Genomic DNA, 71,126 nt, shown 5'->3' on the forward strand with positions numbered 1-71,126 from the left:
AAGCTAGTATATTAGTACTGGGAAATTCTAGCTACACTTTACTGCCATTATTGTGCCAATAGCTTCCTAATAGCTTTAGCAAGACATCTGCTTATCCCAGTGGAAGACTCCCCTCATGTGCAGTGAGTGCAGAGTGTGTGCAGGCAAACACGTAGATACGTAGATAGACACAGGTAACCTGACAGTCTTTTTATATTGGCCGAGACATTGGATGGTCTCATTAGAGGCCTGCAACAACCAAAGATACTGGAATTGTTTTCTTTTTTTAATTGATATAACAAAAAATGCTTCTAGCATGAATTACCAACCCTAGCTTTAATGCAAAACTTTGCAGCTCTATTCTTAGTCATGCTAAAGATGCTGAATGCAACATCTTACATACGTAACTTAACACCATTGAATTGTGGTTTCACACTGGACATGAACAGCGGTCTCCTGGATGAAGGTCCTGGGCTTGTCTACCTGAACTGTCCACCCCAACCTTCTCCTTATACACACTTTTTCACACTTGATACTGCTTCACCACACGTCGTCCTTTGCTGCTGTAATATTTTATATTATACTGACATCATTATTATAATTACTACAGCTACTACAGGGTGGTGCCTTACAACAAATGTCAATATGGGTTATAATAAGCTGATTTCACAGTCCATCCTAACGAGGACGGGCTGTATAGAATGCTGAGGAACCACAGTTAAACTCACGACATTCCTATCATATTCAGCTGTACTCTGTATGGGTGTTATTAAGCCTGTTAACACACTAAACTAAGATGGTGAATATAGTATTTATAACAGCTAAACATCAGAATGTTAGCATTGGTATTGAGAGCATTTTAGCATTTAGCTTAAAGCACTCATGTCGAAGTACGACCACACAGAGCAGCTAGCGTTGCCTTTGACTTTTACCCCCAGATTCCACCAGGACCGTCTCGGCCGTGTTATGGTCACTGGAGCTGTTCGTGGCCGTTCTAGACAAGGCTCGTGTTTCCACCAGCTTTGCCACGGCACGTGTCAGCTGCATCCCGGAAGCGGCTCTCTGCTCTGCTTCGTGGATAATACGCGCCAAGTCTACTTTTGGTGGACACAGACCGCAGCAATCTGCACAGCGCAGATAGAGTCAGACAGGAAATCAGGCAGCGAGTGCATCCAATCAATTTTCAAAATAATACACAGTGTGCTGACTCAGGATGTACAGCACTAAAAGCTGGAAATATTAACAATAAACACAATTAAACCTGACAAATAACAAAAAAATTTAACTACGTAGCCTACTAAACCACAGTAGAACCGCAAAAATCAAGGAGAAATGATGAACAATGACAAATGACAATCTGCACCACCTGAGTCAACAACACCAGACAGGCATGATGCTCCGCTTCTGAAACACTCCCAGTGGCGGCACACAACCCAGGTAACAGAGACGTGCCCAGTGCAATCGAGGGGTAAGTGTTAGTTAGCCTAAGTTAGGTAACAGTTAGCTTTTGATATTCCTGTTTGTAACCTAATCTAAATTTTAGGATTGAGCATTGTTTATGCAATAGTATGATTTTCACTCTTGTTCTTCCATCACTGTCTATATGCAGCATTCCATTTCAAGCTTTGCAGGTCTGACGAATCTTTTGTGTATAACGTTGAGTCTATAAGTTCTGACAATATGCAGAAATCCACTTTTACATCTATGGCTTCATCTTATCTGAAAATGGCCCATTCAGAGAAGCTACAATGTGCCTCCCAGAGGCTGCACTGTGTACATTTTTCAGTGTAAGACCTTCAGTGAATTTCCTTCCAGTTGATCTGAAAAGTTTATAGCAAACTCCTTAAACAGCACTCATCCCTGAGGCTTTGTGCTGCTCCGCTCGGTGCATAGCAAGTAGCTCATTGCTTGTCAAGTCTTATACTTCTGCACAAGAATTGCACTGTTTAAATATAAATGTGTTTGTTCTTTTTGGAAATAAGATGTTAGTTTGAACAGTCTCTGGAGTCAGCAGATTAAAACACATCCACAAGCAGGGCCAAATGACAACTCTCCACTCCCTCCTTGGCAACCAAGAGGCTTCTTAATGAAAACTTGCTAGTGACAGCCAAGCTTGGTGAGATTCATAACATGCTCTGGGGAAACCTGGAGCATTCAGCCACTTTTTGGAGTTGCTCCCATGGATGAGGGACAAAGACTAAAATAAGTCAACTGGACAAATGTGAAATTCCTCTCTATTCTTCTTCCTCGGAAACGGGGATCCAGGAGACACACAGAATAGTGGAATGAATGTCAGACCTAACAATATTAGCTGTCAGTCAGCCTCCATCCTGTTACAGCCAGAGAGGAGGCCATGTAATGAACAGGGAAGGAGAGTTGAGATGGGCTGAACATAGCAAGTATAAAACCTGCTTGTCTGGGAAGATTTTTGGCACAAACAGCCTGATATGTCCAGTCCCTGAATGTTGGTACAAGAGGAGAGGAAATGAGAACACAGAATGTTAAAAGCAGGCCACAGACCCTCGTCACTTTAATGTCTTTCTTGTGACCACAATCACACCAGTATTGTGCTGTTTATTTAAATCTACAAGAAAGTGCATGCCCAAACACCCTGTCAGCCTGCTGATATAAGTAAATAATATTTCAAAATCTTAGCACATGAGCTTAATATCCAGCATGGTTGACCTCCACACTTCACCATTAATACTTAATGGCACACACGGTTTATAAACACAATATGGACCAAGGGCCCTTTTCATCACATATTCAACAGGCGAGCCATGATAAGCAACACAAGGTGATTTCCTCTCTTCCTTCTCGACAGATTTCAGCTTCACACTCGGTGGAAGTGTAGTGTTGAATGTCAAGTCATTTGGATGAGCAGTTCTCGAGAATTATAAAAAAGGGAGTTTAGACATAAGTCAGTGAAAACTTATGACAAAGGAACAACACAAAGACAGCTGCACCTGGTCAAAGCACAGTTATCTCTCAAAACAAGCTGAAGTCAAAATATTTTAGACAGAGACCCAACAATGGGCTGCTCTTCAAATTGGAAACAGCTAATCAAGATGGCAGAGACAGCAAGAAAGCACCGTCCTGTTTGTCCACACCCAAGTGTGACGTAGTAGGATAATCAACAAGTGGACTGTGTTTCTGTTAGTCGTTTCTAAATGTCTCATCATCGCTCTCATGTTAACGTCACGTTACACAATGTGCCATCTTAAGTTGTTATTCGAAGGTGCTTACAAGTTCTGCTTTACTTTATGTCAGAAACTATACAGACTGTTAGCAGTAAACTGTTGAAATTATGTTCCTTTCCCAACACTGATGCAAAAACACATCTGCCAGTGATCATCTTAAATTCATATTACACCAATAATGAAATCAATCTTTGTCATAACCATTTTAAGTTTGAAGACAAGTACAGAGTAAAACCAATGTTTCTCCAGTTCAGAGAAAGGATTGCTATGATACACAGTGATTCAATTAATGAATGTGTCATGGCAGTTCTTTTAATTTCGAGGTCCAGTATTGTTTCTGATCTGATCTGTTTCTTTCCATGTTAAGAGGCTGACTTTCAAACTAGTTCTGGTAAGGTGCTTTCAGACAGCGAGTGGCTGCCTCTGACACCACCAGTAGAGGGAAGCTGAGTTTCCATCTGAGTTTAAGAGAGTTAAGCTTTTTAACTTGCTTTGTGACCATGGGAACCACAGCGAGGGGAGCAGATCAGGAACTGACTTCACAGGTGTTTGAGTTCCCTGAATAACTGGTCTCTTCACCACCAGATCAATCAAGAGAAACGTGTGTGAGCAACATTACCAGCAAGCTTTAATTATTCAGTGGACAATGTGGGACAATAAAAATAAACATGTCATATTTTTAATAATTTCCTCTATTTTGAGCTACAACCCACTGTATGTATAACTGCATAATGGGATTGTACTAGGTGGATAGTAAAAAGCACGGCCTGTGGTGCGCTGGGCACTGCTGCTGCTAATCCTGCAACCATAGAAATTAATTGAAAGCACCTGAAGTTATGTTAATGTTTTTTCTATATGAAGCAAAGCAGGTGTACCTCCAACAGAATTTCCAGCCTTGCTGCCCTTTTATTTCTCCCTCTCTGATTTGATAGTACAGCAGCAGCTCATTTTCTCTGCTCCTGTGGCATGGCATAACTTCTCATCAGTCACACAATGTCTAATCACACCACATTCATAGATCACACATCAATCCCAATACTTTTAGGGACTGTTCCCTGTGTATCAGGACGGGGGTGGCTGTATTGTTAATTTTTTGTTTTTTGATTTCATTTTTTCTTGATCACTGTCTGTGCTGAAAGACAGTGAAAAGGACTGGAGACAACTTCGCTCACTGCTACAATAATTTCACTGATTTAATAATAGCTACATTCATGGCATGTACTGTACTGCAAGCTCTTCTCCTAATACATAAAAATACCAGCTCTGAGGACCAGGAGTATGCCAGGTTAGGCTCAAAACACTCTGATCCAAAGCAGCAGCAGCCCGCAGGACCTACAGGACACGGAGGAGTCACGCCTCTGTGATTAGGCGCATCATGTCTGGGTCATTGCCATACAGAGGTAAAACACACATTTAAAAAAATATAAAAATACATTTAGAATAAATTCAAAATATGAACCATTTAAAGTTGTGTCCTTCTCACCCAGTGCTTAAAATTATTTGACCTGAGCACCTCCTCCCCTCTCATAAATCATGAACAGTCCCTCAGTAAATCGGAGAAAATAAATGTAGCAACATTCCTGCATACATAAAGAGCTCAACTCAATAACTCAAGACTGGCAGTCTTACATATACACAATAAACCATATGTGTAGTAGTAGTAGTGTTTAACCAAACTGCATCATATAGAGTGGTTTTAAAGTTGGTATGTAATATTTCTAATTGCGCTGCTTCCACTTGACGTGCGTCATATGAAGCTCTGCTGCGCTGCGGGGCCCGACATTTTTAATTTATTAATGAAGTGTTGTATAGTTCGAGGAAGTTCAAGGCATCAGTCAATTTGAAACAAAATATCAGATCAACAGAATGCCATCTCTCACTCATTTAACACAGAAACTACATAATAAATGTAACTTTTTATAAATCCCCCACTACTGTTTTACTATTCTGACACAGTGCTGTCACTGCTCCAGATCACTTTGAGATTGATTGAGCTGTAACTTGCAACAGTAGTAAAGAAGTAAAGTAAATGATGGAATGACATCCTGAGCGAGCCAACTTGGCAGCTGAATCATCTGAAACATAGCAGGAGAGCAACAACTCTGCAGAGTTTAGCCTTTCTCCCTTCTCCATCCTTCTGTCTCCAGAGGAAGAAAAACAGATTCCACTCACACCCACACAGCTGAACGTCTACAGCAAGAACCCACCTCCTCTGTCCAACTGCAACACACACACACACACACACACACACACACACACACACCCACAGCAGTACCAGCCCTGCATTCAGAGCTAGTCTTTGTTACCAAGATTAAACTGTAATCATCAGAATGTGTTCTCCACCACACTCAGCCTCTCTACAGTCGATAAGATCCTCTCTCAATGCTGCAAACATAATCAATATTCTCACACCGACATGGTTCAATTAATCTCCCACCTTATTCAACACTTTGCTTCTGAAATACAATATCCTGAGGAGAAACTTTATTGCTTCATGTTTAAGTGTTGATAGACAACAAAAGAATCGCAGCAACAAGCACACTTTGCTGCACGATAAACTCACATCTGTTGCCCACTCTGTCATTCAAAAGTGGCCAGACTGATTCAGTGAAGGCCTTGTGGGCATGTTTTCTCTACATTGGGCAAGCCAAGCACATTTGGCTCCCTGCAAAACAATCATGGAAAGTCGTTTGACTTGAAGAAACAGTGTGTGGCTTTTTTACATTCTGCACACAAATACAGTCAAAATTTACCAAATTTGTTTCAGAATACAAGGCAAAAGCTGTCGTATAATTACAGCAGCTCTGTATGTTCAAATGCAAAGTTCAAGTCATCAGCAACAATTAGCTGTCAGTATAAACATGGTAGGTAAGATCATGACCATTCTGGAAAATACTTGTGTTTCCACCGGCTGAACCCTGGCACGTCTCCACAGCGTCCTAGAAGCAGCGCTCTGATCTTTGAATTAGTGCCGAGTCTAGTTCTATATCCACAGAAGTGGAACGCAGCCGCGTAAATCAGCGTAGAGCAGACTGGGCCAGACAGGAAGTCAGACAGCGGAACAGCAGAGTGCATCCTTTACAGTTATAGAATAAAACACACTGCATATACCTGGGCTCAACAGCACCGCAAAGTCAGAAATATTTACAATAAAAACACTTAAAACAGACAAACAGAGTAGCCTACTCAACCACAGTAGAAGCACAAAAATCAAGGAGAAATGATGAAATAAACACAATCTGCAAAGTCAACAGCATCAGGCAGGCATGACACTCCACTTGTGAATCGCTCCCAGCAGGATATGAAGTGGGAATGAGAGACGAGCCCAGTGGAGTGAAAGGGTTCCACCCTCACACTCACACTCATGTTTACAAACAAGGTCACACTTGTAGCTGCCAAAGTGGACTGTATTCAACAAGACTGAATAATATCCAGATATTTGAGGATATATCAACCACTTACACTCTCTCTCTCTCACACACACACACACACACACAGAGAGACTTGTGTTTCTGCAGTGCTTCAGCAGTCAGTTGCAGTGTGCTGGGAGACTTTTAAGTCCTCCCCTGGTGTGTTTTGTTCCCGGCTCTCTGTCTAACAGGTTCCATCATCTTCATAGCCTGACCTCTACCATCAGCTCACAGTATAAATGCGTATTGTCAGCACTGTTCTAACCCTAACCCTAACCCATTACTCGTGGTAAATGTGTCACATGCCATCAAACTTGTTTGAGTCTAAGCACAGTTATTACGCTGAAAGGCCACAAACAGTACAGATGTTAAATGCCCAGTTTGTAGGATTTAGGTAGATCTATTGGCAGAAATGGAATATAATAATCATGATTATGTTTTCATTATCACCTGAAACTAATCGCCTTTTTTTACCCCGTTTCCCTGCTGCTAAATCCTGCAGAAGTTTTTTTATGATAAGTAAGCAGAACACTGATTTTAATTGATTCATCATTCCAGGAATCAATTAGCAAATAATTGCAAGTTCCAGTCATTCCAGCCAATCAGCAACAGAGGGGGGTTCATGCTCTTGCACAAGACAGGGGGAGGGGGAGCTGTGGGAGTGCCATAAAGTGAGTAGTCGGACTGGCCACGTGTGATGAAGAGAGATGGCCGAAAAACAGCCAAAGGTCAGAAGAACAAAAGCTGATAAAGAAGGACTATGATAAGGCAAGGGCAAAGACCTCAACATCAGCCAGGCTTTTCACACGTGGCGAGACCTCCGAGAGTAGGTGGGCTGAAGACAGATGCAGAGCTTGCTGTGTTTCTGCTTGACAGGTGGGTAATTTTACTGTTGCTATGTGTTGGGACTCACAGATGAAGTCGTTCATTGTGAATTTCAAAATAGACTCTGAACTGAACTCACACTCTGAACTGAACCCACACCTAGGTGCAAAGACTGCCAAGAGACCCATCTTTGAGCTACTATTGGTCAGGGTGACAGACCCCCCACTGACCAGATAGTCAAAACTCCAGCTCCTTCCCTTGTTCTCTCTCTCTTCCCCGACGGGGCTGTCTGCCCTCTTTGCTCTTCTCTAGCTCTGCTGCCACTGGGCTGCCCCCCAGTTCTCCTCTGAGCTTCTTCTCCTGGACCCTCCTGCGTTCAACAGGCCCAAAGAACGTCTCCCCACAGCAGCGACACGAGGTCCTGCCAGTACCTCAGCTCAGTTAGTACCAGCACAAGTGACACAAAGCTTGCTAACTAACTCCACAATCAGAGCAACACAAAGCAATATAGCACCAAGCTGCTATCCATGCAAAGGAAAGGAGCGACCAGTTTCCTCCATCCACTTTCTTTCATCAGACATTGCGCAGCAAGAACAGCACTGTTCAACACTGGGATTACAACCTTCTCCTGCTTGGCTCATCAGCAAAGGAACAACCAGCACCTTTTCTTCAAAGGCTGGTAACATTGAACTGGGCCTAGATAGCATAGCATAGCACAGCTAAGCACAGGCTTGTTTAACTTTGGTTGATGTAATGCAAGTGTTCAATCTATGTGTTTGTTCACTGTTTGGGTGTTATTGTGATCTCTGTGTAGTCAGGTTAGTGCTGGTTTGCTTTGCTACACGGCTAGGAGTCAGGTGTTAAGACTGAGGATTCTGGAGAAACGCCCACCTCCACGGGCATGAGTTGGCAGAGGTCCACTGAGCCAGACATCCTTTCCACAGCTGTTTATGAAGCTAAAGAGGGCATTAAAGTCCTTTTTAGTCAGCTCTGACTGCCGACGAGCCGTGTCATTGGTTCCTACATGAACTAGGACCCAGTTAATGGATGATGGAGAGGGCACAGGGGAGCTTGTCCAGGATAACCGGCACCGTGTCTCCAGGAAAGCAGTGTGAGGCTGCATTGAAAAAGCGAGTGTACCTAATAATTGAGTCTCCCATGATGAGTGTGGTAGGAGCAAAGAGGGGACAAGGAGACAATGGCTCTGGGCTTTCAGTGCTCTGTGTCGGGGCAGGGGAGTGCTGTGGCCGGGCAGCAGCTCCGTACCTAGGATAGGTATGGATAGCCAGCTTGATGTAAGGAAAAGCACCGGAGCACCGCATCACAGCCTCCTTCAGGATCAGGCAACGCGAAGAGGAGGTCTTGGACCAGGATGAGAGCCGTTGATTCGGGCCTGTAGGTGCAGCAGGTGAACAGGATTTGGGCTGATTTACTTAAATAACAGCAAATTAAAGACACTGATGATACCAACCGCCTGCGACGTTAACGTTAACGTTTACGTTAATTCAGCTATTTGAGCTGGGGGCTTTTACAAATGTGTATTTTTATTGTAACAGAAACCTCTATGTGACAGTTTACAACATCGTTCTCTGTTCAGCTTTTGTGATTACATGTGTACTCTTTTATATCTTCATTTTTGGGGCAGAGGGCAGACATGAAAAATAATTTTACAGTTGCATTGTCTGATGTAGCCTTCTATCTGTGTTCTAGTGCACCATGAAATTTGAATTGTTGTTTTATTATGTCAAATTAGAAAAAGTGCAATGAACCACAATAATGATGCTATTGTCTATGAATTGATGTGTATAGTTTATTATTGATAATATCTGGACATTTTTAGTGGGTTTTTGAGCAGATTATTGGGCATCATCATCATCATCATCATCATCATCATCTTAAAGGGTCACCCAGGAAGACCTCTTGAGCCGGACCTCCTGATGTATGACTGTGAGCTGTGTCTGATTTTCATAGAAATGCTTTGGAAAATAAATGCAATCTGTAATTAATGAGTTAACCCTCTGAGGTCCAGGGTATAATTGGCCGTTTTTGACTACTTTTGATTTTACCTTTATATTTCACCTTTAAAACTGTTTACCTCACATGTGTGACTTTACAGTTATTTTTTCATTTTGAAATACTGTATTAACACACTGGACCTAAAATCACACAAAAAACTAACTCTGCGTAGGAAAAGTTAGATTTTTTACTGTGAAAACCACAAACATGTTTAACGAACCATTTTTTCAACTTAGAATGCAAATATAAATAGTTATTTGCTAAATTTGTACATAAGTTTTTAAATTTACAAAGTTATATACAGCTATTTACATTAAAATGCAGGCAATGCCTTAGGCGTTTTTTGTGCAACTATTTACAACCATTTACAAAACAACCAGGTGTCACAATGAGATGCCACACAAATTATTTGTGCCACTCGAAAAAACTGTTCCTGTCCACCACAAGACAGAGAGGAACATCACAGGCCTGACACTTCCAGGGTGTCACCAAAACAAAAGATGGATCACCCACTTCATCGTCCAAGTCCTCACTCTCTGGCTCAGACTGGCTCCGCGTCTCCCTCAGCTCCTTCCAGCTCAGAGAAGAGCTGCAATGCCTGCTCCACTTTCAGTAGTCGCTTTATTGTTTTGACACACAAAACAAAAAAACAACTACATTACACACTAAACACACTACACACTAACTATACACTCCAAACACGCTAAATGCTACAAATCTCACTATCGTGTTCCTCACACAAAATGCCATTTTTTGATCGGTTGATGTGGTGCCTGTTTCCACCAATAGGAAATATAGGCTTAGCCATGTTTTTTTGCTTGTACTTTCTTGAGAATAGCCCGTTTTTACCCTTTCTTCCTGCACCAAACGCGCACCAAACACTTTGACACAAGTTGGAACAGAGACTCAGCGAGTCTTGCTGCTATGTCATCTTAAATCGGTCATGTGATTTGGACGTGCCGGTGCGTCCGTCGACTCCAGAGGGTTAAGATGTACACGAATATTTGCATTAGTGTCCTTTAAATATCCAGACTTTGTGCACTTTTGGGGGGCATTTGAGGGCCTCTGCAGTGTTTTCTCATATTTATTATGTATTACACATAAATGCAGCCTTTATGGTCAAATATTTTGTCGTTTGTGTAATACTTGACAGCATGATTTTTAGTTGACTGACTGACTGGCCAGTTGACTTGACTGCCTCTGCTAGTCTGTTTAACCAGTCATGCCTAATTAGCATGCCTTGTCATGTTTAGTGACGACCATGCTAATCTTTTTCCCCTGCTGGCTGTCACTGCCTCGGGCAGGTCTTATCAAAGTCTGTCTCATCTTCCCATCAGGCCACTCTGCTTCAGCCGACTCTTTTCCCTCTGCACTTATTAATTGTTCTGCCTGGTCAGGAAGCATCAGGCATTACGTAAGACCTCAGCAACGGGACGGCCCTTCCATTCCGAAACCCCTCCATTCCAAAACACCCCCACTCCGAAACACCGCTGTTCCGTATCCGACTTTCAAGTTCCAATTACTTCCCAATACGGTTAGGGTTAGGGTTAGGGTCAGGGGTACCCCAATAGCCTTTTCGGAATAGCGGGGTCTTTCGAAAAAATGGGAAACCACGCCATTACGAAGAATGAAAGTCTATTTTCGGAACAGCGGGGTTTCGGAAAGGCGGGGTGTAACCCTCAGCAACAAGCCTCCCTCTGAGGTCAGCCAGGAAGTACAGATGAACTAATGTTTCTGTTGGTTTGTGTGTGTGTGCACAGACATTATCCATACATAGCAGAGCTGAAGTGTCCGGTGGAGTAGGTCATTAGTGACTGTGACCACTGTGGACAGGACTATCTCTTCCTTTACTGCTAACTCACTTTTATCACTGACCGGTGAACCCTTTTCTCTCTCCATCTCTTTCCATTTCATTATAAAGGTTTGATTAGGCCTACACCAAATGGACCCAGCAATGATTACAGTTGAATGTATCTAAAGTATAAGTAAGAAGCACAACTGGTGGAGTGTGACCAGTCTTTGGGCTGTGTAGTCATAACTATGAAAGCAAAAGACCATTTAGGTCTTATTAGCACTGAATACCTAAATGTCAATGTCATGTTTGACTGGAAACGTATTATACATTTTAAAGGTTAAAGGTTCAGGTTGAAGGTTGCAGTCTCTTTATGCTACACAAGATTAAAAGAAGGAGGATGAATTCAGGCGTCTGAGGAATGAAGCTACTCTTTAGTCTGGTGGTATGACAGTGGATACTTCTGTATCTTTTGTCCAATGGCAGCAGGGTGAACAGACTGTGGCTGGGTGGGTGTTGCTCTTCTTTTATTCAGGCTCTGTGCATACATATCAGCCATATCAATGATATTGTGGGCGGCTTGTATTACCTGCTGTAGAGCCTCCCTGTCCTGGGCCCTGCTTCCAGCACCCATTTAGCAGTAATTTCCCTTTTCCAGATTCGTCTAACCCTCATGCAACTGATCAAAAATATATTTTTTTAAATGTACTCAGCCCACATTTAGTACAAAAATGTTTTATGTCAAAAACTGCCATAAAAATACAATATATTACAGGGGGCTACAAAAACTCGTCCAGGACTACAGACTGAAAGCCTGATAACATGGGATGCATGTTTTTGTGCTGTAATGACAGTGGGATGAAAAAAAATGTTTAAATTGGTTTTTAATGGTACATAAATATGTATGTCTGTCTGTAATATACACAGTGTATTATAGACATATTATATGAGCTGAGGTTGAAATTGAAAAGAAAAAACAAAAACAAACACCTTTGCCAAAATGTACACAATATGCATTCATACAGCCAAGATGATCCAAACAGTTGCATGAGGGTTAAGGTGAACGTTGAAATCCCACTTGAAGTGTTTGAAGGGTTATCAAGATCACATGTTGTTGATCCATACAAGGAACAAAAAGTCAAGGATATCACATCCTCAGCTGCTTTGATTTTGACCATTCCGTGAAATCTGTCTCTTGTGAGTCCCCAAAGTTTATGCCAGAGTAATACCACATCACTGGGTTGCCATTATAACCTGTACTGCAGTCAAATAGGCGGACATTTTAATCCAACATGACAGAGTATTTTGCATTTTAGCCCCCTGTTCCTTGCAGAAGTCTTTAAAATACAGAACTGATGCAGTCCCCCATGGGTCATGCAGAGATGGATCTTACTGCATCTACAGTCAGTGCTCATTGTGTAGTTTCATTTTTCTAATACAGCCAAAATACAAAACAACCGCACACACAGCAGTAGAATACCAAATGCTGAAGCCCCCCTCCTCTACCCATAGTGAGTCTGACAGTCCAGCAAGCAGGCACATTGGGGGTTCTGTGTGCAACTGCTCCATCTAGTGTTCAAATCAAACACTGAGCAGGAAAACAGCATTGTGCTCTGTGCTGGATGGTAAATGTAGTCTACAGACCAGTCCAAGAGCTTTACAACACATGTCACATTCATCCATTCACACACACTGATGGCAGAGGTTCCCATGTAAGGTGCCGACCTGTTCAGGAGTGATACAGCCGTCCTATATCTTGATATTGTGGAACTGCAACAGCATCGTCAGAGAAGACGTTTACTGACTGATGTCCCTGATGACACAGTTCTGGGATCAGTTGGCTGATCATGGTTATAGATCTGCAGAGAGGGTAAAACACAGTGCAAGGGTTCACAGATAGGACACACACACACACACACTTGTATGTGTCAGATTACCAGTTTTGAACACAGTAGTGATCTGTGGCTGTATTGATGTTTCAACTCCATATATTGGATTAATATACAACAGACAGACCACGTTTGTATATTACTATACAAAATAAGGCAGGAAGAATTTTGGATCTGACATCAATGAAGCACAAAACAGGTGGTCATGATGCACAAGGATAACTGCATAAAGTATATACATTGTTCCAATGGTGCCAAAACTAAAACATTTATATGTAGCCCCTATTTTACTTGGAAGTCACATTGAGTTTAAAATCTCAAAATAGCAGCAGTAGGTATAAAATACACACATCTTAGCTTTGTTGCACCTGTTATTCTCAGCATACCTCTGCCCACTTTAACATAGACACGACTCTTGTGAGCCAGATTAACTGCAAACACCTGTGAGGGTGGGCATGGCCATTTAGCATTTTGCCTTGGGGATTATAGCCTTGAATGTCTTATAAGTACCTATAAAAGGGAAGCTAAAAACAGGGCACGGAGAATGCTGAGCTTTCAAGTTTCATCAGGAGACAATAACTCCATCAAGCACATCATGTTTAGGAAAGCAGTTTAAAAACATGCTCACAACCATTTACTGCAAACTGCTGTTGAAAACTGAGTACAACTAGCTGATCATATGCCTGATCAACCACCAGTAATCAGTGCAAACACACATTATTAGACTGTGAACCAATGTGAGGTCAAACCAATAACCAACCTCAGTCAGTGAATGTCAGACAACCCTATCATACTTCAGCAGTGTTTCTGTGGTGGTGAAAAACGTTTGAAAATACACATACAGTATTTGAATTAAATGGAAGCTCCCTACACTCGCCGGGAAAATATTACAGCAATCTTCATTTGAGAAATGTGACATTAACAATTCCTTATGTGTCAGCAAAACACATTATAACAGTATAAATGTATAACTGTATAACTTTAACTGTATTACCATAAAGATTTGGGATTTTGTTGCTTCAACTCCCTACCAGCCTCAATTGGTTAGCAATGCTGCTACAGTGGTAGAAGACTGTGGGAATGAGGGGGTATCACTTCAAAAATCAAGACTTCTTTCTAAAAGCGTGCTCGTTGGTGGCTCAAATACGCGCTGAATTAAACAGACTCAACAATGTTAATTCACCACAAGGGGGGAAATTGGATGCACCCGCTGGACGCGTAGGTAGTGAGATTAGTGAGTCTTGATTTTAATGAGTCAACAAGCTGTACCTTCAAAACATAAGTTTATTACTGATATTCAAAGTGTTTAGCTGCTTGTGCTTACCACATTATATTTTATGTTCACAGAATGGGAGGAATGTGGGATGTCTAGTGTGTTAACAGGGAAACTGAGTGTGTTTATTTGCTGTGTTCATGTAGTTTTAAACGACCAGTTCAAAACAGAGCATTCCAAACTGTTACTGATAGAAGTGTTACAGTTCATGTAGGAAATTGTTAAACCCAAAAGCGAAGACCAAAGGCAGGGGAAGATTTAAAGGACTGTAGGAACACAATAGGCAGCAGAAGCTGAGGCTGGCGTGTGGCTGGGCTGCAGACTTAGCTGGGGATCCAGGTGCAGGTTGGGTGAGCGTGCGGCGAGGAGGGGTATCCGTGAGGTGGCTTGGCTGGTGGCTGAGTCGAGAGAGGCTGGGCGTCTGAGTGACGGAGGCGCTGGAGCTTGTGATAGCAGACTCTAGGAGTGACGAGGAAAGGTACAATACCAATACGTGGAGAGATTAACCATCTGGCAGCCAGGGAAGAGAACACCAACTCTTTGGAGCTGGCGCTGATGAGGAGATGAGCTGCAGGTGAGTGAGCCGCAGGAGCTCCAGCCAATCAAGGACGCCACACCAAGCCTCTGCAGGAGCCTCAGACACCCAGACCCAGACACACAGACCCAGGCAAACACATACAAACATGGAGTCCATAACCATGACAAGAAGAGGCAGTACAGCCACATTAATGCCCTGACTGTTTGGCCATGGTATAACTCCTGCCCCTCAGTTCATTTGTGAGAAATGGAGTATGCATGGCGTTTGTGACTACACAACCAGAAAGTTAGTCCTTTACCACATATAGTCCAATGACTTTTGAAAATATGCAATCAACTGAGGAGTGATAAATCTAATTAATTACTTGAACACCCTTAGACCCTTACAGTCTCAATAGAACTTATGCGTATTAATTTTCTTCCGGCATGAATGATGCAACACCACAGACATAGAAAAACAGAAAGAGAGGTTAAGTTTGAGACAGACAGACATGAAGTGTGTTAAAGATAGTTATTAAACACACTATGGGGAGTGTGTTGGCTCCTGCGCTCTAGATGATTCTCTTTGAAGCTGATTCCAAAATCCATCTCATTAGTTATTCATTGGAAGCTCCATGCTGAATGCACCGTCTACGTTAAATACAGGTTGGGGAATTGCAGTGCGTGCTGTTGTATGTGAATGAATATGAGAAAGTGGCACAGAGAGCAATTAGTAAAGAAGTGAATGCTAAGTTAGCTATGCATGAAGTGACTAATGCACAGTGATTATGTATTTTTATGTAAATAAGATCTTGGTTGGATAAATGAAATAACAGCAGCTGAACTCATGTGAGTGTGTGTGTTTATGTGTGTGTTTATGTGTGTGTTTGCTGCTGACATCTGCCATCATTGAAAAATGAGGATGACTTTGACCCCCAATCAGTTAGAGGAGCAGGAGTGTTTCAGCAGAGTCATGGAAGTAGGGGTGAAATGTGGCATGATAAAAACCATCGGTTCATAAAAAATGTTTGAACTTACAATGACTTTCTCCTTTTTTACTGGGATTGACAAGAGTAGTTCACTGGTATTCAGGGCAGGAAAGAGAAGTTTTGCCTTGTTTTTTATTCATTAATGTATGATTAAGGAATGGATGTCCTCCATCTTTCTACAGCTGAACACAGACGAGACTGAAGGACTGGTTATTGGTCCAAATAACCAGTACTCCCCGTGTTGTTTGTGGCCACAATACACAACTGATCAAATATATGACATACAGACAAACAGACATACCCTCAGAGAAGGGGAAAAGAAAGACAGCAAGGAAAGGTCTCTCTCTCTCCAGCAGCTAACTCTGCCTAAAATGTGACCTCAGCACCATCAGGAGTGATATTAAGATTGTAACTAATAAATGCTAGCAGAGGGCCCCAGGTCTTGGGAAGGATGTCAGGGATCCCTTCTGTGAGAACCTTAGCTCTAGTTTCAGGCATTGTAGGACTTCCTGTATCCACCTGTTGTGAGTCGGGAGAAAAGCGTTCTATATAGAACCCAAATTAACAGTTTTTTCTTTCACGTACTGGAAATTCCCTCGGATCTTAAGGAATACTTGCAGATAACAAAGACTACCCAAATTTCATTTCTACTATTGGCCTGCATATGTACATAATGTATTATAATGTATTAATAGCTCTGCTTAGGACTCCCCTGGTTGAGTCGGTATAGAATCAATGTATTGCAAACAGACCTCACTAGCATCTCCCTTTGTACAGCACTGCTGCTAACAGTCACGCCTTTCAGTATTAATCCATTACTGTACCACTCTCTAAGAACATGGATACCGTTTAGGATAAGGTTTGGTCCATAACCAATGGCAAAATTTGGTCCAATGCACAGGAATTATATGTTCTTGCTGTTTCTCATGGGAAAGACAAGGGCTGCAATCACTTTTATGTTAACATTTTGCTTCTTTTAATCAGATATCCCAGAATCACCAACTTTCACCGTCACATTTTGCCCAATATCTACAATCAGACTTTATACACCAAAAAACAAATACCGCAAGAATCCATTCTAGATGAGATTCTAGATATTAAACCCAAAAATAAAGGAGTTATCCCTCCAACATAAGATACTCTCAGACATTAATTGCCCTTCCTTTGATATAATTTTGCCTTCGAAGTTGAATTTTCAGAGAATGACTGGAAGTCTCTTCTGAGTCCATATGCCCTCTTTTTGCTCTTTAAACATGCTCATACAGTTTTGAGTGGTACATCGCTTTCCCTTGTTCATTTAACATTTCATAAATCTGTGTTTTATTTATCATGCATAACATAAGAACGTTTGGGGTTTGTTATATGAATGTTTCTCCACTTTATTCAATAGTCCATAAGTAAAAGTCCTCCGACACACCTGCAGGTCAGCTGTGCAGAAGTTTTTCCAGATATAATGAGTGAAACTGTCAGTTTACATACAGAATATAACAAAATAAGCATATCAACAACAGAGATGCATATTATGACAAAGGATCTTGATTTTATTTTTGGTTAAAGCACATAGAAAAAAGTCAGAGAATACTATATTTTTGTTTGTTGTCATCATAAAATTAACCAAAATTGAAATAAAACAATGTGCCACTATATACACTGAACTCTAACAGGAAAACCTGCTGAATCAATGTCAGAAACTCAGTATGAAAAATATCAGAAGAGACTCAGTACAAAGTTCCAACACACTTATTTTCTACACTTCAAACTACAACATCTGAGAGCTTTGGAGATTTTACCAACAGTGTACTGTAAAACTGGAGAAATCCATTTCTGAGCCACAGATTTATTCTTCACTGGTTAATTAAATATACAAATCTGGAAACAATACATAATGTATATTGCTTCAAGCTCAATGATTCTTCTTGTTTTACTCCCATCTGACATCCAGCTGTGGTCAACGTGAACATTCCACCCACAAGATGGCAGCAAGAGCAAAGTTCAGAACCTTTGTGTAGTTCTACAGTCACATTCATGCAGCTCAGCAGCTTCAGCAACAGGAACTTCATAAAACTTGGTATGGAGTTTGTCAAATTGAGTGTTGATGGTTCATCAGACAGTCAACACAAAAAAGTTTTCATCATGTGCAATTTAAATTCACAATTAGTCATCTTTAGGCATTTCTAAGTGCATTCTCAAGGTTTTTGTACTGGAAGAAGAAAAGGGTAATTGAGGAAATGTTAGAAATGCTCCTTTACTCTAAACAGGGGTAAACTGGTGTACATGTTTGATTGACAGCTGAACCAGTGGGGTCATTACCATGCTAGGCAGCTGGATGTGTGTGAGCATGATCATGTGATGTACCATAACCATCTTGCCAGGCTTCAAGATATGTGCTTGTAGCAGAACACACAGGGACTGAACCAATCAGCTTCCTTTTTTAGAGCTCCTGGCAGCTATGGGCATGGTGAGGGTTGGATAGGGTTGTTCTAGCTACTATAGCATCAGCTCTATCGGAACTGGAGAGTATGCTTCACTGAAAGAAGAGCTAAGAACTTGAACTGATAGACGGATGGTTTGTCCAACTATTTTTTGAAAGCGGCTGTCCCCTATTTGGCTTTCAGTGAATTAGTTAGTAGATATTCCTATAACAAAGACAACAGAACAGAGAAGTATAGCTTTAAATCAAGGTCCAGAACATCATACAGTTGCCAACTATATTCATGAAGACAGTCATCAACTGATGACAGAGCAGCTGAGGTGTGAAACGGGGAAGATGTCCATTAGCCTATGAAGGGCACTTTAAGCCACTGTGTGGAGATGTTTTAGATTTACTGTGACAAAATCTTTGAAATTATTCTCACAGCATATCTTTTTGTTAAGAAATCACATTATGTGTTGCATTCAGTCCGTTCATCTGACCTGATCCCGGGTCAGATTAGTCAGGGGGAGGGACTACCACCACCTATCTTCAAACACATGCTGGCTTCTTTAACTGTGGCAGCAGATGAAACATTTCTGCTTACAACAGTAGCTGTAAGTGTGTTGTGATAATACACCTACAAACTGAACATCATGTCTAACTGCAGCTAACTGAGCGTCTGTGATGTCACCGGTGAACCAGCTTCCTCCGGCCGCTGACTCGTGTCCACAGGCTGCGAGCTGTCTGGGCGATGGTCGCTCTGCGGGGCAGACGGAGGCTCCGCAGCGGCTCCCTGATACACGCCAGCACTCCTGCCTCTGCTGGCTGCCCCAGGTATTCATGGGAAATGTAGTTTATTCTCCTCAGCTGTTTGCTGTAGTAGTTCCTCAGGTTACAGAGCTCCTCGACTGCAGTCTCAGATATGATGGAGGCCTGGGATGGAGAGCTGGGCACAGTGTTCGTGGGGGTCTCACCACCTGGGGATGGAGAGGAAACACCTGCTGCTGCTGCATTAGCACAGGGTTTCCTCCTCACTCTCTGAGGGGTGGTGGATTTGCGTTTGGAACAAGTTTTAACTGGATGTGATGGTGTTTTCTGATCATCACTGTTATCTATAATGTTAATTTCAACATCAACCTCAATCGCATGTTGAGGCATGATGGATCTCCTCTCATCCTCCTCTTCCTCTCCATGTCTGTCTGCCAGCTGTTTTTTTGCTCTCTCTGTCCGTTTGTCTGTCTGTCTGGCTGCTTTCAGGTCTTGTTTTCTGGACAGGTTCCTCTGCTCTTTAAATAGTTTCTGTTTGGGTTGTGGGGGACAGCTGTTGTCCAAGACAACAGGGTCAAGGGTCACATTAATCTCCTCCTCCTTGGCTTTAACGGCAGATGTATCCTCCTATAACAATGAAAAACTAGTGTGAGTGAACACAGTTAATAATCATCCTGGTATAAGCCAGAGGATGTGCTTAAAAGATAAACCAGCCAGACTTATCAGTCACTGTAATATTTAAAACCTATTGTCCTTTTATAGTAATATAGAACTAAAATATGTACAATGACAGATAGGCTAAAGAATCCACAAGGAACAGTTCAGCCTACCTCTCTCTGTAGTCATGGAGAATAAACTGAGTCAATGTGATGAAATGTTAGTAACACTTAGAGACAGCATGCTCCTGAGGATGGACTCTGGCACCAGAGGTCATGAGTAATAGGCTTGGGCGATACTCAAATATTACAACTGTCAGTTTTGTCTGAATCAGATTAAATCATTTATACCCAGAAAATGGGGACAAACAGACAAAATGTCTGGTGTGTCATAAGACTTTCACTTTCAAGTTCTACAAAAAAAAACTCCTATTTTTATAAATCATCTGTAATCTGTCCATATTTAAAATGCAGTGAAACAGGCTGCTGCACGCTGCTGTGGGGCATGTGTAAACTGCACCGGCACTCTGATCTAATACATGACCTGTTCCTATCAGTGGACTACGCTTGTTGTCTTGGTTAAAGCAAATTGAAGGAAACTAGTGAGCCATGCTAATCATGACCACAAACCATCTGTAACATCCTGGAGTTACACTACCACGACAACAAAACAGAGTTACGTGTTAGCTTGTCACGTAGTGAGGCATCAGAGGAACATGGATGAAGCTTCATGGGTGAAGTATTGAGCTGAACAAATTGCACGCTAGTTTTCATTTGTTAGAACTGTGCTTTTTGAGAGTGTGACAGTATGAGTATTCCACTGTCAACAATGGTTTATATTAAGGCCGTCACCGTTTACTCAAGATTTCAACTACAGCTCACACGTGACATAAATGACACATTTGATTTGTAATGATCTGTTAGAGTTTGTATAACAACAGAGCGTAGCATAAATGACTGTGTCCGTCTGAGCCACTGCGTGTCCTGTTCCTGTTAGGCTGTTGTTTCACCAGTGCAAAATAAATAAATAAAAATAAATACAAAAATTTAAAAAATGGGCAAGCTGTGCTGAACAGATAAACATGATACTAATTAATTCTCCAATGTAGTTATGGATTACACACGCAGCTTTCATTCTCATTAATGAGAGCTAATTATGTGCCTGTAAATTGATTTTGTGATAAACTGTCAGCCACAGTTTCTACATCTTCACAGAAGTATCTAAGGAAAGCAATGCTGCTGAATCAAGCTAGCTAACTTGCTAGGTAGCTAACTAGCAATTGCAAGCTAGCTAGCAAGTGAGCGTACACCCTCCTGCATTCCTTGGCAGAGTGAATGAATAAGAAGTAGAGTAGTTGATCTGAAATTTTCTTCAATCAGTGACAATCAGTGTCATCATCCAATCAAATTAGGCCATACAACAGCAATAAGACGCTGTGGTGCCAGCAATGTCTTTTTATCGCCCAAGCCTGCGGGTTAGTGATGACTGGAAGATGTCTGGCTATTTGAATTTGTATAGAAGGATATGAAATCAAACAAAAACAGATTCTCAGTGTTTATTCATCTTAGATCCAGCATGAAGTAGTCTGGATAGTGCCATGCCAACAGAAGCAGTAGTAAATGATAAATGAAATAGAATGATGGACTGTACTTTGTCAGCTTGTCCTCTGGACAGGGTGGGGGGTTAGGGGAGGTTTGTCTTGACTTTCTTGGACACAGGGGCATCTCCACCACCTTGAACTGATCTCTTTCCCTCTTTGGCTTTGCCCTGGCCACTCACAGCTTTTACCTGCAGGTCATTAACAACAGTCTTTACCTGAGAGGGTTCAACCACCTACATGTTTTGGATAAGGAAACACTAAAAGGGAGGACGAGGGACACTCTGGTCTAGACATGGACATAAACGACAGAATCCTCCATTCATCATTACAAAGCTGCCGCTGGGGATCCCAGAGGCCTCTCTGTATTCAGATCACATCATCTCTCAGCTTCTGTGCTCAATCTTTCCAGATGTCAATAGAACAGTGTGAGGACCTGAGCTGATGGTCTGACTTTTACACTTCCTGAGGATCTCTGCATTTGTTAAGACAAGCAAAAAACCACAGGTCACACTGTTTGTCTCCATGAATGTACAGTGTTTTAAGCCAGTAATGGTTGTTCACAGATGTGCTAATCAGAGGCTACATGAAGTGTCATAAAAGAAAAACAAAGAGCTATTTTGTTATGTGTAGCAGTGGGATCTACATCAACTACAACTATTTAATCTATGATTAATCATGATAGGTGACTAATGATCATTATGAGCAGCTGTGAGGTAGTGGTGTGAGGTTACTGGCCTTAGAGAGATTATACAATCTTGAAAATAAAAACAGAAATCTTGTAATCACTACTTGGATAACGGGCTTCAGTAGGGACTTGTCAGTGATGGTCAGTGTGGAGTGTAGTCACAACATTTTGCTTCAGTTCATTCATGACTTACCTTGAAGGTTTTTTCAAAACATTTACAAAATGTGTGAGAACATTTCAAAATGACATGGAGGAAACGCACATCAGCCACATATTGGTAGAAGAAGAAACTGGTTAGAGAGTTCACAAAGAGAACACAGAGGAGTGGAGGGAAAATCACATTAATACACAAACACAGGAGATACACAACTAAATGTTCAGTGGAGCACTAAAAGAAGAGCCCGACATCTGCTGGGGTCACAGTATTCTGTCTGTTATTTGCTTGTCACAGATAAGTTGGTTTTACACTATTTGGTGGCCAATATGTCAGAACACGACATTTACTTAAGTTTGCCATCACCAGAATGTTCTTACATCCAAAAATAATGTTCACTTTACAGCTCCAGTATCAGTTGGACTCTTCTAAAGTCATGTCACTTTACTAAAGACGAAAGGTTCAATAAGAGAGTTGAAACTGAGAATTGATCGAGCATCTCAGAGTAGGAAATCAACAATAACAGTACAATAAAAGCACTTTATGATCTTTCCTAACTAAGGAAACTGGACAATAAAGGAGAAGACTGGGTAACAGCTTGTCACAGAGTTTTCAGTATCAGCAATGTGTACAAGCAGCAGGACTGTTAGCGACATTCAGACCAAATCAGGGTGGTGTGGCTTAATGTCGCAGGATGGTGCTATGTAGCTGCTTTGTTGTTATGCTGGTCCTACTCGTGAGTTTGTCCACATCAGCAAAAACAACCAGGATGAGGCAGATCATTACAGCATGTTAACTGGAGAACAGGATCGAACGGAGCGATCACAAGTGAAACATCACACTACACAGAGAAATGTCCGCTGTGTTCCCCATGTAGCATTGAGCCATGCTACATAACAAGCCCAGCTACTGACCCGTTCTGCTCTGCCTCTGATTGGTCCTACAGTGATCGTCAGCATCCAGGATGTGTTTTAAACTGCTGCACAAAACCAAACTGAGTGAACACACATGACACACTATGTTACAGTCCACTGTGGTTTCACTGATTCACGCTGCCAGTCTGATCATCAGCTTATGTGACTGGCCACAGCAACGTGAGGTCGGGCTGAGTTTCTCCAAAAGTTGAGTCAGTTCCAACTTTCTCACTGCAGCCAGCGGTCACCACCACCACGGACTACCCTCATTAAAACGAATGGGAAGACCTGAGTTTTGGCCACACCACCTGATTGAGTCTGAATGTAGCATGAGGCTGTGAAGGCTGTGTGGTTGGAAGAGTCTGTTTGGATAATTTCACGCAGCTGACAACAATTACCTACTCATTCAATTTCACATAGGCTTTGTATCTTTGAAGCTACACCAGTGGCTTGCCAATGTTTACTTACTTAGTCTGCTGCATAAATGGCGTATTAATTAATACCATTATAAGTTTTATATTTATTTGCATATATTGCCAAACCTATTCATGTAAGGTGTACACATACACACACAACACGTGGTGTTATTTTTTGCACTTTTACCAGTGTCAAGTTTCAAGCTACAACACGTCATCATGTTTCCAGTCATAGGTTCACTTTTAGTGTGATTCACAGGGCTGATGCAGAGACACCCAGAACATTCAAGTGGCAATTTTCTATAAAAAAACATAAAACAACACCATTTGAAGAAGGTTTTATGCTTATTGTTTTTCATATCCAGCCCTACCTGAAGAGAGGCATTTTTACTCATACTATGCTGAACTGTTTTAAGAACATGAGCACATAACAGGGAGTGCAAGAGAAGATTTACTTGGCTGCCAGTAGCAGATGGAATATTTCAATATACAGCAGGTTTCAATTTGGCCAAAGGTGAACTTGAGTTTTAAAAGAGTCTCCTTAACTGGTCGACTGTTTGGTGATATATCAGTGGGCAGCAGTTACTCACCACAGCAGATCCAGCCCCTGTTGTCCTCATCTTCATGCTCTGAAGTGTGTGTGTCTGGCTCTTCAGCAGAGGAGCTTTGCGGCCCAGTTTCATGTAGAAGTAGGTGGTGTACGGAGTGAAGCTGAAATCCTCTCTGGAAGGCAGTCAAAAGAGCAGACAGTGAAGAACAGGTGTGTGTAAGGCAGAGTCTCAGATCCGAACAGAATGGATACAAACCACACAACAAGATGAGTCACCTGAGATATTCCTGCAGCCACAGCCGCACAATCACAGCTTCAGCCTGCCGCCGGGACAGCGTGGTGGTCTGGATCATCTTCCTGCGCTTGGCAGGGCCTTTCCCCATCCACGCCTCCACCAGCTTCAGAGGAGTCAGCTTCTCATCCATGGAAGTTGCTAGCTCCACGATCTGCGCCACCTGTCGGGCATGCTGGGTAATGTCCACTGAGGTGAAGTCTGGAGCGGTAGAAGATGCATCTTCACATTTCTAAAGTATACATGGCTCACACATGCATCATTCATTGTATTAAATTACATCACATACACAATACACATAACACATAACACATAACACACCTTTTGCATGGCGGCAAGTATCACACATCTGGTTGCATCCCTCGTCGTCCCACACTTCATCAAAATGAACAGCCATGAGAGAGCGCCGGCACCTTCACACAGCAAACATGACACTCAGAAGACATTTGAGTCATGGTGTGTGAGCCATCAGCTGTTACACTGTGTGTGTGTGTGTGTGTGTGTGTGTGTGTGTGTGTGTGTGTGTGCACCTATGCTACCTGTCAATATTCTGGCAGAAGTCAACCATCTGCTTCAGCTTCTGCTGACCAACGTTCTCCATCACCACCATGGTGCTGATCCTGAAGATATCAGAGAAGCCAAAGTAGACGATGCAGTCTGCTGGCTTGTCGTCTCGACCTGGAGACAAACACAGACGGGTTTTCAGGATGTACATTTGCAAAAACACTAGAGCAGTATGAACTAGCATTGTGTCCTGATGGAAGTGAAGCAGTGTCTACCTGCACGTCCACTCTCTTGGTAGTAGTTCTCGATGGACTTGCTGATGGTGTGATGGATGACAAACCTGACATCGGGCTTGTCGATGCCCATTCCAAATGCTACCGTGGCTACCACCACCTAGAGGACAACACAATCATATACTGTACTGTAATGTTCCCATAGGACAGCAGGGTGTGTATTATTGCTTTTTTTTCTCCCAAATACCAAGCAGCTGCGTCCACACAGCATTTTTTTTGTGAGCGCCAGAGGCTTTTATTGTTTCCATTGAGGAGTGAGTGTCTGCGGCAACAGGCGGCCGCCCAGAGAAAAGGCTCTGCTTTTTTTGTGGCCACAGAGAGAGACTCCTCTACTGATCATCAACACTCTAAGATGGATGTAGCACAAAGGACTCAAACTGTTTTGTTTTTTTAAACCCTTGTGTTTTGAAAAATGACAAATAATTTAACATGTAACTCTGTTTTCACCAGCACCAACACTTGGGCCCTATTGAGTCGGTCTATAGCACATGGTCTAAAGAACAGCACCCTTGTGCGTTTAGGGCGTGTCCAGCTCCATTTTGCCAGTTAAACAGCAGATGATCTGGGCACAAAGTGCGGTGCACGGCACAAAGAGGTGGTATTTAGACTCTGAATTAGTTATGGGTGTGTTTTGGAAGGAACATAAATCAAACCAATCCGAGTGTCGTCTCCCTTTAAGAGACAGGTGCACCAGGACCTGATACATATTTAACAGTGGCACTCGTCTTCACTTAGGGACAGGGATGTGATCCTCGGCTGCTGGACCCTCTGCCCCACCGTTTCACAATCATCTGTCCCATCAACAACTCTGTTTGACTGCATATGAAAAGATACACTGATATTAAACTGAGGAGGAGGAGGAGGAGGAGGAGGAGGAGCGCTGCTGCGTCCCTCTGTGTCCCTCAAAAACGGTGGGATGAGAGGGTGAAATACGTCCTTAATGAGGAAAATATTAATGACATCACCTGCAGTGATCCTCCAGCAGCAGGAACAATATGTGTATCTGTACATTAACACGAGGAGCAGCTGATAAACGTCATTGATTATTTAAAACTCCTGACTCGTGAGTTTTTAACTACAGCTTTTAGTTTTGCTGATTAAATGTGCCACGATATTTGTCACAGTGACATGACTGTGTTCATGGAAATGTTTAAAATAACTGAAAGCAGCCTCTCAAATCATCACATCAGAGTGTATGAACGGTGTGAACCCGCCTGTGTAGGAGCATCTAATGCGTCCTGTAAGTATCAGGAAACAGACTGCAGCTGTGACTTCAGACCAGCTTTTTGTTGGTCTGTGGTGCTGTCGCTTTCTGCTGCCACAAGAGAGCAATCCTCCATCAGTGGGCCCGACCACACCTCACTTTAAGACCAACACACCCAGGGGAGCTCAGGTGGGTGCAGGTACATTTGCTATTTACACAACATGGGTGCTGGACGTGAAAATGACAACTGTGTCAGTCTGAAACTAGCAAAGACACTTGTGCCGAGTGTACAATAGAGCCCTTTATCTGAAAACAGCTGAAAGTGATCATGATGAGAGTCTCTGAGAGTACAACCAGGGACGCAGGAGAGAAACTAAAGTTCAAACCACAGAGATTCAGTGAGAAGCTACAAAAGTACTGGGAGATGAAGTGATAGAGACACTTGAAAAAAACATCTTTCTCTCATGTCTCCTGCACATACGTCAGTCTTGCAATAGCAACAGACAGGTGCAGCTCGGCACAACTCACCGTGCTCAGACTGGTAAAGGAAACACAAATCAGCGTGGCACCGTTTGACTTGGTGCAGTCAGAAATGCCAGGGGAAAAGCCCCTGTAGTCATCATGAACCAAAGAGCAGAGCACACTTTGGCCCAATGCCCCGCCCCGATAACATACCAGTAGGTGTGTCACACCGTGTGTCATACCTGGATTTTGTTGGAGGTCCATTTGCGGTGAACGCTGGACTTGTCATCAGGGTCCATGTTAGCGTGGTAGGGATAGGCCTGGATGTCCCTCTTTTGGAGTTCAGATGACAACGACTCTGCATCCTTCTGAGAGAACACATACACGATCCCTGTGGCACACACACTACAGTATGACTACTGTGCATGAATAGATACAGTTCAAATCATCTGTCACCTCTAAAAATTCACGCCTTCAGGTGATTCAATGCATTTCATTGTTTTGTGTTGAGTCGCAGTACCTGACTGGCCTTTGTATCTGCTCTTGATCAGAGAGGCGACGTCATTTGCTGATTCATCATTGTCAGACTCTTTAATCCGAACCTGAGAAACAAGCAGAATCTCACTGTCACTCTTACATGTTCTCATCAGGTGTGAGACTGAGGGGTTAAATGTGTTTAGTGTGACAGGAGGTAGTATCCTGAGAGACACAGTATTTTTCAGTAACATGCAATAGAACAGATGATCTGTCATGTGTTTTAGCGGATGCAGGGCAGTGCAGATGATGGTAAAAAGGTCAGACAGGTGTGTGAGAGCAGGTGGGAGCAGAGAGACATTCAGTGTGTTTGTGTATGAAGCAGGTGGCTGGAAGTGGTATCTGATAGTGTGTAGTTGCCATGGTTACTACCTCGTAGTAGAGATTGGTACGGTTGAAGGACGCGGTGAGTGTGACTGGCTGTTTGACACACAGGATCTTCTCACAGTCCTTGAGGACGCTGCTGGTTGCTGTGGCTGTGAGTCCGATCAGTGGGACTTTGGGGAACTGCCTCTTCAGGATGCCCAGCAGTTTATAATCTGCACAGGGACACACACACACAACTTTGACAATAAAACCTGGAATTTGATCTGAAGGGGGGTAGTTAGGTTGTCTTGGAGGACCTCTACTTCCACACCCTCCATCCTGGTGAAGCAGACCTCTCACCTGGTCTGAAGTCATGTCCCCACTGGCTGCAGCAGTGCACCTCATCCACAGCGATACGACTCAGCAGGTTTGCGTTGTAGGCTTTCTCCAGACGAGACATGAGCAGCTTGCTCTTGGCAACCTTCTCTGGAGTCACGTACACCAGCTTGAAAGTGGCCTTGGGATCCATTATTCCAGCCATGACTGTCTTGGCGTGCTCCTGTAAAAGAAGTAATACACTCGAATCACAGAAGCTAACAGCTAACGCTTCTGTGAACTGGCACTATTGTATCTTTAAACACAGGAACCTCAGAAACAGTTCTAAATTCTGACTTATATTTAGACTGCTTCTCTCCCATTGACCTCCACCAACTAACTTCGATGGTTTCTTCATCTAGACCAACAACTTGTCTCCTAGACCCCATCCCAACTAGGTTGCTGAAAGAAACTCTACCTTTAATTAGCACATCTTTACTAGAAATGATCAACCTGTCTCTATTAACAGGATACGTACCACAATCCTTTAAACTAGCTGTAATTAGACCGCTCCTTAAAAAGCCTAATCTTGATCCAGAAACTTTAGCCAACTATAGACCTATATCCAACCTCCCTTTCCTCTCCAAGATCCTTGAGAAAGCAGTCGCCAACCAGCTATGTGACTTTCTTCATAAAAATAGTTTATATGAGGATTTTCAATCAGGTTTTAGAGCACATCATAGCACAGAGACGGCACTGGTGAAAGTTACAAATGACCTCCTAATCGCTTCTGACAAAGGACTTGTCTCTGTCCTGGTCTTACTAGATCTTAGTGCTGCATTTGATACCATTGATCATCACATTCTACTACAGAGACTGGAACACTTAATTGGCATTAAAGGACCCGCATTAAACTGGTTTAAGTCCTATTTATCGGATCGATTTCAGTTTGTACATGTTAATGATGAGTCATCCCTGTATACGTGGATGCGCCCACTGCTATGGCCCTGCCTGATCGTGGATGCGCCCACTGCTATGGCCCTGCCTGATCGTGGATGCGCCTACTGCTATGGCCCTGCCTGATCGTGGATGCACCTACTGCCATGACCCTGCCTGACACCCACCACTACTGTCGCTAATATTAGTCACATCTCTGTTACATACGTTCCACTACTATTATCGTACTGCATTGCTACATACCATCCTTGCCATTGATCATTACTACTGTTATCACTAGTAATCACATTTCCATGTGCATTTCATCATTATTGCTGTAATACATCTTTGTGTACTTTCACTCCTGTCAACCATCGCTTATAATTGAATACATTGTGATCTCGTTGATCTGCTCTGTACATGCGACATCTATTGCACGTCTGTCCGTCCTGGGAGAGGGATCCCTCCTCTGTGGCTCTCCCTGAGGTTTCTTCCGCATTTTTTCCCTGTTAAAAGGGCCTTTTTTGGGGCAAGTTTTTCCTCACTCGAATCGAGGGTCGAAGGACAGAGGGTGTCGTCTCTGTACAGATTGTAAAGCCCTCTGAGGCAAACTGTGATTTGTGAATTTGGGCTATACAAATAAAATTTGATTTGATTTGATTTGATACCAAGGTTAGTCATGGTGTTCCTCAAGGCTCCGTGCTTGGACCCATACTATTCACCTTATATATGCTCCCTCTAGGAAATATAATTCGGAAACACTCCATAAACTTTCATTGTTATGCAGATGATACACAGTTATACCTATCAATAAAGCCAAATGAAACTAATCAGCTTACTAAACTCCATGCATGTCTCAAGGACATTAAGACCTGGATGACCTGCAATTTTCTGCTGTTAAACTCAGATAAAACCGAAGTTATAGTACTTGGTCCTAAACACCTTAGAGATGCATTATCTAATGATATAGCGAGTTTGGATGGCATTAACTTGGCCTCCAGCACCACCGTCAGGAATCTGGGAGTTATCTTTGATCAAGATATGTCCTTCAACTCCCACATAAAACAAATTTCAAGGTCTGCATTTTTTCATCTACGTAACATTGCAAAAATCAGGCCCATCCTGTCTCAAAAAGACGCAGAAAAGCTAGTCCATGCATTTGTTACTTCCAGACTGGACTATTGTAATTCTCTATTATCAGGCTGCCCTAACAAGTCTCTAAAGAGTCTCCAGCTGGTCCAGAATGCTGCAGCACGTGTACTGACAGGAACTAAGAAAAGAGATCATATTACTCCTGTACTGGCCTCTCTGCACTGGCTCCCTGTAAAATCAAGAATAGAGTTTAAAATCCTTCTCCTAACTTACAAAGCTGTTAATGGTCAGGCACCATCATATCTCCAGGAGCTCATATTACCCTATCACCCAACTAGAGCATTACGCTCCCAGAACGCAGGATTACTTGTAGTTCCTAAAGTCTCCAAAAGTAGAATGGGAGCCAGAGCCTTCAGTTATCAAGCTCCTCTTCTGTGGAACCATCTTCCTGTTTTGGTCCGGGAGGCGGACACCCTCTCTACCTTTAAGAGTAGACTTAAGACCTTCCTCTTCGATAGAGCTTATAGTTAGGGCTGGTCCAGGACAGGCCCAGGCCTGTCCTGGACGAGCTCTTAGTTATGCTGCTATAGGCCTAGTCCGGGGGACAATGACACACTGAGCTTCTCTCTCCTCCCCTCTCCTCTCCTCTCCATCTGTATACATTATGCCTGTATACATGCCCCATCTCTGCATGTCACTGACTTGCTTCTTCCCCGGAGTCCTTGTGCTTTCTAGTCCTACAGGCTCCCTTGGATCCTGGCCGCGCCCGGGTCGTGGATCATGGATGCGCCCACTGCTATGGCCCTGCCTGATCGTGGATGCGCCCACTGCTATGGCCCTGCCTGATCGTGGATGCGCCCACTGCTATGGCCCTGCCTGATCGTGGATGCGCCTACTGCTATGGCCCTGCCTGATCGTGGATGCACCTACTGCCATGACCCTGCCTGACACCCACCACTACTGTCGCTAATATTAGTCACATCTCTGTTACATACGTTCCACTACTATTATCGTACTGCATTGCTACATACCATCCTTGCCATTGATCATTACTACTGTTGTCACTAGTAATCACATTTCCATGTGCATTTCATCATTATTGCTGTAATACATCTTTGTGTACTTTCACTCCTGTCAACCATCGCTTATAATTGAATACATTGTGATCTCGTTGATCTGCTCTGTACATGCGACATCTATTGCACGTCTGTCCGTCCTGGGAGAGGGATCCCTCCTCTGTGGCTCTCCCTGAGGTTTCTTCCGCATTTTTTCCCTGTTAAAAGGGCCTTTTTTGGGGCAAGTTTTTCCTCACTCGAATCGAGGGTCGAAGGACAGAGGGTGTCGTCTCTGTACAGATTGTAAAGCCCTCTGAGGCAAACTGTGATTTGTGAATTTGGGCTATACAAATAAAATTTGATTTGATTTGATTTGTGCGAATGCACAGATTTGATATGCTAAGTAGCATCACGTGAGATGATTTACAAGGCAATGCATGCTGAACCCGCTTAACCAGTGTGGTAACGGCTAAAACAAGCTGTACCAGTTAAAATAGAAGTGCTCTGTCAAAACTGAATCCTTCTGGATAATTTATCAGTTACAGGTCCTGGTCGAGACAGGACGGTGCAGTCCGCCTATAAGTGGACTCTGCTCTAAATAAACCACAGTCGTCAATGTCAACATTTTTATTATCATGTTCTGTGAAATCTGCAGCTTCGTCACTGAGTTGTGTGAGAAGAGTTCATCAGACTTGAAATAAAAAAGCTAATTATGGCTGCCAGTTGTTACCTTGCTGCTGGACGCATTCAGCATGACTGCTGACACGTTGATGGACTTCAGGTACATTATCTGGTCCTCCATCAGGGACACCAGGGGAGTGACTACCAATGTAAAACCTGACACACAGACACACAGTCACACACGTGCACATGTGATGTGATTTCATGTGATGCGATTATAGTTGGACTGAACAATCTCAATTATCTTACAAACTGTTAAGTGGTGTGTGAGCAGAAGCAGTGTAAAGACAGAGGTTTGAATCAAACACTGTACCGTTGGAGCAGACTGCAGGTAGCTGGTAGCAGAGGCTTTTTCCTCTTCCTGTTGGCATCACGAGGAACAGATCTCTGCCTGACATGGTCAGGTTAACGGCCCTCAGCTGCAGCGCTCTGAACTTGGAGAGATGGAATGAGTCCTTCAGGTGCTGCTTCACTTCTTTGGACCATGGAAAATCTACCAAACATCAAGATATTAACACAGGTTAACACACAAGCCTACTGACTGTTTGAATAGTTCTGTGTGTACAGTACCTGTGCCATCATAGCGCTGCATCTCCTGCTTGCTCATTACTGGACCAGCTCCAGATGACTTTGAGGATGAGGATGAAGAGGATGATGGCTGTGCAGTGTCACAGGCCTCCTCCAGCTGCTGCAGCAGAGCATTCTTACGAGAAGACAGCTCAGCCTGCTTCTGCAGCAGCTCTGTGACCTGCAGCTCCACCAGCTCCAGCTCTGCCTCCACCGAGTCCAGCTCTTCCTGCACATCTGCACAGGGACAACACATCAAAAATGACAAAATGGACAAAACAAGACATTTGAGGACGTCATCTTGGGCTTTAGGATACACTGATGTACATGTTTTACTATTTCTGACAGTTTATAGAGCAAACAATTAATGGATAGACCAAGAAAATAATCACCAGATCAATCAACAATGAAAATATTTGTTAGTGGCAGCCCTGATAGTCTACTTATAATACTTCTTAAAAAGCAATGCAGGTCGGAGCTTCTATTGCTCGAGAACACACTCGGGTGTTTTGGAGAGTTTTGAGTTTTTCATGTAAATCAAAGTAATCAAAGAAGTCGTGCAGGGACCATCCTGTCAGAGAGCTCTGCATTATTAAACTACTGGATGATGAACTGGTCGTAAGCCACAGTAGGGCTGCAACTTTCATTGTCAATTAATCTGTTGATTAGTTCCTTGATTAATGCATTCATTGTTTGGTCTCTCAAATGTCAGAAAATTGTGAAAAATGTCGATCAGTGTTTCCCAAAGTCCAAGATGACGTCCTCATGTGTCTTGTTTTGTCCTTCTTTCCTCAGGCTGTGAAACTCCTCATTTCATCAACACTCCACCGTGAAAAAGTTGACATTTTATGACTTATCCAACTAATTCATAATAGCAGTTATAATAATGATACAGAAATTGAGACTGTTTCAATTAAGTAATTCATTAATCGGTTATTTGTTGCGGCTCTACTGCACACGCTGTGTCATTCACTCATCATCTCCTCGCAGTTTTCATGCTTGACTTCGGTGTCGTGAGCTGTGTAGTTGCTGTGGTGGCTGCTTTGAGTTATGTATTAGTGTTGCAGACGCAATTTAATAATTGGTGTAAAATGTTGCAATTAACTGTTAGATATAAATCATCCTGGTCATTCAAATTAATGCTAAAACCACTGATGTAACCCAGCATTTAGTATGACATGATTATACAGACTCACTCTCTCAGCACCCCAAACTCTCATTAGGCTGCCCGGACCCTATTGTATTCCTAGGAATTCTTTCTTTCTTTCTTTCTTTCTTTCTTTCTTTCTTTCTTTCTTTCTTCTTCTTCTTCTTCCGAGGAAGTCATACTTCCCATGGGCGAAAACTCACCAAACTTTACAGAAATGTCCGGCCCCATGCCAGATTTACTTAATTCCAAGGACATGTCAATATTCCTCCTGGGGGGGGCACAATAAGCGTTTAAATTTAAAAACTTTAAAAATACCTACAAAATCAACAGTACATGCTACAGTTTTGAAACTTTCACCAAACTGTAGCCCCAATACTGCTGAAACTTTAGTCCACTTAAACTCATTACAAATTATGAAGTCCATCACTCAGTTTTTTTCAAAACCTGTAAAACTTATAAAAACTATCTCCTCCCACAATTTTTGCCCAATTGTCACCAAACTTGCTAGAGAGCATCTTCAGACCGTCCTCCACAAAACTTGTTTCTCGGATTTTTGATTTATCAAAAATTAAGCCTACAGTGCATCAAAATGTTTGACCGTAAACAGTACTGTAAACATATACTATCAAATTCTTGCTAAATACATTTTCAATCTTCCTGAAAAAAATTGAGAATATTTTGCAGTCATGGTTGATGGAGTTTGGCAAATATCAGAATTTTATCTCAAAAACTGAATTTTTGAGAACATTTTGAATTCTGCTCTCATGGGAACAACTGGAGTCAATGGAAGAGTGGCATTTTTAAACATCAAATTTTCTCTTATGAAGCAAAACACTTTAACCCTCTATGGTACGCATTATGATGCGAGTTAGGAAAAAAATGTTTGGAGTGTTTTTTTGTCCTAAAATAGACTAAATAAACATAATCTAAAGAAATTTTATAATTATTTAATTTTTTTGGAAGTTTTTGGGGTTTGTTGCCTGAAGGCAACATTGTACCATAATGGTGCATAAATAATTTTTTCAAAAGAGTTTTATTTTCAATTTCATCATCATTTATTTCATAACTTGTGTAACACTTTTTAAGGAGCAAAATGGCTAGCCTGTTTTCTTTGAAACAGTCTGGGAAAAGGGGTTTCAAGATGGCTTCCTGAAGGTCATGTGACAAATTAAAGCATTGTTATTGGTTCCTTAATGTCTTCCCATTCTTTTAAAGTATCGCATCATTCAAAGGGATGTATGGTGGAGATGTGTCAGGTAACAGAATTTCTGACATTTTGACCATTTTTGAAATCTGCCTTGACAACAGCTGCCCGGACAGTGACTCCCTGAGTCGACAAATGAAGCCACACAGCATGTCTCACTTCCAGCCAATTAGCTCAGTGAGTTAGGAGCTGGTGCTTGGTGTCAGGGGTTGTGGGTTCAAAACCCAGCAAGGATGATGATGATGATGATGATGATGATGACAGATCAAAATATCAGATGTCCTCAACATGAAACACAAGACAATTGTCCTGACGGTGGCATCACAGCAAGCCTCTAAATTAAATAAAAACAAATAGCTTGAACTGGACCATGGACGAAAGCTAACCAAATTTTGCACAAAGGTCCAGTCTCATGCCAGATTACCTCAGCTGTAAACCCAAGCCAATAGTCCTGATGGTGGTGCTACAGCAAGCGTCTAAAGTTCAAAACTTTGAAAAATCATAACAAATCAACCATACTTGCTGCAGCTTCAGAACTTTCATCAAACTGTAGCCTCAATATTGAAGAAACTTTTGTACATTTAAACCTATTAAAAATCATGAAGTACATCACTCAGTTTTTTTTCAAAAACTGTAAAACTTCTTAAACCTATTTCCTCTCTCCTCCTTTGATTTATGAAAAATTGAGCCTCAAAAACTGAGTTTTTCACAGCATTTTAAATTTTTCTTTCATGGGAACAACTGGAGTCAATGCAGTAATGACATAGCTAAACATCAGTTATTCACTTATGGAGCAAATCAATCATTTTTAAAAACAAATTACCAACATCTCCATGCTGTCTAGATGCAATATGTGTATTTTCAGATTTTTTTCCTAATAACTGAATTTTTTATTACTTTGTGTTTGTTTTGTGGTGATGTAATTCCAGTCCAAACATAGGTGGCGGTAATGTGCTTTAATGCTGATTGACACCCTCCATTTAAACTGAAGAAGGAGAATCACTTAAAGTTGATCCAGCTGAGAGTAGGAGACAGGATCAGTGATCTAGTTCAGTGAGTGGGAAACATATATGTAAAAAAATCACAGCAAAACAAAGATTAAATCAAGAGAGCAGTATTTCAAACCAATCTTTTTGGGGGGCATTTTTGCCTATATGGATAATACAGTGAGAGACAGGAAATGTGGAGGCAGAGAGTTTTTTTTATTTTTACAGTGGTTACAAATATGCCTGCATGACAGTGCTTACTCACTTTGTGAAGCCTCACATGATCTGTCACTAGCCAGTTAACTAAGTGAGATAGAAGATGGACTTAGGTGTCAAAGGTTGTAAGTTCAAGCCTCAACTAATGCAAAATGAACATTATGATGTCAACTGTCTGTCTTCCTGTTCTACACTTTGTTGCTCAGCCTCAGAGTTGCCTAAATTTGCCAAAAATAGCCCGGACCCGACCCATCGCTGCGCAGCAGCTATAATTAACTTTAAGCTTCCTGTAAGTTGGGAAATATTAGTAAAAGAAATAAAGGGTTAAGTAGAAAAACATACAAAGAGTTGTTTTGGTATGAGCCTGCTGTGGAAGTGTAAAATGAGCCCTTGTATGAAGTGTAAACGTGGACGACGGGGACAGAGGAGATGTTTACAGGGTAACGTGAACAGAGAGGAGACTGTCAGGTCTCACAGGTCTCACACCTCCACAGGTAACTAATCCTCTGAGGGTCACACCTCCACTGCTAATGGTCCTGCTCCTCCTCCCTGTACCTCCCCAGTGTCTCTTCAGAGCGGAGGCTGCCATCAGTCTGACAACAGAGGCCCCTGCCCACAGCCTCGCACTCATTCACTGTTTAATCTTTTTTACGCTCATTTTGCAAAGTAGTTCTGTTAATAAATATCTCAAATGTTTGTTTCTTGGCTTGAAAAGAACAGACCTACCACTAGATCTGCTACCAGCGTCCATACTTCTCAGACTGATGCAGGATTATCTGTAAGACAGAACAGCATCATCAACACACTCAGTTTGGAAGTGCTGTTACCTTCACATGTAATGTTTCCACTTCACCAAGAAATACTACAGTTTATGCTCTCACTCACTAAAGTTAATGTTATCTGAGTGCACTGTGATTACTGCTGCTCACATCAGTAAGTCGTTGTTTGTTCGGGTGAATCAATAAGTTCCCATCTTCTACTTTCACTTTTTGTTTAGCTGGTAACAATGAATGTATCTTAACACGAGGTCAGGCTGCGCCTCGACAGCGACGCACCTGCCTCACACACACACACACACACACACACACACACACACACACACACGCACGCACGCACGCACGCAGGCTCTTCTACTTTCACTTTTTGTTTAGCTGGTAACAATGAATGTATCTTAACACGAGGTCAGGCTGCGCCTCGACAGCGATGCACCTGCCTCACACACACACACACACACACGCACGCACGCAGGCTCTGAGCTCATGGACAGTTCAATAAACACACAATACTGAAGCATCATGTTTAACCAGCAGCTCACTCGTGTCACTGTCTTCTTCTTCTTCTTCCAGATAAGCTTCGCTACTTGAGACGTTCCTTCTCAGCTGTGGTATAACTTGTCTTGTAGCTGTGGGAAAAGGCTATAAAAAAGTATGAGATAGAAATGACGAACCATTCAACAACTCCGTCCGGTCCTTCCTTGTTGCTGGATCCTCTTGACGGTTGCTATGGAGGACAGGCCGGCCCGCCAGACAGTTAACAGGGCCAAGAGGGAGAAGTTTGACAGTAATTCTCCCTGGGTATATTCTGTCAGGCCGACGATAAGTTCCGCCTCCTGCTGGAGGATTGAAAAATCTTATCAAATGGCTCTTCTTTAATGTATTTTATGGATAAAACGTATTCAGTCTATGTTTAACACATGACAAGGGGGGAATGCTTAAAAAAAGAACGTCCTGCTTTCCAGGTCCACATCAGCGCTGCCTGGCAGCCTAAAGACAGGGCATAATCGCCCCATATTCCGTGTGATGCATTCAAGATATATGTGCAGTGAAAAATGGCTGTGCTTTCGAGAGTTTTTAGTAAACATGTTACGATCCTTTAGATTTGTAGTAAGCTGATTTTATTCAAATTCGTTTCTGACAAATCATGTTTTGTCCATAAATTTGGCGTGGCAAACAGCTCTCAATACTACAATACCCATGAGCCTCGGCCGCCGTTGCCATGGATAAGCGGCCAGTCATAATTGAGAACAAAAGTGAAGCCATATTTGCTGAATTCAACCTGAATTTAAAAGTGAATAGATTAAAGAAGATGTCTGCAACGTTCTCAACAACGCAGTAATTAGTTTCCACCTACCGTTAGAATCCGGGGCGTCCAGAATTGCCCATCCCACTTGGGAACTCTAAAGAACGATGGCAAAGTTGCCACATTGAATGCGACACAGCGCTGTTCCGGAAGATGACATCGCGAGAAGGTGTGTTTCCGGAAGACGTGGCTGTTGCTGCAGTGGCAGCTGTCATCTGAATTGTTCTTAAAGGATTGCAAGAACATCTACTCTACTATTAAGTCTAGTTCCGTCTCGTCTTCACCCGTCTATTCGACGTCAAGATGATTTCGCTAACGGACTCCCAAAGTAAGACTCTTTGTGTTGGAGCATCTCTGTGGCTTTGTGCCTTCTCTATCAAAGCCGGCTTTACCTGCTGCAGTTGGCTAACTAGCAGTTAGCTTTCAGTGAAACTGTGGCCCATATAGCTAACAGCTAACTCTAACTACAAACTGTGCGGCTGCTGACAAGCCTATGAGTTGAAAGTAAAATGCATTATTGTCGTGGTGGCGTATCTCAACAGCTCTGACCATATTCGAACAGGGTGAACAGCGGAGCTACTGCTGACATAGTTTCATTCTGGTTCTTATCAGAGATGTTGACGTTCATGTGTTTACTAATTATATTTCTAAAAAGAATACCTACATGTACATTGAAAATACCGTAAAGTTTGAATATCTTCATCAGAACTTTCACAGAAAGACAACTGTGTCACCGTGTGCTGTATCTGTCACATCTTTCGTTATCTAACTTAGATGAAACAAATAGTGGCCGCGAACACCTGGGAAACGGTGAGACATGACCATGACGTCATCACCTGTCTTCCCCTGTAGCACCTGTCTGTCTCCACGTTTTGTTGAAGTCAGTCACAGAATGAGGCAAATCTCACTCTCTGTGAGCCTCAGAGTTAAACAGTCAGTGGTATGCAAGAACATTTATGTTGGCTTTAAACCGTGGCCAGTCTACATTTTGTCATTAGAGCTCAGTGATGAACTCAGATGGAATAATTGAACTGTTCTGTGGTGTGTGTGTGTGTGTGTGTGTGTGTGTGTGTGTGTGTGTGTGTGTGTCTCCTGCAGAGATTGGAATGGGACTAACAGGCTTCGGCGTGTTTTTCCTCTTCTTCGGGATGATCCTGTTCTTTGACAAAGCTCTCCTGGCTATTGGAAATGTGAGTGTTTCTGCGCCCTTGACCTGATATTATCTGTGATGCTGTGACACAGGTGCTGCTCTCTGTCCTCCACATTAACTGGTGCTGACAGTGATACACATTTTAGTGATTTAAAGTATTATGTGTTCTAAAGTACGTAATGTTTTTATGTAAAGCATTATTAACACACGTAACCATGAGAAGTATCATACAACAAACTACCTGAACATGTGCAGTGATCAGAGTGCCGCCCTCTGCTTTTGAGAAATGATGAGTCAATCAAGTCCATTTTAAAACACACTCAACACACATGTAGAAGCTGGTTTCACACCATCGTTATTGTGCATAAAAACACCAGCATGAGACCTTGGTAGCACCAGAATTGACTCACCAGCATGTTCTTAAAGATTTGCTTTACAAATTCAACTAAAACCCATCAGCTTTACAAAATGTTCCTGTAAAATCAGCTAACTTCACTTGTTAAAAAATGTACAAACAGCTGCAGATGTAACTTTTCAAAGGGTAGTAGTAGGGCTGGGCTGTATGGCCTTATAATAATATCACAATATTTTTGGTCTTATAGAGATACATGATGTGTCTCGTATATATTGCCCAGCCCTAGGTAGTATACACATTAAAAATGAGTGGTCAAAACTGAAGCAGCAGATGCTAAGATGTCCTAACTTTAAGTCCCTAGTTTGGGTCAGACTCCAAATTTTCTGTATCCTACATTTGCTGATGAAAATGTATGATGCACAGTGTCTTTGTTAGACCCTCTATGCCATCTTCATACTTCACACCCCCACTTTGTAATGCAGACTTTCTGTTCAAGTCTGAATACTCTGATTCCAAAGTGAGGTAACCCTGATGACATCACAATAACAACATTCTGTGGCTTGACAAAGCTCCTCCAGAGCCACAGAAGAAATTATGCAACTCTTACAAATTGGCTTTGAAAATATGTATATATTCTTCCAAGTGAGGCATACAAAGACCAAACTTATGCTTTTATGTTCTTTCCAAGTGTTTATAGTACACAGCAATTTGTTGTTTTATCTGCTGAGCCTTTGAGATATCTGTTGCTCAGTCTTTCACCAACTAAATTCAGTTGTGGTAAACAGCAATATTTTATGGTCAGCACTGATGAAGTGTACAGGAACAATGTCCTCATTATGCCTCGGTCACACTACATAACTTTCTGTCTGGTAATCTGGAGTCTTGCAGTCTTGGTTTGCACACTACATGACTGATCAAGTCAAGTTGATTTGTGCAGCCCAAATGGGCTTCACAAACCCACATAAGTTGTTTGACAAGGGCAAATGATGCAAGACAATAAAAGTGCAAAATACAGTAATGACATTGAAAATCAGTCGTAAAAAGAAAGTGCACACAGAATACAAAAAAACAAATAAAACGATCGGTCAGTCATAAGTTGTTTATGTGCTGATTTGCTATTTTTAAAAAAGGAAGAAAAAGAAAAGAATATGAGTGAGAGGATGGATGAGGATGAGTAGAAAGCGAGGATTATTTTTGCACTGAAAATGTAAAACTGCCTGCTCGTATTGTGGTTCAGCAAGGACAGCACGGTTACAAATACTGCTCATGTGAATGTATTCCCACAGAAACTGTAAGCAACCATTGTGCCTGCTTCATACAAAAAGTTGCATGATAAGAGTGGGTTCAGAGAGCTGACTGTACTTTCCAATGCCACATGTAAAAACTATGATATATAAATATTATATACTAATAATATATACTTATTGTACATTTGATAGTATTGAGAGTACAAAGCCATAAAAAACCAACAACAGATCTGCAATAAGATTTTCATCCCAAGCCTGCACAGATATTAACATTATTATTAATCTGTTGGTATGAGATGAGTGACTTTTCTTCATCAGCACTATGTGCAGTAAATTAAAGAAGGAAAAAGAATACTAAACTTACTACTATTATTTTGTGTGCCTGGCTTTTTTTTTTTTTACTTTTTGCCATGGTATCAAATATCCTTTTTTATACTAGTATTTGTATGTCATTTAAAACACTAGTAGAAATGAAAATGAAAGTGTGTCCCTCTTCCTAACCAACCAGTGCTTACTTGCAGCCTGATTGGACACACAAGATCCAGCAGAAAAAAGGTCTAAAATTCAGAATAGATTCATAAGTCAAGTTATTGGAAAAGGTTTCTGTGTCCCTGTAGTTTCAAAGAACCAATACTTGAACCACTTGCTCATATTGGACCACCTGCTTTTTTTGCTATAGATCTTGTTTGTCGCTGGACTTGCCTTTGTCATCGGGCTGGAGAGGACCTTCCGCTTCTTCTTCCAGAAGCACAAGATGAAGGCCACCAGTTTCTTCCTCGGAGGTGTGTTTGTGGTGCTGATTGGCTGGCCCATCATCGGAGTTGTGCTGGAGATCTACGGCTTTTTCCTCTTGTTCAGGTAAGAGGAAACAACAGGGCAGTGTTTTTTGTTTTTGTTGTTTAGTGGTGATCCAGAATGAAAATCTGGAATTCATTGGAATGTTTCTTTACTTGTGAAGTGATAGACAATTTTAATTTAAGTTAACAATGTTTGTTTTTGTGCAAAAGTAAACAAACAAAAAAAATATATTAAAACAACCTTTCATTTTCTGAAGCAGGTTGAAATAGATATTTAGTACTCAGTTTCTCAGCAGTTAATCACATTTCCGGCTTATTGTCACTCTGCACAACAAACTTTGATCTTAAAGTGAAACTCGCCAAAATGCAACCTAGGCTTTTTTTGTGAAGGAACCCGAGTCAAACCTTCGTGTAAAAGCATGTTTACGACGAAAAAGCCACTTTTAAGATTTACCATATTTTCGTTTTCGGGTCAAAATCATTTTCAATGCCATGCTAGGGGCAACTTTACGGTAGCATCAAAATCGCTATTTTTAAAACACTAAGTAGTAGTATCACCAGGGTCTCTACACATGATCACGAGCATTGAGAACCTTGGACACAACCTTGGCACAGAATTAACTAAAAAGAAGGTTTTTGAACAACTCACGGAAGCAGTAGCTTGTTCCCCTCGCCGCCATCCTGCCAGTCGAGATGCGTCGATCACCGAGCAACGTAACGTGGAGCTTTCCACCTTTACTCTCCTCCATGTTACGTCACACTCAGGGATCGACGCTTCTCGACTGGCAGGATGCCATTGAAAATGATTTTGACCCGAAAACAGGATGTTGGGCTGGGACGTAGTGTTGGGAGGGGCTTGATTTGAAAGATGTGACTGAGGGTGGATCCCAGTTTAGGGACTCTATCCTCTAAAGTCAAGTCAGCTCTCCCAAATGCAGTCCAGACTTTTCTTTGCCAGATTTGTTGCAGTCAGTTATAGTCAGTTGCAGTCAGTAATATGGGTATAGGTTCCGTCGAGCCTTCAGGTCCCAAGAGTCTTCATGCTCACCGGATCCAGTCCCTAAATTGTGATGCAGCTAGAGACATGATTGAGGCTGGTTTGTAGGGGTGTCACGATTCTTCAAATCTACGATTCCATTTGACTTTTGATTTTAAGGTCTTTAAGAGTCTTATGAGATTTACTCACCAAATTGAAATTATACCCACATTGGTGGCTTGGTGGACTTGGTTCTTACTACATTTACAGTAGTCGTAGAAGCTGTACTAGAGAAAATGAGACACACTATGTATCTGGGACTTAGGAACTGACAGCAGATTCTTCCGTGTAACGTGCCTGAAGTCACCACGATGTCAACAACAGGGAAATAAGCCACACTTAAACAACATTTATCCATAGACAGGATGGCTGTTAATGATCTCGAGCTATACTGTGTGTTCAACGTCACAATTTATTGATCAATAGAAATGACTTGGGACCAAAGTCTGGCCTTTGATAAGCCCTGCAACGAGGGATCTGGGAAACATCTCTGATCTCTAACTCTGACTGTCCTTTGCTACAGACACTTGTTTGTCCTCCTGCACACAGTATAGTGTCTGCAAGTGCAGCTGCAGGTTACCGGTAAGGTAGCTGTCGCCTCTGTGTTTTCTGTAGTGGTATTCCTATCCTTTGGATGCACGCCAGGTATGCAGAAGTCGGCTCGTGCGTGGTGGTTGTCAATACTGCATTCCATTTTGGTTGTCCAAATTGAAGGCTCATTTCGATCAATTTTCAGAATCGTGACACCCCTGCTGCTTTGGTTAAATTACTCTGAATTTCATGAATATCTGTATTCAGACTCCGACTAACTTCTCTCTGCCCCCCCCCCCCTTTCTCTTTCACTCTCATCACATCTAGGGGTTTCTTCCCAGTTGTAGTTGGCTTTATTAGAAGAATACCTGTCCTCGGCTCAATCCTCAACCTGCCCTTCATCAGTGCAGTAAGTATTAGCCCGCACTGCAGCAAGCCTGCAGCTCTGCTTTGTTTATACGCAGCATGGCTCTTTTTCTTGTTTATTAATCACCCTGTTCAAACACCACAACAGATTAACCAATATGCCCCGATCAGAGGACCGCTCAGCTCCTGCACATCACAGTCGGTTAAATAAAACAATGCTTGCAGTTGCCGTGGTTAAGTAATCCATTTGGAGACTGCCTGTAAAGGTAGATGACTCGAAATCTGAGTACACATGGCAAAAGTGTTTTGGAATTTCAACAACAAAAAGGCAATTTGAGAAATGAAACAATGTCAGGGTCACCTGGGCTCCAGTACTGAAAATGCATGAGGTCTCCAGTGGGGACTGTTACTGTCAAATCCAGAACTACAACTAAGTAGACACATAGCTGTGTGGCTAATGAACATGCTCACACTATGCTGTTTTGAGGTGAATGTCTCTGTCTTTGTGTTTTTTATTAAAGCCTTCGTAAGGCTCTGAGGACAATCAGCAGTCGTGGTCAGTCACTGCCGATTTTCCCTTGCATGCTAACATATTTAACACGCTTTACAATATCCAGAAAACAAGCGCCTCATGATAGAAGAGAAATAGATATTTCTTATTCGGGGACCTGGTAATCCTCCTTTAAAATATATTTTTTATGTTAATTCATTTTTTTTTACTTTAAAGGCACACGCTACAGGTAAATACGATGATTTGTGAATTGCTCAAGCTTGAGACATAATAAATTTCTTCTTCTTTACCATAATACATAATTTCATTAACAAGATTTAAATGCAAGTATGAAGTGCACGTTATCCATTTTCAACATCTTTGCAGCCTTTTCTGAACTTTATTTAAAGATGCACAGCTAAATTCCTCAGTGTGTGTTTAGGTAGTGCTGGAAGATTGATGACATAGTGACTGTAATCGTAGTCAACTGGACTTGATTCAGCTTCTTGAAGACATTTCAACTCTCATCCAAGAGGCTTCTTCAGTTCTGACTAACTGGAGGAGAGTTGCAGGCTTTTAAACTCTGTGTGGGAGTGTCCTTACAGAGTCGTTAAGGACACGTGTGAGCTCTGAGTTTCAGAGTCTTTAGGGCCACTTGTGAGTCATTGACCCAACCAGCTATCATGTGGGTTGTTCTGACTAGGTGGGTCAAGATGTGAATGGGTGTTCTCAGAGTTCACATGTGACCTTAACGACTCTGTAAGGACACTCCCACACAGGGTTTAAAGCCTGCAGCTCCCATCCAGTTAGTTAGAACTGAAGAAGCCTCTTGGATGAGAGACGAAACGTCCAGGTGCCTACGATATAGCACATAGAATTGACATGATGTCTAAGAACCTTTATCTACATACTGGTGATAAGCTGTTACAACTGCCAGTTAGTGAGCAAGCTAGCTTTGTACAGTAGCTAACCAGGCAAAAAAGGATTAAATATTGGTACCAAGATACTAACATTACATAAGTACCATGAACTGAGAGTAAACCGAGGGTCACTGTGAATCAGTTTATAGGCTGGCAGTGCAGAGTTACTGTATACTGAACTGGATGTTGCAACAAAGCTAATATTTTGCTGTTGCCTTGGCTAAGCTTCCCTCACAGTTTGACATACCTGGTTCAATAAAATAATATGACATCTTCCTCTGTTTTGGACTTGAAGGCTCTTGAGAGACCACTGTAATCAGTAATTATATATCACACAACAAAAGGCTCATTTATACTTACTGTTCAGAATGTATGGCTGAAAAAATATCAGATAATGAAGAGTGCTCGATTCAGTGACGTTGGCAAATGTCACAACAAAAGACAAATGTCATTGTCAATAATCGGTTCCTGATTATTGATTATTATTATTATATCAGTAAATCCATTGTAACCATACAACATCTTAAAACCCACATCCAGTGTTGTTAATGAGATAATATTATAATGACAGCTCTTTAATGGAAGTGCTAGCTTGGCTACACCCGTCATTCCCATGACCCTAACCTTGTAGGTTATAGTGGTCCCTCTAGAGTCTCCCATTTTGTCTCTCTGGGGGTCGCATTCCTCAAAGGTTGGAGCTTTCAAGGCAGTTTGCATTATGCAAAATTCAAAGTTCACAAAGTTGAAGTCAAACGAAGCTTGATGCATCTTTACTTTCCTCTGCCTTGAATTAGGAGAAAGATCAGCATTAGAAAGGACAAAGCAGTGAATCAGAGAAATAAAACGTTCTTTTATATTTTATGGCTGTTACATTCTAAAGCACAAATAAACATGCCTGCAACTCTGCACAGCCATCTGGATTCTGTCTATGCCGCTGGAAAAGCACACTTCATCCTGTCTGCTGTTTGTCTCTCTGCTCTGTGTGTGTGTAGCTCAGCCCCACCCTCAGTCAAACACACACAGACCTGCAGCTCTTTATACATCCATGACAGACCGGGAGCAGAGGGGAGAGATGGAGACAGCAATGTAACCTGGTCACCACGTTTTTTTAGACCGTGCATCCTTTTTGGTATTTCCACACTGGTTTCCTTTTTCAACACAGCAAAGTACCAAACAAAAAAAACAAAAAAAAACAGGCAAAGAGCAAGATCTTTGTAGACAAACATTATCACACACTGCAGTGGGTCTAAGGTGATGATTGACAGGGATTACTTTTGTGTGAGTTTATACACATTGTTTTTTGGGAAAACCTGCATTATTTGCAGTATATCTTTTGAAAGGCTTTGTTTGTTTGTTTTTTGAAATACTAAAATTGAGAAATCCAATTTCAAAATGTCAAATTCTTAAACTGAAATCTAAGGTCTTCAACTTGTGCACAAATTTTCAATGAAATCCTGTCTAAATAATTTCCATGTGATACAACAAAACAAGCAAACATGACGGCAAGTTACTCTGTTTGTCCTATTCACCTGTGGTGTGTCCCCTTAAGTATGCATGCTTACCATTATAAAATGCAGGAAACTTGGGAAACGGTGCAATCCAGGCATCAGTTTAATTCACACTAATATTTTGCATCTCATCAACAGTTCACGTCTGTGTCATATCATGCTTCATACATGAGAAAAGCAACTCAGCAAATCAACCAGATGACACTTAACATGGTTTCTTTCTTTTCTTTCAGTACGTGGACAAAGTGGGCGAGAGCAACACCATGGTATAACAGAGACTTTTTGTACCCAGAGGAGGCTGTTTGAGTACAGCAGGTTTTTAAAAGCAACACAAAATCCCATCGGGCTGATTGAAAGCAGCAAAGATATACGTTCAGATTCCTCCCCCCTCCTGCAGGCAAAGACTGCTCTCTGTCTGTCTGTAATTTCACTGGTCAGTGCTACCAATCAAAGGTTCATCAGAGCGTTGCACCACCAGTCTGTTACTAAAGGGTGGAGTGACTAAGGTCACTACAAAAAATATTTCAAATGCTATTGATCCCTTCCCCATTGAGTGCATCTGGCATGAAAATGGAGGATGGAAGACTCCCTCAAAGCACCATTGACTCTGTCTACGTGACTTTCTTACTCTGTGGAAGAAACAGACAAAACCACTATTCCTCCACACGGATGAGAAGTGGACCGACAGCTTGCCATATTGTCACATTTCTGTGCCTGTGCTTTAACTTTATTTTGGACGAGAGCTTTTAAGTCCAGCATTTTGTCTCTTTGCAGTTATTCTGTGACACTTTGATCCTTTTTGTCTTGCAACTATTTGAATACCAAGTGTGGCTGTTGTAATATTTTCCCTTTTCCCGTAATTTCTGTTTACGGTTGGCTAAATGAGAACCTAAGTATAAATTATTTTTCAAAAGATCATTGCTTCACTTAATGAAAGTGAGTTGCTCTGGGATCATACCAGTATTTGTTGCTACTATTACTACTACTGTTATAATGACAGTCTGGTCACACCAGAAAGAGGCAACATCTAATTCACAATGACACATGGATGCTCAGGTTCATCCAGGTGGTGCTGGAAGCTTGATAATGTTTGTCTACTTACAAGACTAGCATCAAACTGCTGTAGCTGGTGAGCTAACAGCTAACACACTAGCCAGCCAGGAACATGCTGGTGATAGTCTATCACAAAAGCTCTCCAAACTAGTTTGTTTGCTAACTGTCAGTAGCAAGCTAGGTAGCTCAGTTGTTTACTGGAAAATACTGTAGGTTCACACAGTTAAATCAAGAAACATGTTTGTACTATTGTCTCTTGTCTAATAACTGTCCACACACCATGTGTCTTTAGCAGAGCAGTTAACACTCTAGCAGAGCAGTGTTAAATGAAAGTGGATAATGTGACGCTGCTAACAAGCTATGATAGCTTCCTCTGATCTGGACTGTCAAGCTCTCCGTTTCCACAAAGGTCAACTTTGTTGAGAAGATTTGCTGCCGTGTAAAAGCGGACCAAAGTTGAACTCCAGTCTTCAGCTGTTTTTAAATGCTGGTGTGACCATGCCTGCCTTGCTGTTTTCCCAAGCATATCATCAGTTTTTGGACTTCTGATCTTCTGGGAAGCAATTTGCTCCTTATTGCTAGTCTGTCACCAGAAACTTTTTATTGGCACAGTAGCAGCCTATTTTATGCAAGAAGAAGTTTCTCACAAAAGCAATTAAACATAAGAGCAAGGAAACGTTTCCAAAACTTAATGTTCATTGTAATGGATTCTATGAGCAGCGTGGTTTAATTCTCTGCACGTTGATTTTCATAGCTTACTGGAAGGTGGAAAACTAAAAAATGTATAGTGTGCTTTGGAAAATGCCCAGTGATATAAAGTATACACCATTTGTTTTTAAAGCATATTTCTGGTCTATTTGAACTTGGGTCTTAAGCCAAAACTACCAAACTAAGACCCAAGTTGTAATAAACTTACCTAATAATAGACTAAAACATGTTGATGGTCCTTTTTAAAGCAGAAGAACCTCACTGGAAGAATTCTGACAGCTTTACTGAAGTTTTTGTGTAAACAGATCAACTCTTTTCACTCTACGCTGCATCTCTCCTCAGTCGTTTGTTCATCCATAACTCTCTGTTCAGCTTGGGAGAGAAATGTCTACATCACCCACATCAGCCCCCACACCCAGGAAGTGGATTCTTCAGCTGTGGGTCTTTTTGTTCAGCGCATCCAGAAAACTGAAGTTCCACGTGAAATGACAATGTTTTCTTGTATGGCACTTTTGTAATATACTATGGAAGTGAGCTTTGTATCTGCCATCCATGTTGTTCTAGTCATTTATTTGTGTCTTGTTGTTGACTCTATACATACACTGTAAATCAGATTTCTCATCACCTATATAGATTTGCTAAAGTTCAAGTAGTGAACTGTTAAAGAGACTGTGCAAGGCTGAACTTAAACAGTAAAGATAGATGTAGGTGATATGAGCCCATATGGTCATGTCGATCGGTCATGAACTTGAAGCCTGAAACTTCTTCATGAAGAAATCTGCTCTGAATATTCAAACTAGTGCCAGTCTGTTATAACACTTTATAATAACCATCATTAACAAATGCTAAATGTATAGTTAATAAACATTAGTTAATAGTTATTTCACTGTTAACAAACAATGAAATACTTAATAAACCTTTATTAACCAATTGATTATTGTCAAGTTACACCTGACGTTTTTGATACTTGGTTCATAAATACTGTGTAGTTCATTTATAAACATCTGGATGACTATTATAAAGTTAGTTATAAACCTTTACAACTGATTCATAAAAGCATTTCATTGTTTGACGGTCAAATAAGTTAACTGAAGTTTAAAGGGGCACTTCGTACTTTTTGGAGAAGAAATTAGAACTCAAGAATATTCACAATATTTATGAGGTAATACAGAGAATAAACCAGCTGTTTTCAGAAGATAATAAGGTCCCTGAACACTGTCTGAAGCTAGAAAGGTGGCGGGGTCCGCCGAGTTTTTTTATTCAGTTTGTTTAGGCAGAAAAACAATCAGCCAATGAAGATCTTTCTCTGCTCATTAAAATGTCTTCCCCAAAACTGCAGAGTGATCCTTTAATTAACTTAAGGTTTAGCATTTATTAATGATGGTTATTATAAAGTGTTACGGCATTCACTTCATAGTTGCAATAATTAGTCAAGAGAATATATTGTAAACTACTACTCCATTAATTGTCATTTTTCAATCAAAAATGTCAAAAAACAAAAAGCTTTCCTGGTTCCAGGCTCTTGAATGTGGATTTGCTGCTTTTCTTTCTTATATATGACAGTAAATGCAAAGTCTTTGGGTTTTTAACTGGTGGTTAGACAAAAGACACAATTTGAAGATGTCCTTTTGGACTCTGAGAAATTGTGATAAGCATTTTTCACTATTTTTGACATTTTATTGACTAAACGATTCATTAATTTAAATTGAACATTAAAAAAAACTTTCCATATAAAACTTATGAGGAAAGATCTGAGGCACTCAAGAAGGGAATGATTAAAGAGCCTTTATTGGTGCATGGTTTCAGCCTAAAAGGCCTTCGTCAGGGCAAGGGCAAAGTGTTTGTCAGTCAGCTCTGCTCATTGTTAAACAGGTATTCAGAGACAGCTGCTCAGTATGAGCAGGTAGGCGGTCACATGATCAGCATGACCTGCTAATGACAGAAAAAAAGATCAAGATATGGCAGACTCTGTGCAACCAAAGGGAAATCTGCACCACACAATTTAACATCATTAATTTAACAAATAATCCAAAAAAACATACATAATACATTCATGTAATAAATATTAAGCTTGGTAGAGGACTGAGAAATGACTTATTTCTCTCCCTAAGGACCTGAGAGACAACAGAACTGTCAGTTCTAAAAGAAAACAATTACAGAAAGGGAGAGAGATCCAGTTCGCCATTCAAACCTGGGTAATATGTAGCTTTCAATGTGTAAATCCAAAATGACTCTCTCTGTAGGAGTGTTTTGAGCCTGTCTCCACCCCTGATTGAGTTTTCTATGCTCTATACCTGATATCTTTAAAGATTACAACTGCCATGATCTGCATCTTTATAATGAACAGCCATGGGATACTGGGGATTGCCAGTTCTTATTGCATACTTATGCTCAGCCAATCTTGCCTTCAAGTTACGCTTTGTTCTCCCAATATAGAAATGGCCTCATGGACATTCAAGTCTGTAAACAACATATGAGGTATTGCAATTGATAAATGAATTCATATCGAACTTACGACCAGATGTAATGTCAGTAAAGTAGTTAGCATTTATCATGTTACTGCAGTGGTTACAATGTCCACACTTGTGATTACCTTTTCTGGTGGCGAGCCAAGACTTTCCATATGTTTCAGTGCCATGATGCGCGTGCAGTACTGGAGCTGTGAGTCAAAGAAAAACTGACTTGGATGTCAGTAGGTTGGTTGGATGGTTAAAGCCCTCTTTGCATAAGACTACAATTCTGATGTAATAAGTAGTTTTGATTTTTGATTTTATTTTTTCATGCCTGAAACATTGAAATATAATGACGCTGTATCCAAAAACATATCGAAGAGTGCAAAATTCTCCTCGAATCACTAAATAATGGACAAAAAGAAATCTTCAGAAACAGCAGAGTTCTTGTTATATCATGGCAGCTGGCTGTGACCACCACTGACGCACCATTAATACAATAAGGCTGAACGTTTTGGAGTATAACTGGATTATGTACATATCTATCCTCTCGTATCTCACACCAATTGAATGAATGAAATTAAAAACCCAAAACTAAATCAGTTTCAAAAGCTGGAGCTACTTAAAGCTTTATTTGAAATCAGATATACTGACCACATCTATATGTTCTGATGAAGAAATTCAGCTTTTGTGTGTCTGGCTAATGAACTAACGAACCGCTTGTTGAGAGTGAAAGATCATTAGACTAACAACAATTTATAAACACCAGCTTAACTCAAATCTCAGTGTCACTCAGTAGATGTTGGAGCTTTGGATGGATGGAGTTGGTCAGCTGTCCCCACTGGATGAGGTGAGGTGGAGAGCAGTGAGGGGCCTCAGTGCTGCTCGGTGTTCAGTCGCTGCCCCGGCTCTTAATGATGTCAGTGTACATCCATACATTATGAAGTGTGGCCCCTTGATTCATAAAATCCAACTCTCATCTCTCTGTGTTTGGCTCCAGTGAGCAAGGTGCAAACATATCAATATTCTCTGTGAGGGGGGATTACAGCTCATATCGACCGTGACAACATCACCCAGAGCCACTCCGCACTTTACAATAAGGGCCTGCAGCTGCACCGTGAGTAATTTGGAGAAAGTCCAGCGGGGAGCAGAGAGTGCTTATGACAGCTGTTTTAATTCAGAAATATTTACAGTACACTACTGCTCCCGGTGAAAGGAGCAGAATTGATCGGCGACTCCGTCCATTCACCCTCCTGGCCGCCCCCGTTTCATCAAATTGGCGTGACCTATCGCTGCTGTCGTCACGGGGGAGCGCGGAGCAGAGAGCGCGTATAAATACAGGGAGGGACATCACCGCCAGAATCCAGCCTGAAGCTTTGACTCGCTCATCCTCTGCTGGACTCCGGACCCACAGGACCCCTGACAGCATGAAGGTGAGTTGATTGCACCAAAAGTTTCGGTTGGACTCGGGGAAGAAATCTGCCCATGGAGGGATTTCTTTCCCTTTTCCAGCATCTTTGTGTGTTTGTTGAGGTTGTATCCAGGACATTTGGCGACGTAGAGGAGTGGAATAGACCTACACTGTCCTGCAGAGCTGCTTTACAGGGAACCAGGTTTATATATTTAAAAGGAGGAGGCGATCATTGTAGCCAAAGCTTTCCCGGTACTTTACGCATCATCTAATTGCTGATAATAAAACTTTTTTTTTCTAATCAAAGTTCGTATCTTCAGTTCATTCATGATAAACTACTTTGCACTTAACTTTAAGTTTGTCCGTGAATTTAAGGTTATGATTCCCGATGTGCGTAAACTTGTCCTAATGCGTTGATTACGCATCAGAGTGAGTCTTCCTCTCAGGATGCGGCTGTGTTAAATATTGTGGACTAAAGCGTTTGTTCCCCTCTGTCTTTACCTCCCGCAGGGTTTTAGGACCATCACATTAACTTATGTACTGAGCCTGTTACTTCTGTCGTCGTTTATCTCACAGTCGTGGAGCGCACCAAAGGTAACGCTGCTTTATTTCTCTGTGTTAAACTCGTGACTGTGACTGTTTCTCTCCATCAATGAAGCAAAGAGCTCAAACTGAACCGACTGCCTGTTCGCCAACAGAAGTTCAGGTAACGAAGCACTTCTGTCTGTTTCTTCATTAAAGGGCTCTTTCCAGCGGAGAAACTGGACCCCGCAGGCGATGCTGTACCTCAAGGGCACTCGTATGTATGAACCTACTGATCCCATGTATGGAGACCCGAAGTGTTCAATATTCAATTAATAAATACGGCATGATGAAATAAATAATCTTATGAATAATTACAGACGCAATGTGTAATTTAATAATGACAGTTTGTTTTTTCAAAATGAAGATTTACTCGTGTCTTTAAAGTTTTATTTCATCGTGCCAGCCTGTGAAGTCTTTGTCTGCCAATCAAGACAAACAAGGCACAGTTTATGTTTTTCAGATTATGTGATGAAAAACTCAAAAATCACAAACATATTAACAAATTAAATTAAACAGATTCATAAAAAAAAAAACACCATGGTCATTGTGGAATATAAACAACTGTAGCTGAATTAAGACGACTCTTTTATTGTGAAAAAATTAACTTAGTTTGAAAATCATTGTTTTGCTATCATGGGTATATTGCATTTTGTGGTACTGGCTACTTATTTATTTTTATTTAGTTCATAATATCATACATATTTCTTGAACAGCTGAGTGCTGTAGGTCTCCATGTTTCTCTTGCTACAAGGAGACAACCAAATTTGCACCGACACAAAGATAACTCCTTTCTTATTTGTTTCAGGACATTGACTGCACTTAAAAAAGTGAGAGCTGCTGCATGTTTTCTTTTTCTTTTATTCCAGAGGGACGCAGGTTCATCTCAGAGGACCGGAAAGAAGGAGATGTGTACGACACCTTACACTTAGGTACAACACACACTTAACAAAACTGTTTGTGTACAAACTGTCTTTATTTTATGGGAACAATTAATAAGAACGTTTCCAAAACATTCAACCTGAGTCCATGATCAGACGATCATTTGTGTTTTTGGTGTTTCTTCCCCGTCAGAGACTCGTAGTCAGAACACAGAGAAGCTGAGCGTGGATCAGGCAGCCACCGTCCTGCTCAACTTCCTGCAGCAGGCCAGAGAGGGAGGTGAGATCTGTACATCTGTACATTCAGGTCATACTTCAGGACTGAGGTCTGGTTGGAGTCTAAACTTAAAAAAAGAAAGGAAAAAATCTACTCCCTGTATTTATGTATTTATATATTTATATCAATCTAGCAAATTATTATCCAAATGGTTAACTCATCTGTATGTTTATTGCAACGCCATTTTTGTGACATGAAAAATGTTACAAAGGTCTAATTTCAAGTCAAGTAGGGACCATTATTGATGTGATACACAGTATCAGCACACATTTCTATACTATGGGGGGTTTCCTTTGATTTTAACGTACCTTCTACAGTTTGAAACATAAACTTTTCCCTCTGGGCCACAAACATTGAAGGTCTTTAATGTTTATTCCTCTTTCTTTCATGTAGCTGATGAAAACCCAGATGAGGTGTATTTCCAGGAGCTGCCGGTGTGGAAGAGAGAATATTTCTGATACTCTTTCATACATGGTCATTGATTTTGAATGTAAGATGTTCGGTTTTGCGTGAGAAGAGCTGTTTTGTAAATATGAATTTTCTGACTATGTTCAAAATGTGATGTTTTAATAAAAAGAGTTTGAATTCCTAGCACTACTCGTCTGAGAATGTCTGAGTTTTTAAACTTCCTTAACAAATTATGAAAGTATCTACTGACTATTATAATGTCAAAGTATCAAATAAAAATACAGTATTTATGATGGTAAATCACACCAGGCCTACATAGCAGAGCTCATCACCAGACATCAGTGTTGGACCTCAGTAATGCTCTTACGTTGAGTCAGCAATAATGTTGTTAAACAGGAGGAGGACAGAAATACTCAAAAATATTTACATATACTTGACAGAAACAAACAACTGAACAATGGATACAGGAACACAGAATCAGAAACTATAATGTTTTAAATTTCACTATCTATAAGGCAGACAAGACGAATAGTCAAGCTGCTAGAGTTTTTGGATTGCATCACAACATATACCTGTCAAATGCTTAGCTGATGAAGACAGTCTCTTTGTTCTGTATAACCTGACTGAAGGAAGCATGCATTATGATAATGACAGTAGTCCAAGGAGGGAGCCCTGGGAAACACCACACTTAAACTGAGCTTCAGAACAGGAGTTTGGGTTGCGTGAGGGGAAATTGGTAAACATACCGAGCATGAGTGATATCAGTGAAGTGAGGTGTCTGCACAGAGCCCAAAGGATAAACACCCACCCAGCCACGGTCTGTTCACCCTGCTGCCATCTGACAAAAGATACAGAAGTATCCGCTGCCATACCACCAGACTATAAAGCAGTTTCATTATCCATCCTATGAGACTCCTCTATTCATCCTCCACAGGCCAACATTAAGTTTTTTTTTATTTGTGTGTAGCATAACGGGACTACAGCTTGCACTTTGTTGTAAAACCTTGTGTTGTAGAATGATTGATAGCACTTGTGACCATGCTTTTGCCATAAGGGCCCCTTGTCTTTGGAACAACCCACCTGAGGAGATATGGCTCACAAAAGCAGTAACTTCTTTTAAACCACTTCTCAAAACTCATTTAGTAACACTTAACAAAGAGGTACACAAAAATGTGAGTAATTACTGAGGAGCAAGTAAGGAATGAATCAGGAACAACATGATAGTTAATGAATCATTAATGAGTAATTCCTGAATAACTGTTATTTCAGGACAATATAGTAGTTAATGGTGAGTTACTGGAGAACAGACTGGAGATAATACATGAATGAATCATTAGGTAATAATTAGTTCATAAATAGAGAGATACAATAATGATACAATACTTTGGAGTTACTGACTAGTCTCTCATTACTTTATGATTAGATATTAAGTATTTCCTGGGAATTCACAATTAAATCTTTAATATCAGACCAAACATAGCAGCATTCTCAAAAAATATTCTAATAATTAAATTCCCAATGCATATACACCATATTCACATCCAAGTCATATTCCTTAGTATTAGTGTTGTTTGCACCTTAAAAGTAAGTGTCCTCTTCCGTGGACTTGGCCTTGAAACCTGCCACCCTCGTATACAATAATTAGGCTACTGCTCATAAAATATGTGCACATTAAAAGAATGTATGCCTGCACATAAGTGCACAAGAACACAATTTAATGCCAAAACAAACCTATAAAAGAATAGCTGGGCTTTTTTCCTAGTCACCTGTGACTGCATTGTGTCATTAAATATTCAAATGAGGTATCATCTCGACAGATTTAAGCAAAGTAACAGCTGTTTTTGCTGACCAAAACCAATTGAAAAACTCAGGAACATGTTAGCAATGATCTATGTTAGATTTCCATGTAGTTTAAGACAGATCAGATGACTTTTAAACATTCTAGCTCATCCAAGAAAAAGAGAGCATCACAACACTCATCTGTATAAAAGCTGTCTGAGTTTACAGTGACATTGCTCCTGTGTTTTTGTGTGTCATTAATTAAAATGCCCCCTGCTACAGCAGGAAACCTGTAACTATGATGACTTAAGGTTGGTGATAACCCAAAAATTGTGACTTTATGGCAGAGAATATGACATTGGGTTTTGCGAATGTTCACCAAAATAGACATAAATAAACAACATATTTATTCAGCTACATTAATTTTATCATTAACACACACACACACACACACACACACACACACACACACACACACACACATATATATATATACACTGTATATATACACCCTGACATACAGCCTGATTCATTTATTACTCACTCAGTTCTCAGTCCTCACTCAACTACTCACATTTGTGTACCTTGTACACTTGTTTTTATTAATTCCTTTTAGTCTTGATGTCCTTTTATTCTTTTTACTGTTCTTAATCTATTTATCTGTTTCTAATTCCTCTCCTTTAATGCTTTTATTGTTATATGTATTTCTTATGCTTTTATTCATATTGTCACTTTGTGTTTTGCCTTCTTGTCTTAACTTCTTCTCAGTCTGGCCTTCCTTGTTTTTGGCTTGACTGTGGAGTGTTATATTGTCTTCTTGAGTTTCCTGCTTTTGATTTGTCTGTCAAAACACTTTGTAAACTCTGTTTTAAAGGTGCAATATAAATAATGCTATTATGAAAGTTATTTTCAATAAATGATTCTTGATCTTCTTCATTATTTCTACCAATCAGATGGTGACCATTCTGTACACACCCAGCACAAGCACTGGGTGTACATTCATGGAAAGTGTTCCTGACTGTCCTGGTTGCTTCTTCATCCTCATCGTGGTCCTTCACAGCCCCGTGTTGTGGGCCAGAGTGGAGGGAGGTTTGGGAGATGAAAGCAGCGAGGACTGAGGATCATGTCTGAGGAGACTAAGGATTTCCAGTTGTTGTAAATTACACTGCCTAAAATTTATTAAAGTATTAGAGTAATGCTAATGTACTAATACTCTCGTGTCTGAATGGGAGCAAATCCCTGAAGCCAGGTTCCAAAATCTAGTGGAAAGCCTGATACCAGAATATTGTTAGCTGTTACAGCTGCACATTAATGAACATGTTTTTGAAATCATATGCTCAGCTGTCTCTTTCATAATATCTCACAACAAATCCAAGACTTCTTTCTCTGTTCAACGCAGGATATTGATATATTACATATTAAATATGTTAAAGATATGGGTATTGGCATTTTTTAATTTCAGCTGATACAAAAACGTTATTATAGAAGTTTTCAATGGTCCAGCTAAATGCTGCAAGAGATACAAGCATTTCATTTAAAAGTAGCCATATGTTAATAATGTACTACACTGAGTGATAACACACACTGTGGTTGTAACGTGTCACATCAAATCATCTAGCAAAATAATCAATAGAAACCATTTCTCATATGGACATAACATTCACTTATTTTTCAAACAAAAGCTCAACAGTACCTTTATGTACTGAGGGAATGCAAAGTCTGGGTGACAGTGACACAGGCAGCCAGGATCAGACCTTGTAAAATTCATTTTTTTATTTCACTGTCATTAAGGCAAACAAAATTAGTTAGGGTGCTAACTAATTCTGATTACATCAGAACATAGAACTGTCTGTCATCTGCATAGCAATAGAAGATAACATCACGCTGTTAACCAAGGAAGCATGTATTGAACATATCAGTGGGCCAAGAATGGAGCCATGGGGAACACCACCATTAGAGTGTCACAACAGGAGACCAGGTTTTGTAATGCATTTGCATCAGAGCTAGGAAATCATTTTCAGGACTTTTTTTTTTTTTTATCGCAATTTTGCAAATTTTCTGTCATTTAGGGTTGTCTTCTGCAACGTAAGTGGAAGTAGAGTAAGTAACAGCAGTGGAAATGGTTGATTTTATCGCAGCAAGAATATGATCTCCTTCTCAAGTGTATTTCTTGGAATATGATGGTGATTACTCTCCACACATCGAAGCATGGGTAACTGGGATTGTAAACCTGTGTACATTCTGCAAGTACACACGGTAAATTTCAGTTTCCTGACTCTCCTGGTTGCTTCTTCTTGCCCTCTGGCACGGCGCCCAGCACAAAGGGAGCCTTGATGTTCAACCGATCCCTCTCAGCCTCCTCATCTTCATCATAAGGCTCGTCATCACTGTCCTCCACATCACTGTGGTGAGGGGTGGAGTGGAGGGAGGCAGAGGGAGAGGGGGGCACCGAGTAGGGCCTGGGATAACGGAAACCTTCTGTCTGTGGAGACAAAGGACTTCAAGTTATTACAAATTAGGCTGCTAAAGTATAACACTATCAAGATTTTCAGTTTCAGTTCTATGAACACCAGCCCTCTCCAACCAGCCTCCTTTTCTTGTCTTTGTTCTTATTTTCTTTTGTCCTTCCTTTCCTTTTTTTGTTTCTCACTTTATTTCTTCACTCATTGCCCCATTCTTCCCGTTTTTCCATCTTTCCTCCCCTCCTCCCTTCCCTTTATCCTCTCCAACTTTCCTTTCCCCCATCTTCCTTTCTTTCCTTCCATTTCCCTCTTTCCTTATTTCCCCCATTATTTCCCTTGTTCCATTGTTTTCTTCCTCTCTCTTGATTGTCCTTCTTTCTTTCTTTCTTTCTTTCTTTCTTTCTTTCTTTACATTCCAGCATTTTAATGATAAACTAATATTTAATCTAATTGTTACTCAAATAAAATAGAAAGATTGTCAGTCATAGTTCAGAATCAAAGCTGGAAGAGCAGGAGAAAGGGAGAGTCTTATTCTATGTACATACATGAATCCGCATCAGCACACTCCACAATGATGTCTTGTCATTCATCCAAATGTTAGGCTGTCAATTAAAGCCTTACAGGTGGGTTAAATCCAACAGTATCCACTGTGTGTCTGTCAGTACATGATAGCGATGGGAAGTTCTTTTCAGTGGAGTAAATCACTCATTCAGTATTCCTCACCTTCGGAGGAGCAATGGGGTCCATCTTGAACTTGTCTGGGAAAGCTCTGCTGAGTGCGAGATGGCGGGCGTGTATGTAAAACTGCAAATCACAAGTCAGAGGTGTACATCAAAAACAATTTTACTGAACTTCTTACACATTTTTCTCCCTTGTTTTGAGGTTTTCAGGATTATATTACAAACTATAACATAACATACAGACAGAAGAGTTAGATTGGAGGCAGGAGAGAATATACTAAAGAAGACCCAAAATTACACCCAGTAAGTTAACTTAACTTAACACTCAATTTACAGTAAGTCATCTTGACTATAGCTCAATTTCAAACCTAATGTGCATCTCAGCTACAGTTTTAAATGCAAATGTCCTTCCTTATTCATGCATGCAAACAGATTTATTGATTGATCTCTTGATTTTCTTTCATGTGAACTGTGTGTGCAGACATGAATACAGTAATCTGCCTGATAGAGATCATGTTGTATTCCTTCTCCTATCAAACAGCTATTTGGCTCTGGTGCAGCAGAAACCGACCCGTCCCAGGTATCTCCAGTCCAGCAGGTCAGACAGCCTCTCAGTTCGGTTACGCTGGATGATGCGCTGGCGCCGGGACTGCTGGCAGAAACTGAACATGAACTGGGTCAGCTGGTTACAGGACTCCTCAGCCGAACGAAACCGCCGGTCCACGATGTAAATACCTGACAGGATGGGGCACATACAGTCCCTGACATTAATGTCAACATGTGGATATTCATAATTTGTAATTCCTGAAAACGATGAGACTGGATGTTTTACATGAGGTAGCAATTGCACTAATTATATGACAATATATGACGTGTGTGTGTGTGTGTGTGTGTGTGTGTGTGTGTATGTGTGTGTGCACCATAGGCAGCAGGGTCTGAGACTTGCTCCTCCATGAAGCAGCCAAATCCTGACAGGTTGGTGGTCACACTGGGAATGCCCATCACAGTACATTCACCTGAGGAAGTACAACACAGCTCAGAAAAGCTCCAATAAGTTTGTTGTCATGTGCATTGGTATCACGTGACAAAATACACCATCTAGCAGCCATTTTGAAAGTCCTCAGCTCTTTGGTCCACTAAGGCTGATAAGATCTGTTTGCATTTATACATGTTTAGTGTGCTGATCTGTAGAGACAGAAGCTCCGTTGTTAGTAGTATTGGCAGAAGCTGACATAAGCTGCCTTACAACAACAAAATATTTGCTTATAAAGAATAACGAAGTCTCAGTCAGTTTACACATGTTGTCTTCAAGTGGCAACCTTCAGGGCTGAAGAAAGAAGGCAGTGTGGAAGTACCAAAGACTGCAGTTCCTCAAATGGCCACTTGAGGCTCAAAAAACTGGTCAGTCCCTGTAAGAGCCCATGTTAAAATGCCCAACTTAACAGCAGAAGCAAGGGGTGAAATTTCCCTCTGCCTCTAATGAGCCTCTGTAATAGTATCAGAGGCGCAGTATTGGCGAACCAAACCAGTGTGAACGGATAAGGGAGCGGCGCGGAGCGGGGGCGTGTCGATCTGATGGTGTTCACTGTCTGATAACTAAACAGATGCATCACTGAACAAAATATAGAGAAATGTCCCACAAAGCAACGTTACAGGACCAAACAACAGTAACGTAGTAACTGGTCGTGTCTTTGGCAACTTATACGAGGAAAAAAATACCGCAGTTAAACGTGGAGAAGTGTCTGTCAGCCTGTCGGTCCTACCGACTCTTCGTCACATTTCTGCCCGAAAACAGCGTCTGTCCCAGGCAAAAAACTTTAACTCACCAGGGTGAAAAAAATCACAGTGACAGTCAGCCATCCACCAAGACTTCAGTGAACTTTCCCCCAGAAAACAGCATCACTCCCCGCGAGTGACAGAGTCAGACAGCCTCCAGTTTACTGATGGCGATTATGTAATTTAGAGAAAAACGTAACTTTGTCACTTTCCAGGATGTTTGGTGGGTCAGGATCTCAACCACAACACATTATAACAGCATCCATATGATTTTTTACCATCAATGTTTGCCTCAGTATGCCCTGTTGAAGTTAATGTCATCTCAGATAGATTGCCTTATTATAAAGGGTCCTGGTCATACATTAGTAATGCGGTACAACTTGCACCATATGCCTGAACTGGCAGACTTCATCAGCTTACACAGGCTGTCTTGTTGCAGTATACAACATGGTGAAGTCTAGTTCATTGTACACAGGTTGCTAGTTTGCTAAGGCTGTAAGGGGTATACAGAATGTACAGTACAAGACCATGTCAGCTTGCATACAATGCTTTATTGCAAAGGGTGCACTGGATGAACAGAATGTTTAGGAACTAATCCATCATTGCCTCCTGGCTGCTGTGAATTTGTGTTCATCTGTATTTCAGGAACATGAATCATTTGTGTGTGTACATGCATGCACCCTTACATATTTTAAGTTACAGTGTAATGGTTAAAGGTTACCAGGTGTGTATCCCCAGGGTTCATAGTAGGAGGGGAACACTCCAAGGTTACAGCCACGGACAAAGTCCTCATAGTCCATTGGCAGCAGAGGACTGGTGGAGGACAGGAACTCAGGGTGGAAGATAATCTTAGAGGACAGACAGGGAGACATTTTCAGAAAGACACTGAGTAGACACATGAGGCTGTGGAATTAAATAATATTTATTAGTCAACACCTGGAATTGTTTAACATGTATTAATATACATATTATAATTGTCATTGGCAGCTGTATGTGACACAATTAATATTTTATTATAATTCAGATATCAGCATCCAGGGTTCCATCCATCGAGAGGATGAAATGTTTTGGTGATCCCTTTACCTTTCACCTGCTGTCATTCCCTCAGAGTCTTGTGCCTGTTGTATACATTCAATTATAAATTATATAAAAAGGCATTTTGCCCTGAAATTTACCAAGCACACCCATGCTCCAAAGGCAAAACTTTTCATTTTATATTCCAGCAACTTTCATTTTGTGGCATATTTTGTCAACTTTGTAAAGAATATATTCAGCTAACTGCTGGATTTTATAACAATTGTTTAAGATATTTGTAGTCAGCAGAGTATGAACACTACCCACTGCTGTGACATTCTGACCTTTCTACAAGAACTTTTCTTTGTTTTTGAAGTTTCAACTACATCTAAAAATGTAATGGGCAGAGTGCCATGAAATTTACAGAACACATCCATGCTCCCACATAACATTTCTGGATCTTCACAGCAAAACAGATAATAAATGACAAATAAATTATTAAAAGATAAAAAAACAAAAACAAACACAGAATGGCTCCATAGAGTTCGATGTCAACCAATTCTCTGGAAACCCAGAGATCCTAAATTGATTTTAAAAAGATGAGGATAAAATGTTAGTAGTTAACATTTCTGTGAACCACAGATACGTCCATACATAGTTAAAGGCTATGTACTATATTGACATTTCACATTCACTTTGCACATAGTTCATGTCTGCATTGGGGGTTTGTGTGAAGTCACTGAATATTTTCAGACCTTGGAATAATTTCCGGCTGTGTTTGTGGCGACAATAACAGGTATTTCAAGCCAAACCATGATGTTTTCCTAACCCTAACCAAGTGCTTCTTATGCCTAAATCCCAAACCATAAGCACTGTGAGAAATAGAAAAGTGAAGCTAAAGAAAATGTATTTATTTGTGGTTTTGCAGAAAAGATCTGAGCTAACATTTATTCTGGTGATTGGGTTGCATGTACCCACTTCAGACAGGGTGCATTACTGCTTTTAGCCTAGCCACTACAGTGAAGATTTTGGCTTAAAAAATGATGTAAATAGCATTGTTTCAAACCAATTTGGGATCTCGGAGCTTCCAGAGACTTGAATTACGCCAGACAAGCTTTTTTAGTTTGTTTTGTTACATTTAAAACAAGTCCCATTCTACTTGAGGAGAAAGCTGCAATGCTGTTTTGCTGTATGTCCATTCACATGGTGCTGAGTAGAATTTGACTGAAATTCATTCTTGGGTTGATTGTTCTTTAAAATAAGTAATAAGTAATAATAAGTAAATAAGTTATCTTACAGTAAAACATTTAAAAATAAAACAACTGTTTTATTACACAGATACATGATGTGTTTGGTACAACAAATCTACTGTACCAACAGACCTAACAACAAGAAAACATTATTACTCATAATGATACGATAGTTTATGATAGTTAAATGTTGTAGCTGAGGATTTGATTCCCTGCTCATGTGTTAGCCATGCTAGCGGTCAGTCAGTCGGGTCCAAAGATTTTCCTCAAGGGCCACCCTTCAAAGTGCTCATCACTCGTTCACATGAAGTCCCTCCAATCATACCAGAATATTGTCAAACATTGTCATCATCACCAGGCAACTCATAAATAAGCAATACCCACAAACTGATCCCGGAAGACCACAGTGATAGTAAGCACATAAAGGGCACAGACAGGAAATGCTGTGTACCTTGACACGGTCGTTCCTGGAGTTGAAGAGTCCGACACGTCTAACGTTGGACAGGATGGGATCTTTGGAGTCATCCAGCATGTTGTGAGTGGTCACTGGAGGGAGGCTGTGTCTCTGCGTACAATTGTTGTTTCAAAGAAGAGGCAGGTCAGCTGGGCCTCTGGCAGGAAATTTCAATTGCCACGTTTCCAAACCAATAGCTAGATTAGATGTATATCATCGTAATGTCAGTCTGGCGGGATGATATCCTGGTAGCTTGTTTTAAGATATTGGTTATGACCATTTTTAACTGATATTTACTTTGATATTGCTTTGCAGCAAGTCAGTTTCTCTTCAGGGATAACAATGGCAATCACTAAATCAATATGGCAATATATCATTCTATCAGGATGAAAGACTGAAACATGTTGTGTCTAGTGTGAACACCACTGGACAGAGAATCAATGTTTGTATTAATACAGCCTGGTTTCTCCTGAGTGTGTATGTGTGTCTGTGGAGTGACAGCTGAGCCTCTGTAAATGTAAAGGGTTTACATGGCTGCACTCACACACTATATGTCACACTATATGTCTAACAGATACAAACACACACACCTAAAGCAGTGGGGTGAGAAGAAATGACATAATGAATGTCTGATTCAGTGGTCCGTCACTCGTAACCTTTCGGACTGCGTTAAGAGGTATTGATCAGTGCAGGCATTATCTCAACCTGGGGCTGATGATATGTGGTTACTGTCTCGCACCCCATCACAACACAAAACAAAACCAGGAATGCTTGATTTACAGCTCCCATACTTTTCTGTTATTTACTTAGTTAGTCAGTTAGTTCATTATGTTGCTATCAGAGTGTTTTTTTTACTTAGAATTTAAATATTTCAATGCTGTTAACCAAAAATTAATTGAAAAGGCAATTTAGTGAACTGACAGACATATCAGTTGTTTAAGATGGAGGACAGTAAGAGAACTCTGTGAAACACATCAGGCTGTGTGGGGGTGGATGGAAAATAGGGGCTTCATGTGACAAAAGTGAAAAATAATCACAAGCACACTTCAACCAATCAACAGTCAGGACGGGTCTCTGTTCCATCACTCTCCACACACTCCGCAGTCAATAACAATCTCACTCCATTTCCCTCCACTGAAATATTGACATTGGCATAAATTCATTTAATTGAGAAAGACCTGTTTATAAGCACGTGTAACACTGAGCTGTAACATACATCAGCTCGATACAGCCGGTCTATTGACCCGTGCTCTTGAGCAGAGGAAGGTAATTAATCCACACTCGGGTCACAACTCTGACGTTCATTCATGCTTTTCGTTGAGGGGGAACCCCCTCACATCCTTTTATAATTCCTCTCCAGCCCAGGCCATCGCTCACATTGATCACTCCTGGGGAAATGCCTTATCCATTCATAAAAATAGATCTGTGGACATGAGATTTATCTTTTACAGCATTGGCTTATTTCTCTCTGTTGGCTATTTTTACACAGCTAGTTTAATGATGGAGCAGATCCAAACCATAAATCAACTGGAAACCTTTAATTTATTAATGCTTCATTTCTCTTCTTCCTTTCTTACAGTGACCAGTTCACATATCTTTTGTTGTGTTGCATGTTAAAAACAAAAAACAATAAAAACACCAGATGGAAGAAAACAACAGATAACTGGAAATGATGCCAGTACCTGTTTACTGTAAACAGAAGCGTGAGGGAAAGGCTGCAGTACCTGTGTGGCATAGATTGCTCTCTTCATTATGGTGAAGTCGTCTCGGTCCAGAATGGAGTTCATGTCAGGAATCTGCCCTCTGAGGACAGAGGAAACAATAAAACACACAACATAAAACATGCATGTCTCCATTCATCACAGAGAACCAGTGCTAATGTACACAGCCAAGTGTAACACTGTACATACACTTACTTTAACAGAGCATCATACAGCTTCTTGCCAAACTTCTCCTTCACAGTGTGAGCTGTATCCCTGTGAAAGCCAAATGGAAACCATCTTTAGAAATGCACCTTTGACCCAAACTCATGTGCTGAACAATTCACCACAATAACATGAAAATGGATAACTGAGGCAGCCATTTTAACTTTCCTCGAGGATGAACTCAGTGACCTAGAGTTTGAGAGGTCGTGCTATAAGCTGAGATCCTGTTTTCAACAAACTGGTTTGGGATTGGAAAGTCAGCAGTAGGATCAACAAACCAGAAGTGATTTTAATGTATTATTTGTTTACCATTTCCTGATCTGTCACTGGTATGGATAAACTTTGGTTAGGTTTAGGCACAACGCATTCTTGTGTACTTGCACATTATAAAAAAGTATTCACAGCATATAGGGTTAGGGGTTAGGGTTGGGGTTACACTGCTCAGCTGCTGCCAGCTCTGGAGGAGAGAGTCAGTGCAGAGCCAGACCATCTGGAGGAATACACACCTGGAGTAACATCAGATTCTACTCTGATTTAGAGCAGTTTACTGACAGAGGAGAGCTCAGAGATTACTTTTTAACTTTTGGGATTAAAAAGGTGATCTATCTTCACTCCTGTTTATCAACCTGACTGCAGCAGTGATCTGCGGAGATGACCTCCATTGTCAGGTGTTTCTATTCTGTAATATTGACTGCTGACCGGAGCTGGAGGGGAAATGTACTTTACTTCATAAACATAATGAGGAGAGGGGAAAAGAAGAGAGAGAACCAGAGTCTCTGCTGAGTGCTGAGCTTAGTGAGAGGTTCACCTAAACAACAATGCTCACATGTATAAATATAAATATGGACTTTTTCATTGTTACTATTATTACTGTTACCATTATGATTTCTGTTTGCTCAATCTCCTTTCGTTGATCTTGTGCTCTGTATTTTTAGATTAGTATGCTACTGTTGTGATGTGTCATGCACTTGGTTTTATCTCACACTGTTGATAACATGCTCTGTGCTTTCAGAATAGCCGCCTATGGACTGGTGTTAAAAATTAGCACATGTTCTAAACACACCCAAGCAAAGCATCTGGTCTGTCCACTGGAACAGTCTCAATGTATTTGTGATGTCCATATCAAATAAATAAACATAACATAACATAAATCACAAATCATCTGAATATATAACAAAGGTCTAGTTGTTTTGACATTTTAATGCAGAGTTCTTACATATTCTACCTTTAAGGTTGGGGAAAGAATGTGGACATGGCTAAAAACCAATGTGGACTGGAGAGCTTTGCTATCATATCATGTGCATGATATGTAAGTTGATCTGGGCTACAGTCTCAGTCAAGTGCTTTAAATACATAAAGTATACGTAAAATGTAAAACGTGCATGTACTGCATCTGTTTATATTGGTGGTGGACTGTTGTGTAAACCACATCAGGGCATACCAGAGCTGTTTGCGTACCGCCTGCCCCTTCAGTGACTCCACATTGAAGTTGTTGGTTTGAGCTGGCATGATGAAGAAAACCACCACTGTCACATCATTTCTGTGGACCTGTGGATACAGTGAGGGAGGAAATAGAAAAACAAAACTGAACAGGATTGGTACGGAACCACATGTTGTTGAATATTAACTTGAGTTACAGGTTATAATTAATTTGACGGTGTACTGTTGACAACTTTCACACATTTCACACAGCAATGTGAACGTAGAGGACGGGAGGACCTCACCCGTAGTAGGTAGTTGAGTCTGGACAGTGACTCAAGGAAAATATCAGCTCCCTTGTTGGAAAACTCATAGCGTCCAGCGATGAAGAAGAAGAGGGTCTTCTCCAGGTTGAAGTCCAGGTGACTACCAGAAGGACAAGGATTAGCATAAGGTTTAAAGGAAACAACTCTCAGTCAAGAATGCGTGGGATTCTGAAGTAGATTGTTTCAATACATGAAAAGCTCTCCAGTAAAGAGAAAAGTGCCAAAAACAGAAACACTGGGTTACCTCTGCATGACATGGATCAGAACTATATTCACAAACTCCACCCACCCATAGAAGTGTCCTCTGACAAACTCCTGGATGCGGGCCTTGCTGGTGGAGTGCAGGTTCTGAAACTCATGCATGGCCGAGAACTTCTTCACATTCAGACCGTTCGGGGTCACCACATCTGGATCATCAACATAAGTATTTGGAGTGTTAATGGACAGTTAGCTCATTGGATGGTTAGTCCTTATATTGGGGCTAGTGCCAGGTGGTGAGCAAAGATCTCTGGCTCCATCCTCTAGTGATACTTACTATCATGTTAATCTGGTAGCTGCTAGATTTATGCTACTGAATAGACCAACTGAATGACATCACTATTCTTAAAACACAACACATAGACTCTTCACAGTAACAAGGCACAGCAGTGAAAAGCTTCCCCACCTGCCTTCCTGTGAAGCATGTGGTCGGCTTCAACAGCAGTGATCTGGGAGACTGTGGCGAAGACGTGAGCGCAGTGGACCGCTGCTCTCTCCAGGCAGTAACGATGATAGATTTGCCTCTCACCCGCCTCTTTGTCAATGTTGAACTACACACACACACAAACACATACACATAGGGCAGGTCATTACACTATAGGAGGCAATTATTTTATATATATTATATATATATAGTTCAGTGACAGTCACAAAAGTGTCCTGCACTGAGAATTGGACAGGCTTCCAGCTCCATGTGAATCAGTTGAGGCACGCTGAACTCCTTCTGATTACACTTGATGAACACACTCACACATGTATTCTTCTAATATTCTTAGTTAGGAATTTCATTAGCCTGACTGCTAAATTACCAACGTATCAATAACTGAATTCATTTCATCAAAACCCTGTGATAGTCTGGTTTGAAAGTTGATCGGAGCTAGAGGCCGAAAATCCTGCAAGCACCAGAAACCAGAGAACCATTATCCAAACAATATCAAAAAACTCATGTCTTACAGCTTCTCACAGTTTTACAGTAGTTTAAATAGGTTTCTGATCCTGTGCATATGAAAATGTTTGGTTAATACATATAATTAACAAATAAAATCCAAAGTCTGTCTGCACTGTGTGTGTTGTGGTGCACGCTACAGTTCAGTCTTTATTGTCCCACATGGCGAGTTTGGCACACAGCTGGCACAAAGGCTAACACAACAAACAGTCAACAAAGCTGAAAATGCATATTAATATGATTCCATCAATAGAACAGATGAAGTTCCTCTGGATTGGCTGATGGTAACAAACATCTTGTCTGTCAGTGATGGAGTCAGCCAGTCAGTGGCCTTTAGCTCCATGCTGACCTTTAGGACCTGAGCAGCAAAGAGCCAATTAAAAATATCACACTGACCCCTTCACACACAACTCAACATCACTAATGATGCTCTAAGTGGCTGTAAAAGGCTGCGATTTTTGAATTGAACCTTTGAATGGGCAATTGAATCTGATGAAACTGAAATGTGTGGGTGTGAAATGTGACGTGTGTGAGAGTGTGTCTAATAAAATGCATCATGCTATAGTCACGGTTCTTGATGTAGAGAAGCAGAGAAACTGTATGTGGATAATCCCACAGCACTTCAGGAGCCATTTGTGATGATCACTCAAAATACCCACGAGCCAAACGGAGACAAAGTAAAGATATTGTATAGTATCTGACATTAATTAATGTTAATTGTGCTTAAATATCAGTTTCAATATAAGTGCTTTATGTGTATATTTACATGCATGTAAATGCATTAACTGTATGCTATGGGTTGACGTATATTTTAGCACATATACAACATTTAGTCAGAATCAGTGGGTTTTTTAAATTTCTTTATCTGACTGCCAATAAAAATGAGTTCATCTAAAAATGTGCTACTTTGGCCTTTATTCTGACTCTGACTCTGATGCACATGTAATCTGCAAAGTAACTAAATTTATGAAATACATGTAGTGGAGTAAAAGAAAATTACTATCTGTACTGTCCTTAAGGGTTAAAATGTTAAAATGTTAAAGTTCATAAGTTAATAATTAAGCAGGTCTAAAAAGTATATGTTCTTTGGTTCAGAGAAAACGGCGTCAGAGTGAGTGGTCTTTTCTTTGGTTAAGAGAAACCGCGTCGGAGTGAGCGCTCGGTTCGTCAAGTCCAGCTATGCTGTGTTTTTTCTGTTGCATGCTCAGTACTCATGCTCAGGTGAGAAAAGTGAGCACAGACAGCTAAACAGACTGCTGAAATCACATTGTGGAGTTTTTCAACGCTTTGCCTTGGAGAATATTTATCTGTAAGTATTATATGTGAACAGTGTTACGTGATTGTGTATTTTTTGTGGTTAAGACCTAATTAGTTATGTTTTCGGTGAATATACTCTGCTAGCTTTCAGTAGATGCTAACTCTTTTCATTTTGTGGATTGATGGATGCTAATTGAAATGTACTCATACAATGCTACTTGTACAGTGTTTAAGTAAATTGTGTTTCTATCTCTGTAATAATTTTCAGTTTTACGGAGAAGTTGGAAAAATAGAGGACTTCATTAAAGGACAAGAAAAGTCAGGCCTTGTGGTTTTTTTGAAGGACTTCTATCCGTTATCTGACTGTCTAGCTCTGCATAAGGACACGCACTGCGAGGGCAGTACAGTAAAAAGATATTACACGGCGGGCTCAAGCATTAAAACACAATATTCAGCAAACATGAGTCTACGCTCAGGAAAAAATTATCTTAAAGAAGATACCACTACGCAGCTAGAAGAAGCTGGTGGAGAGCAGCAAACAGAGGTTGTAGATCAAGCAACAAAGAAGGTGACCCATCAAGCACGTGATGCTAAGTCCCAGTCATCCAAAACATCCGCTAGATATTCATCATCATCCTCTACAGCCACAAAAGCCTATGCTAAGGCGAAAGCGGCGAAGGCTGAAATAGCTTTCGCTGAACGAGAGGCCGAGATGATGAGGCAGAAAGCTGAACTGGAAGCAAACCTGCTGAAGCAGAAAGCTAGCTTCGATGCTGATCTACATCTCCTACAGTGTCAAAGAGCTGCTGCTGCAGCTGAAGCTGAGGCTACAGCCTTTCAGGAGGCAGAGGTTGAAAGCGGGGAGCGCAGCCAGCTTCCAGATGTCGAAGAAGAGCCCCTCACTACAGTTCAACGTACTAGTAAGTACGTCCAACGACACTCTGACATGTTCATACAAGAACAGCCTTTGGAACCTGTAGTTGTGGAGACACATGAAAGAAAAACAGATAAACAGGTAACACTTGACACTAAGCATAGAGTTTCTCATGACATCCGAAGAAGCACACAGCCAGGTTACAAAGATATGAAAAAAGAGCCAACAGGGAATGTAGGTCTGAGTGACACTTACCCTTATGGTACTCAGCACACAGCTAACCGTGAAAGAGAGTACTTACCTGAGTCCAAAGGTGCACAAGACTTCGCAAGATATCTCATTAGGAGAGAGATGGTTAGTGCTGGTCTTCTGCAATTTGATGACAAGCCAGAGAATTATTGGTCATGGAAGGCCTCTTTTCTGAGTTCCACAAAAGACTTAAATCTTTCAGCCAGGGAAGAACTAGACCTGTTAACCAAATGGCTGGGAGCTGAATCATCGGAACAGGCAAAGAGAATTCGTGCAGTGCACGTCCTCAATCCTGCTGCAGGCGCTGCAATGGTTTGGCAACGTCTCGAAGAATGTTATGGGACTCCTGAGGTCATCGAAGACGC

The 71,126-nt window shown here is 41.2% G+C and overlaps 5 protein-coding genes across 14 annotated transcripts in view; 2 read left to right on the top strand and 3 right to left on the bottom strand.

Annotated features, from left to right (window-relative positions):
• Positions 1-17,405: 17,405 nt before the first annotated feature.
• Positions 17,406-20,368, bottom strand: LOC311252809 (uncharacterized protein; the record flags this gene model as incomplete). The annotated part of the gene is made up of 2 exons (XM_084346346.1): positions 17,406-19,697; positions 20,357-20,368. 2 exons carry the CDS (start codon positions 20,366-20,368, stop codon positions 18,990-18,992), a joined length of 720 nt encoding a protein of 239 aa, XP_084202472.1. The 3' UTR covers positions 17,406-18,989.
• recql (RecQ helicase-like) lies at positions 19,581-38,057 on the bottom strand. 8 transcript variants are annotated; one of them, XM_084345528.1, is made up of 17 exons: positions 37,974-38,057; positions 37,291-37,452; positions 36,570-36,619; positions 32,291-32,524; positions 32,034-32,213; positions 31,770-31,876; positions 28,002-28,200; positions 27,708-27,874; positions 27,322-27,403; positions 27,044-27,192; positions 25,118-25,235; positions 24,878-25,016; positions 24,660-24,751; positions 24,323-24,539; positions 24,087-24,219; positions 21,378-21,515; positions 19,581-19,697 (listed from the first exon to the last, which is right to left on the bottom strand). In XM_084345528.1, exons 3-16 carry the CDS (start codon positions 36,592-36,594, stop codon positions 21,411-21,413), a joined length of 1,947 nt encoding a protein of 648 aa, XP_084201654.1. In that variant the 5' UTR covers positions 36,595-36,619; positions 37,291-37,452; positions 37,974-38,057; the 3' UTR covers positions 19,581-19,697; positions 21,378-21,410. The 8 variants fall into 8 exon arrangements, 6 of the variants coding, with proteins under 6 accessions (XP_084201654.1, XP_084201655.1, XP_084201653.1 ...); XM_084345529.1 differs by having other exon boundaries at positions 37,291-37,455; positions 37,974-38,052; XR_014621521.1 differs by lacking the exons at positions 19,581-19,697; positions 37,974-38,057 and adding exons at positions 21,657-21,799; positions 22,206-22,302 and having other exon boundaries at positions 21,455-21,515; positions 37,291-37,554.
• Positions 38,058-38,097: 40 nt separating this feature from the next.
• golt1ba (golgi transport 1Ba) lies at positions 38,098-48,632 on the top strand. 3 transcript variants are annotated; one of them, XM_084345541.1, is made up of 6 exons: positions 38,098-38,250; positions 39,021-39,112; positions 41,354-41,532; positions 43,366-43,447; positions 43,926-43,960; positions 46,556-48,632. In XM_084345541.1, exons 1-5 carry the CDS (start codon positions 38,226-38,228, stop codon positions 43,932-43,934), a joined length of 387 nt encoding a protein of 128 aa, XP_084201667.1. In that variant the 5' UTR covers positions 38,098-38,225; the 3' UTR covers positions 43,935-43,960; positions 46,556-48,632. The 3 variants fall into 3 exon arrangements, with proteins under 3 accessions (XP_084201667.1, XP_084201666.1, XP_084201665.1); XM_084345540.1 differs by lacking the exon at positions 43,926-43,960 and having other exon boundaries at positions 46,556-46,606; positions 48,456-48,632; XM_084345539.1 differs by lacking the exon at positions 43,926-43,960.
• Positions 48,633-51,913: 3,281 nt separating this feature from the next.
• On the top strand, positions 51,914-54,242 carry spx (spexin hormone). The gene is made up of 6 exons (XM_084345438.1): positions 51,914-51,966; positions 52,455-52,538; positions 52,686-52,743; positions 53,396-53,458; positions 53,601-53,687; positions 54,078-54,242. The coding sequence occupies exons 1-6, from the start codon at positions 51,961-51,963 to the stop codon at positions 54,140-54,142; spliced, it is 363 nt and encodes a 120-aa protein (XP_084201564.1). The 5' UTR covers positions 51,914-51,960; the 3' UTR covers positions 54,143-54,242.
• A 3,377-nt stretch (positions 54,243-57,619) lies between these two features.
• Positions 57,620-71,126, bottom strand: part of gys2 (glycogen synthase 2) — a gene marked incomplete at its 5' end in the record, with an annotated part of 25,593 nt that continues 12,086 nt past the window's right edge. Inside the window, 12 exons of the mRNA XM_084345284.1 lie at positions 57,620-58,353; positions 59,057-59,137; positions 59,585-59,748; positions 59,934-60,029; positions 61,511-61,637; positions 63,505-63,618; positions 65,232-65,310; positions 65,424-65,483; positions 66,874-66,980; positions 67,157-67,277; positions 67,467-67,584; positions 67,842-67,986. Coding sequence (XP_084201410.1) covers positions 58,135-58,353; positions 59,057-59,137; positions 59,585-59,748; positions 59,934-60,029; positions 61,511-61,637; positions 63,505-63,618; positions 65,232-65,310; positions 65,424-65,483; positions 66,874-66,980; positions 67,157-67,277; positions 67,467-67,584; positions 67,842-67,986 — 1,431 coding nt within the window. The 3' untranslated portion in view covers positions 57,620-58,134. The remainder of the gene's footprint in view (positions 58,354-59,056; positions 59,138-59,584; positions 59,749-59,933; positions 60,030-61,510; positions 61,638-63,504; positions 63,619-65,231; positions 65,311-65,423; positions 65,484-66,873; positions 66,981-67,156; positions 67,278-67,466; positions 67,585-67,841; positions 67,987-71,126) is intronic.

Source organism: Pagrus pagrus, assembly GCF_965226575.1.
Source record: "Pagrus pagrus genome assembly, chromosome: 23".
NCBI classification, from domain to species: Eukaryota; Metazoa; Chordata; class Actinopteri; order Spariformes; family Sparidae; genus Pagrus; species Pagrus pagrus.

What these genes read in the sequence shown, in the direction of transcription:
- recql (XM_084345528.1), bottom strand. Translation starts at nt 36,594, where the DNA reads ATGGACGCTGGTAGCAGATCTAGTG. An exon ending in CGCTGGTAGCAGATCTAGTG is followed by an intron (nt 32,525 to 36,569) that starts GTAGGTCTGTTC and finishes GTCCCTGTGCAG; the next exon opens with ATGTGCAGGAAGAGCTGGAC. An exon ending in ACCTGCAGTCTGCTCCAACG is followed by an intron (nt 31,877 to 32,033) that starts GTACAGTGTTTG and finishes TCTGTGTGTCAG; the next exon opens with GTTTTACATTGGTAGTCACT.
- golt1ba (XM_084345539.1), top strand. Translation starts at nt 38,226, where the DNA reads ATGATTTCGCTAACGGACTCCCAAA. An exon ending in TTCGCTAACGGACTCCCAAA is followed by an intron (nt 38,251 to 39,020) that starts GTAAGACTCTTT and finishes TGTCTCCTGCAG; the next exon opens with AGATTGGAATGGGACTAACA. An exon ending in ACCTGCCCTTCATCAGTGCA is followed by an intron (nt 43,448 to 46,555) that starts GTAAGTATTAGC and finishes CTTTTCTTTCAG; the next exon opens with TACGTGGACAAAGTGGGCGA.
- spx (XM_084345438.1), top strand. An exon ending in GCTGTACCTCAAGGGCACTC is followed by an intron (nt 52,744 to 53,395) that starts GTATGTATGAAC and finishes CTTTTATTCCAG; the next exon opens with AGGGACGCAGGTTCATCTCA. An exon ending in GTACGACACCTTACACTTAG is followed by an intron (nt 53,459 to 53,600) that starts GTACAACACACA and finishes CTTCCCCGTCAG; the next exon opens with AGACTCGTAGTCAGAACACA.